Source organism: Malania oleifera, chromosome 5 (genome assembly GCF_029873635.1).
Source record: "Malania oleifera isolate guangnan ecotype guangnan chromosome 5, ASM2987363v1, whole genome shotgun sequence".
Taxonomy (NCBI): domain Eukaryota; kingdom Viridiplantae; phylum Streptophyta; class Magnoliopsida; order Santalales; family Ximeniaceae; genus Malania; species Malania oleifera.
Window position 1 is genome coordinate 44,850,774 of NC_080421.1, and position 72,089 is coordinate 44,922,862.

A 72,089-nucleotide genomic window follows, 5' to 3' on the forward strand; every position below is an offset into this window, starting at 1 on the left:
TTGACGAGTATAACACAGACCTTGTCGACGAACACAGGGTTCTCGTCGACGAAAAGAAACCATGACCTGCTTGAATTCAGAACTAGCAACTCGTCGACGGACATAGGGCTTCATCGACGAATATATTGAAGAGATCGTCGACGAACACAGGGTTCTCGTTGACAAAAAGAAACCGAGACCTGTCTGAATTCAAAACCAATAACTCGTCGACGAACACAGGGCTTTGTCGACGAATTTACTAAAGAGCTCGTCGATGAAGTACAAACCTCGTTGACGAATGTCAGGCTGCAGAGATCATTAAATGCAGCAAAACGACTAGTTTTTTCCTTGTCTTGCATCAATAAATGCCCAACGGCTCTCCAGCACCTAGCTCGCCCATTTGGTGTTTAAATAAGGATTATTGCATTTACTTCTCACCAAGAAAGCTCATTTGTATCAAGATCATTTATTGTGCTTTCATTCTAGGGTTTTCCCATACACTCACTTGCCCTCTTCTTGCTGCTCTTGTTCTTGTTTTTACTCCATTGAAAAGAGGACACAATGTGAGGATATTGTAGCGATACTCAGCTCAAAGGGAGCATCTAATATTGTTTTCACCTTTTATCAACTACTTGTGTAGAAAGGCCCTTTGTGAGCCATTGTAGGCCATCTCTGAGTGAGTACTGTGTTGAAGCTCTTTGTGAGCAGTGTGTGTATTGGCTTCTCCACCCAAAGGAGGATCGTATAGTGGATTTTGGGAATCCTTGAGTTGGTCTCAAGGCATGGACGTAGGCGGGGTGCCGAACCACGTTAATATCACCGTGTTAAGTTTCTCTTCTCGCCTCTCTCTTTTATATGGCTCATTCATTACCATTTGCTGCACTTTTATATTGTGATATTATGCACTTGTTCTTGGCAAGATTTTTGTGTGTGTAGAAAATTTGCATATCTGCGAGAAACGTCTATTCACCCTCAATCTACAACCGGGCCAACAAGTGGTATCAGAGCGCCAGTCGCTGAATTTCGGAGTAACTCCTAAGTGAAAAGATCAATATGGCGGATATGTTTGCCCAAGGTCAGTCCGTGGACCGTCCTCCCAAATTTTTTGGAGCTAACTACTCAGCATGGAAAGATTGAATGTCGATCTTCATCTAGGCCTATGACTACCGAATGTGGAACGTCATCACTGAAGGAGACTGCACCTTCAAGAACGAAGAAGGTGATGACATACCTATTGGAAAACTTCCCGAGGTAGACGCAAAGCTAGTACAATTGAACTTCAAGACCAAGAACTTCCTCTACTGCGCTGTAAATGATGAAGAGTACAACCAAATATGCGGATGCAACACGACTAAGGAAATGTAGGAAAAGCTTTAGGTGACATATGAAGGTACAACCTAGGTAAAAAGGTCAAAATTTATATGTTGGTAAAAGAATATGAGATGTTCAAAATGAAAGAAGGTAAGACAATTATTTCCATGTTTACTCGATTCACACACATCACAAATGGATTAAAAGCTCTCGGTAGAGAGTACTCTATGGAAGATAATGTGCAAAAAGTCCTTCGCTCATTACCAGCATCTTGGCACGCTAAGTCAATGGAAATTGAAGAAGAAAAGGACCTCTTAAAGGTCACCCTTGACGAACTAATCGGGTCTCTTATGACCTATGAGATAAAGAAGAAAAATGCTGCCGCAGAAGCTGAAGTACCCAAAAAGGCTACTAGAATTGCTCTAAAAGCCGGAAAGCAAAAAGAGCTCGTAGAAGAGGAAGAAAATGATGATGATGATGATGAAGTTTCCCTCCTTATAAGAAGATTCAGGAATTTTATGATGAACAAACGAAATGGCAAACAAAAGGAGAAAAGAGAATTGAGCAGAAAATGCTACAATTGCAAAAAGATCGGGCACCGCATGGCCAATTGTCCTCTCTTCAAAAACAAAGGCAACAATCAACAGGGAGACAAAAAGAAGTTCAAAGCAATGAACACAACTTAATGGGATGAATTGGACGAGACCTTAACCGACGAAGAAATCGAGGAAGAAGCTGCTCATTTTTGCCTTATAGCGGACGAACGAATGAGGTAAACTCCGATGACGAATATTTCCCTTCTTATGAAGAACTAAAAGAAAATTATAGAAAACTCTATATTGAATTAAAAGCATTTAAAAGGAAATTCAAACTCTTAGAAGAAAATCATTCAAGATGCAAACAAAAACAAGTCTGCTCATGTGACACTTTGAAAGAAGAAAATGTGTCTCTTAGTCTTGAAAATGAAAAGCTCACTAAGGAATACATAAATTGCAAAGAGTCTTCTCAAAAGGAAGTTGGAAGCTTAAAAGGTCAAATAATCGAAATTTTTCAAGAAAACTCTACATTGAAAAAGAAGGTGGAAGATCAAAACAATACTATCTATAAATTTACAAATGGTAAAGAAAATTTTGAAAAGTTACTTAGAGCTCAAAGGTTTGGAATTTTCAAAGAAGGATTAGGATACGGCCTATCATCTTCAGAATCAATAGGATTTGCAAATCTTTATGCTAAAAGGAGCTCCGCATCAAAGAAAAACCCTGCACCTAAACCAAACCCCTCACATGAGAGTAAAGTTTGCCTATACTGTGAAAGAAAAGGTCATGTACGATTTACTTGTCCCTTCAGGGGAAATAAGGTGAAAGAATATGAATTACAAATGGGTGATTAAGAACACTAACCCCATAGGACCCAAGAAAATTTGGGTACCAAAAAAAGTCACTTAATGTTGTGTGTAGGTATGCTTGAAGACCGACTCCATAAGAAACAAATGGTTTCTCGATAGTGGATATTCAAGACACATGACGGGAGATGCAAGAAAATTTCTCTCTCTCACCTACAAAAGGGAAGGACTAGTCACATTTGGAGACAATGCCAAAGGAAGAATCATCGGTAAAGGTAACATAGGTAATTCATCCTTGGCTATTGAAAATGTTGCTCTTATAGATACTCTCAAACACAACTTGTTAAGCGTTAGTCAATTGTGTGATAAAGGGTTAAACATTATTTTTCAATCCACTAAATGTTTAGTAAATGATTTAAATGGAAAAACCATCCTCGTAGGAAAACGTGAATCCAACATATACATAATTGAGTTTGATGACATCAAAACTTGTGACGTTAAATGTTTAGCAGTTACTAATGAAAATTGTTGGTTATGGCGTAGAAGACTAGGACATGCAAGCATGGATCTACTTCATCAACTTTCTTCTAAAGAACTAGTAAATGGCCTACCAAAAGACAATTATGCAAAAGACAAAATTTGTGATGCATGTCAATATGGAAAACAAGTTAAAACCTCTTTCAAAACCAAGAAAATGATATCTACCTCAAGACCCTTAGAGTTAATTCATCTTGATTTATTTGGCCCTAATGACATAGCTAGTATTAGTGGAAAGCTGTATGCATTTGTTATAGTTGATGACTTCTCAAGGTTTTCATGGGTAATTTTTCTTGCAAACAAAAGTGACACTTGTAATGCATTCATTCATTTTTGTGGAAAAATCCAAAATGAAAAGGGAATGTCAATTGTACACATTAGGAGTGATAGAGGGAGAGAATTTAGAAACAAAGAACTAGAAGACTTTTGCAATGAAAATGGCTATTCACACAACTTCTCCGCACCAAAAACTCCACAACAAAACGGAGTAGTTGAAAGAAAAAATCAAACACTCGAAGAAATGGCTAGGACAATGCTCAACGAACATAACTTGCCAAAATACTTCTGGGCAGAAGCCGTTAGCACAGCTTGCTATGTTTGTAACCGCGTCATCATTAGATCCAAATTAGGGAAAACCCCATACGAGATATGGAAGGGTAGGAAACCTAACATTTCACACTTTAAGGTTTTTGGATATAAATGCTTCATATTAAGTGATAGGGATCATTTTGCGAAATTTGATTCAAAATCCGATGAGGGAATTTTTATAGGATATGCCATGAATAGCAAAGCATATAGGGTATTCAACAAAAGAATTCAAATTGTTCAAGAATCAACCCATGTTGTATTTGATGAAACAAACCCTCACGCATCCAAAACACCTGCTGAGATATATGAAGATAATCAAGTCACCACCTTTAGAATTGAAAAAGAATTTGAACAGCTCAAGTTAAAAAAGGATCAAGATACAAACTGTCAAGATACAAACATTGATCATTTAGAATCATCAACCAGAAGAAGAGAATCATGAACTACCTAGAGCCTGGAAGTTTGTTAAAAAATACCCAACTGATCTTATCATAGGTAGTCCATCCCAAGGAGTTAGCACCAGATCTCACCTAAGAAGTGGATGTAATCATATCGCTTTCATATCTCATCTAGAACCAAAAAACTTTGAGGAAGCTGAAAATGATGAAAATTGGATAAATGCCATGCAAGAAGAACTAGATCAATTTGAAAGAAACAAAGTATGACACTTAGTTCCTAAACCCAAAAACACTACAATAATAGGCACCAAATGGGTGTTTAGAAATAAGAAAGATGAAGAGGAAACATTGTTAGAAACAAAGCTAGATTGGTAGCCCAAGGGTATAACCAACAAGAGGGTATTGACTATGATGAAACTTATGCCCCTGTGGCAAGACTAGAAGCTATTAGAATGTTATTTGCCTTTGCTTGCTACAAAAACTTTAAGTTATTTCAAATGGAATGAAGAAGTATATGTCAAGCAACCTCCAGGATTTGAGAGCCACACTCATCCCGATTACGTATACAAACTCTCAAAAGCCCTTTATGGACTCAAGCAAGCACCAAGAGCATGGTATGAGCATTTAAGTAAATTTCTCCTAGACAATGGGTTCACAAGAGGAAAATTTGACACTACCCTTTTTTTTAAAACATAAGGAGAATGATATGCTAGTCATACAAATTTATGTGGATGATATCATTTTCGGTGCCACCAATGAAACTTTATGTCAAGACTTTGCTCAAATTATGCAGGAAACATTTGAGATAAGTATGATGGGTGAACTAACATTCTTCCTAGGATTACAAATTAAACAAATGAAACATGGAATTTTTATAAATCAAGCCAAATACGTTAAGGACATGTTAAAGAAATTTAGTCTTGAAATGGGTAAGTCTAAGGTAACCCCTATGAGCATCACAACAAAGCTTGACGCTGATGAAAAAGGGAAAAATATTGACCAAAAACTCTACCGTGGAATGATCGGTAGTTTGTTGTACCTCACTTCTAGCTGACCCGATATAATGTTTAGTGTTTGTCTATGCGCTAGATTCCAATCTTGTCCCAAAGAATCTCATATTTATGCAGTCAAAAGAATCTGTAGATACTTAGCAGCCACCCATGACTTAGGACTCTTCTATCCTAAGAATGCTCCCTTTGACCTCACATGCTACTCTGATGCTGACTACGGTGGTTGCAAAACCGATAGAAAAAGCACTAGTGGAACATGTCATTTCCTAAGACACTCTCTTGTGTCCTGGTTTTGCAAAAAACAAACCTCCGTAGCTCTTTCCACCACCAAGGCTGAGTATATTGCAGCCAGTAGTTGCTGTGCTCAAGCCTTATGCATGAAACAACAGCTTGAGGACTTCCAAATCTTAGTTAAGGGTACTCCAATCCATTGTGACAATACTAGTACCATCAACATTTCAAAAAATCCATGCCTCCATTCTAGAACTAAGCATATTGAAATTAGGCACCACTTCATTCGAGACCATGTTCAAAGGGAGACGTCGAGTTAGTTTATGTTCCAACTAAAAATCAACTCGCCGACATCCTAACTAAGCCTCTCAATGAAGAAAGATTCCATAAAATCCGGCATGCCCTAGGCATGTGTACTCTCTCAGATATATCATAGGATCCTTATATTGGTACTTACTTCATTATTTAGCTCATCCTATGCTTAAATAAATTTTTCTCTTTCTTCCTGCTCTCGTTGACAAACACAGGGTATTCATCGCTAAGAAATCTGTAGTATTCGTCGACAAACACAGGGGTCTCTTCGTAGAATTTTCCTTAATTTCGTCGATGAACACAAGGCCTCATTGACGAAATCTGTCGGGACACTTCATATTCCCACTCGAACAAACCCTTCTCTTTACAAACCCTAGCCATCCCTATTCGCTCCTCTCCTTCCTCTCGACGCTCTGTCTCTCTCTCCCTTCCTTCTCTCACTCCATCCTGTCCTAAGCAACCTCTCAACCCTCTACCTCACTCCACCTCTCTCTTTCTTTCTCTTTCTCTCTCTCTCTCTCTCACCACTACGCACGCTCTCACAGCCTCCTCTCTCCTTGGCTCTCCACTCGTCACTGCGCCCACCATCTCCTCCATTTCTCTAGCTCTCTCTTTCCCCTTCATCCTTCAATGGCTCCCAGACCTCAACCCTCAAACCAAGGCCGGCAAAGGCTCCTCTCACCGCCCTACCACCATTCCTCCTCCAACTGCCCCCGCAAACTTTGACCCCGCAAACTCTGACCCCCGTTTCATCTCTCCAAAGGCCTCCTATCGCTATTAGAATAACATTCTCAAGCGGCACATCGTTTATAGGAAAATTGTGCCCTCCGAATTTCTTCAGCTCCATTTTCCCACTCTCCTCTCCAAAATTAAATCCCTCGGGTGGGATGCTCTCTTCGACCTTGATGAGCTCGTCTATGAGGACTTAGTTCGTGAATTCTATGCCAATTTTGTTCCCTCACATCGCGGCATTGCCGCATACTCCACAGTTCACGGGACCGTCATTCGACTCTCCGAGGACACATTCTCCGCCATGCTTGGTTGCACCCATTATCCACTCCGAGGCCTCCCCAAGTCTTCTTGGCCCACACGGTTTGACTGGTTCGACTTGCATGCTACACTTAAGCTCATTACTGGTAACCCTCGCATTCCCGCTATTGCCCGCCCCATATCCAAGGACCTCATAGTTGAATTTAGGGTCCTCCACCACATGATCACATACAATCTTTGCCCTCGCACCGGTGGACGGGATTGGGTCACATTGGGCGATATTTTCAGCATGTATTGCCTCTGGGTTGGGCGTGGTATTTACTTGCCCTCCATCATTGTTCAGAACATGGAAGAAAGCCTTAAACGACAGCGGGGTTGCCTTCCCTATGTTCGTCTCCTCATGACCTTTTTTTGATCACTTCGAGCTTATTCGTGCTGGCTTGCCCTGCATTCGTCCTGCACCCGAGGATATATACACCGAGGCGACCCTTCGTCGCATGCATTTTGAAAAGGACGAAGCAACCAACACGTGGGTCAAAGCCCACGAGCAGGGTCACGTTCCAATCGATGAGGTTAAGGCTACCATGGAGGCAGAAGAAGAAGAAGGCGAGGATGAGGATACTTCCTATGGCCATATCCTGGAGCGCCTGGACGGCCTTCAGCACGCCATGACGCAGTCTAAAATACGTCACCGTAATCATTTTGATTCCCTAGACGCGTCCTTTGCCCATCAATAAAATACTAACCGCTCCCATTTTAACACCATTAATGCTTCGTTTGCTGCCCTCTTCGACTGCCTTGGTCACCCACACGAGTAGCCCTCCTCATCTACCATCCCCAAATTTTGATTATGGCAAAGGGGGAGAGATATAGGCTTTTATTCGGATGTATTTCCAGTTGATGTAGTAGCTTTGTAATCACTGCAAGTAATGTAGTAATTTAGTATTTCAATGAGACTATTGTACTTAGCATGTAGTAATTTAGTATTTTACTGAGATTATTGTACTTAGCAAGCATTGAAATTGTTGAACATAAATGCACTATCTTTGTACCAACATGCTTGAATGATTGATATACTGAACTGTTATATATTGATTTTATGCAGGATTACTTGGGAAATGTCTTACTTATAGACGGCATGCTGCCGAAAATTTAAATAAAATCTTCATTCATATAATGCAAAAATTAAGGGGGAGAATTTATTTAAACTCTAAACCTATACATTTAGTAAGGGGGCGCATATATCTTTCAAAAAGAACACTAATGGATTGTCATCATCAAAAATGGGGAGAATGTTAGACCAAGTGGTTAAGGGTCTTTCATTCCAACTATGTTTTGATGATAACAACTCATTAGGAGTTCTTTAAGGCTACTAACCTTTTTTTTCTAGTCATGTTCAGCTGCACAGAACGGCACCAGAGCAAACTAGTTTTAAATCAATCAGAAGCAACTCGTGACATGACCAAAAGTCCAACCACTCAAAGCATTCATGGATTCTACATAATATACAAGTGTCTTAAAGATTGAATGTAAAAGTGAGAAGGAGATTTTTTGTAAAATCCTTTGTATATGGAGTGACTCAAATAAAGAGCAAGAAATGGGCATATCACACACACAAAACAAAAATAAGTAAAGCTACTTAAGGTGTCTAAAAACCCTTAAACAAACAAGGACCTTTCTTAGAACTTAAAAGAATTTTTCTAAAGAAGTAAAAAGGGACTCGTTGATGAACATAGGGCTTCGTCGACGAGTATAACACAGACCTTGTCGACGAACACAGGGTTCTCATCGATAAAAAGAAATCGAGACCTACCTGAATTCAGAACTAGCAACTCGTCGATGAACACAGGGATTCACCGACGAATATATTAAAGAGATCGTTGACGAACACAGGGTTCTCGTCGAAGAAAAGAAACTGAGACCTGTCTGAATTCAGAACCAATAACTCATCGACGAACACAGGGCTTCGTCGATGAATTTACTGAAGAGCTCGTTGACGAAGTACAGACCTCGTTGACGAATGTCGGGCTGTAGAGATCATTAAATGCAGCAGAACGGCTAGTTTTTTTCCTTGTCTTGCATCAATAAATGCCCAACGGCTCTCCAGCACCTAGCTCGCCCATTTGGTGTTTAAATAAGGATTATTGCATTTACTTCTCACCAAGAAAGCTCATTTGTATCAAGATCATTTATTGTGCTTTCATTCTAGGGTTTTCCCATACACTCACTTGCCCTCTTCTTGCTGCTCTTGCTCTTGTTTTTACTCCATTGAAAAGAGGACACAGTGTGAGGATATTGTAGCAATACTCAGCTCAAAGGGAGCATAATATTGTTTTCACCTTTTATCAACTACTTGTATAGAAAGGCCCTTTGTGAGCCATTGTAGGGCATCTCTGAGTGAGTACCGTGTTGAAGCTCTTTGTGAGCAGTGTGTGTATTGGCTTCTTCGCCCGAAGGAGGATCATATAGTGGATTTTGGGAATCCTTGAGTTGGTCTCAAGGCGTGGACGTAGGCGGGGTGCCGAACCACGTTAATATCACCGTGTTAAGTTTCTCTTCTCTCCTCTCTCTTTTATATTGCTCATTCATTACCATTTGCTGCACTTTTATATTGTGATATTATGCACTTGTTCTTGGCAAGATTTTTGTGTGTATAGAAAATTTTCATATCCGCGAGAAACGTCTATTCACCCCCCCTCTAGATGCTTAACCCGGCCAATAGTATTATGGTTGTATAGACTGAGATGGGTCTTGTTTTGTATTATGGATTGTAGTATGGATGTTTAGAAACCTTTATGTATAAAGGAAATTTAGAACTCTAGTAATGTATGTTTGGAGAATGTTTTATTATTTCCGCTGCATTTATTTATGATGAATATGGTATCTGGTACTCAAACGTCACTAAAGTAGCACCCTGGGCCCATGTGGCGGGTCGGGGCGTTACAACCTTCTTCTAAAGCAACATTTGCTTTTGTCTTCGCCTCATATTCCTTTCTTAGACCTTTGCACTAGTTTATGAAATGATCGAACTTTCCACAGTTCCAACACTTAATGTTCTTTGTGCCCTAGAAACCTTTGGGATTTCTGGATTTGGATCGCCTGGACCTAGATCTACTACGGTTGTTTGATCGGCCATGCCCGCTTCCTTTCCATGATCTCTCCCTCGGATTTCCACATTCAATGCTGAACTTGAAGTAGAAGCAGTGTTTAACATCCTGGTCTCTTCCGTCAAAATCATGCTGACAATTTCATCAAAATTTAGCTTTGATTTTCCTACGGAACTACTGATCGTAGTAACAATACCTTTCCAACTCTTAAGCAACTGACTAAGAATTAGTAAGGTACGAATCTCACTATCAAACTTGATTTCAATTGAGGCGAGTTGATCCGACAGCTCGTTGAAATTATTTAGATGTCTACTAAAATTTTCACCTGCAGACATGTTCATGGTAAATAAATTCTTCATTAAGTGTACCTTATTGGTGGCTGATGGCTTCTCATACATGTTGAAGAGCGCATCCATAAGAGATTTGTCGATTGTTATGTGATTGATATTAAAGGCAATAGACTTTGTTAGCGTCATCCTAATAGCTCTAAGAGCTTTTCGATCAAGCAACTCCCACTCGTCCTCCTTCATGGAATCTGGTTTCCCCTTCAATGGTAAGTGTAACTCCTTACCAAACAAGTAGTCCTCGATCTGCATCTTCCAAAAACCGAAGTTGGTGCCATTAAACATCTTGATCTTTGAGCTATTTTTGTTCGATATCTCGATTCATCGATCTAGAGATGGAATCAGCTTAAGTGGACAGCATGGTTGGATTTGAAACGGCTAAAAACCCGAGAAATGGTTCAAGTCGTTCAAAAAATGGACTTGAAATGACTCCAAAAACCTGGTCAAACCTTCTGGTCAAAATCAATCAACTTTCGGTTAAACTTAATGGAATATACTCCCACTTTGCAGAATATTCTGACGTCGTTAATTAACGCAATTAACTAACTACTGATGTGATAGGTGGGACTCGGTGATGATGTGGAGTTGATGTGGCAAGTGGGGCCCAATGATGACGTGGCAATGACGTGGCAGTGGGGCATAGTGCTGATGTGGTAGTGGATCCCGATGATGATTGTACTAAATTACACCAGGGAAGTGGGGGGTCACAATGGACCACTTAAGTCCCACTTTTCTAGACAGAATTTCCTTAGACATGTAATTAGTACAATATAACTCTTAGGACCTCTGATCTGGCAAATTTACTCTGATTTGGCAATTTTGCTTTGATCTAGTGACTTTGCTCCAATCTGTCTTTGATACCATTTGTTAGGGATCTAGGAACAATAATCACACACACAAGAAAAATAAACACACAAAATAAGAACACCAGATTTACGTGGTTCAGTCTAATCTGACCTACGTCCATGAAGCACGCCGAATATATTATAACCTGAGAGAAAAACAAGAGGAGGAGACACACACTCAACTTCTCTTCTTACACTTTTCTCTCTCTCACCCTTAGCACTCTCAACTTCACTATATTCACATTCATGTACGATTGCTTCATTATATAACTATATTGAATGAATAGGTAAGGAAGGGAGTAATTGGGATATGTAATGGGTCATTTTAGCATGCAGGCATTATCATTCCAGCGCATGAAATTTGGCTCTTTCGTGGCTCATTTTCATCTACAACTCATCCTCTTTAAGGCCATTTAATTTTCCGTTTCCATTTAATATGTTTCCATTTTCTTCGTTTCGATTTCAGCTTAACATAATCTTCCTTGCCAAACTTTTTTCAAGGGTTTTAGGCATGTTGGGGCTCAATTGGTAAGAAGATTTGTTGAAATTGATTGTCAGGCCCAAAGATCCTCCAACAAGATTGAGGGTTTCCTTGATTGTATTGAATATATCAAAATCTACTTCGCAGAACAGTATGCAATCGTTTGTAAAAAGTAGATTATTGATTTCATTTCCATTTCTCTTGATTTTGATTCCTATAATTGTGGAATTAGATGTTGCTTTTTTTAAGGCAAGCTGTGAAAGCTTCCATACAAATGATTAAACTTAGTGGGGAGAGAGGATCCCCTTGACTAATTCCTCTTTCTAGATGATATTTTTTTTTTAGTTGGGACTCCATTAACAAGTATAGAAAATTTGACTGTGGCGATACATTAGAATAGGAGGTTAATCGAGTGAAAAGAGAACTCCAACGATTCAAATATTTTGGTTATTGTTGATCATTCTAAACTATCAAAGGCCTTTCTCATGTCTAACTTGATAGCAGCTCATTTGAATTTTCCATGCTTTGTTTTTTTTTATAGATAACATTGGGTTTTCAAGGATCACTGGTCATAAGACCTAACCAAGACTAATCCCACGCTTGCTCCAGCCGAGCCCACAACCATCACACAGGAGGTTAATCCGGATATGCAACACAAGCGGTAGGAATCAAACCCAGGGTTATAACATCAAGGTGGCCCTACTCGACTCGACCCCAGGACACCTCTCGCTCATTCATAGGAAATAGTAAGACGCTTCAACCATTGGTTCCTCAAGGGCATAAACCAGAATCGAACCTGGATACCGACAAAGTGGCCCTCCCAAGCACGCCCTTCTTATTAATATGATAGATGAGTTTATGAGCAATGGGGATGTTAATGTAAATCAATCTAATAAAGGCACTTTGGTTGTCAGAGACTACGTCCTCCGGAATAGGACTTAATCTATTAGCAAAGATTTTAGAGGCACTTTTTATGAATGACATAGCAAGACTAATGGGCATGAAATATGCAACTGATTCGGGATTGAGTCCATTGGGTATTAACTAAATTAATGTTCGTTAATTTCCTTAAGAATAAAACCATCATTGAGAAAATGCCTTGGAAATATCTTTTCCAATTATATGCAAAAAGTTATGATAAAAGATACCTCAAAAACCATCTAGATACCCCATACCATCAAGGGGTAGGCCAGTACTTTCCTACAAATAATGGACGCTTGTACCTAGAGTTTCAATTAAAAAGATTAATTGTTTTTTTTTCCTTTTACTTTTTCAAATTGACATTTAAAATTTAAGTTTTCGAATACATAAAATGTAAAGTATATGATAGATGAAATTCATTTGATACAACAAAATAACTCATAATTTCATATATATATATATATATATATATATATATGTATATATACTTCATACTGCTTAATCCTTAGGGAGAGGGGGAAAAAAAACCAATAGTGAGTACAAGACCCAATAAAATCAGAGTATGGAAAGAAAGTTTTGTTTTATGAGCTTATGCCACTAAAAGTTGGAAAATATTTTTTTGTAGGTTTTAAAATTTTTAATTCCTTATATGATTTTAAGAAATTAGAAAATAAGGTTTAATTATGTAAATATTAGAAAATATAAAAATGAAAATAAAGTTGTTTTCCATTGTTAAGTAAATCCTTTATTTTCTACCTTTTAAATACAAATCTTGAAAAATTGCAAATAACATATTATTTTTGTAATTTTTAAGAAAGCTAAAAATAAAAAACAAAAATTATCTTCCATAACTAAATGGATACAGATATAATTGATATGGTGAACCTCTAAAGATAAAAGATGTATTTAAAAATTAGTATTATCTTAAAGTGTTATTATTGTTAAGCTCTTAAATCTCCTTATCCAACCTATTTTTCCCTTGTAAATAAAGACAAAATCATTAGGATGTCTTTTAAGGCTTGTTTAGTTATGAAAAATTATTTTTATTTTACATTTTTAATTGCTCAAAAATTACAAAAAAAAAATCATCTATATTTTTTTATTTCGCAACAAATAAGAACGAAAAATAATATGTTTTTGGTATGATTCATTAATAGATAATAGTTTTATTTTCCATTTTAATTTTTAAATTATTTTAAAAAATTATTTTTTCAATTTTATAGATTTGTATAGGAAGGTTAAAAAAAATATTTTTATTGTTTTTCTAGATTTTTTATTTCATGTATAATCTTTGAAAAATTAAAAAGTAACGAGTGATTTGTAATTATTTAGAAACCTGGAATGAAGAATGAAAACTATTTTTGTCAATAAACAAAGGGAAATTCTATTGGCACTCCAAAATATACGGTTATAGGCATTTGGCATTTATTTTTCATCTATTAAATTAAAAATTTATCACTTATTTTCAAGAAAAAATTGTCTTTTTTTTAATTGTAAGTTGCGAAAGCGAAATCAAAGATAGAATTGCCATTTAATAGATGAAATAATAAATGTAGTGACATTTTTGGAGTGCCAATAGCGCTTCTCCTAAACAAATTCTCTCTTTTCTACCTTTATAACACTAGTTTTGGAAAATTAAAATACAAGCTAACAATTTTTTATAGTTACGTGGTTGAGTAAAAATAGAAAATGAAAACTATTTTACACAAACCCTTGTTTTTTAATTTTAATTTTTTTTTAAAAATTTTTTACATTGAGTTGTTTCCTTTTGCATTTAGCACTACAAAAAAAATGGTTTTTTTTAGTGACGAAGAAAAAATCGTCACTAATAATACACCATTAGTGATGAAAATTAGATTCGCCACTAATAGTTAAGACATTAGTGACGGAACAAGTATTCGTCACAAATAAGACATTTTTACTAATAATGCACCATTAGTGATGAAAATTAAGTTCGTCACTAATAGTTAAGACATTAGTGATATAACAAGTATCCGTTACCAAATAGGCATTTGTAGTGATGATTTCTAATGGTCTTGTTTTTTGTGATGATTTTTAAAAATCGTCGCTAAAATTGTTTTTTCTTTAAGTAGGTATGGTCCAGTAATTTTTGTGTGATGATCTAATCATACATGATTATAATGATTGAGTTTTTGTTCTCAGTTTGGAATTGCTAAGCCTATCACTTACGGAAAAATAGAGTTATTTTTTTTATTTTTATTTTTAAATAATTACAAAAAAAGTGTTAGATTTTTTATTCTTATTTTTAAATAATTACAGAAATTGGTATATTTATTTTCTAGTTTTTAAAATTTGTATAAAAAAAAGTTAAAAATCATGTTTTTATTATTTTTTAATTTTTAATATAAATTTTAGAAAATTTAAAAATTTGACAATTTATAATTATTTAAAAATTTAAAAATTGAAAATGAAAACTATATGTATAATAAATAGGATTTAAAGATCCATTTTCACATAATGTCTTGAGTTTATGACGTAAATTGTTAAATATTTTTGTCAATACAACAAATACATTTTAATTAATATTAAAAATTTCGAGGACAAGATTTTTTCTTCATTGCATGATTTTGAAGAGTAAAAAGAAAAAATTTGAGTGTATTATTTACATTAAATACGGATAAAAAAATAATGCGTATATGTAAATCCTAGCTTCTCATCCCATCAATATTTTCAAATTTTAAAATCAGAATTGAACCCATACAATATATATGGCTGATCTTTTATATTTCATTTATTATATGTTTTTTTATGTTCAAATTTGCATTGAACCTTTTTATTAGAAAAAATTTTTACTGCAAAATGAAGATAGGGAAATAATGTTTAAACAAGACCACATAAAATTTGTTATCTGAATTCTATATTTATAAAAATACATTATCCTTAATTGAATATCACAATTATTGTCAAAATAAATCAAAAAATATTCAAATAATTTTTTATATAACAATAGTTTTAATTGTAAGCCTATTTTTCTTTTAGCAAAAATTAGCTATTATTTATAAGGAAATTTATGAAAGGTTCTTTTTTTTTTTTTTTTTTTTTTTGTGGGGTAAAAAAAATGCTGCATGAAAGAAGAAACACATTGCCTGTTTCATTACATTGCCCCAACCGCACTTTTAGATTTGTAGTCGATAATAATTCAGGAGGACGGCTCTCAGAACCCTTTGATTTCACGGAACATTGGGAATATCTGAATATGGTCAGGGTCAAATAACGATTTCAGAAGCTCCAAAGATCGAAACCCTGAGAGCAACCTATCAGGTTTGATCTTCGGAGAGTGAATATGTTTGGGTGCAAGTGTTTTTGTTGGAGCAGAGTCGCCGATCGCCTGCCGTCGGAGCCGGAGACCTTCTCGCTGCCGGCCCCGATGCCCCAATGGCCTCAAGGTATGATGATTTGAACCAAAATCTCTTGGTCTTGTTGGTTTTATGGTGAATTGAATTGTGGGATTTGGTTTATTTAGCATTTTTTTTGTTGATGGCTATGTGGGTTTTCTTTGATTGCGCTGTTTGGGACAGATGAGCCTGCGGCATTTTGCTTGTTTGCTTATTGGGTGTTTCTGGGTTCTTCGGTTGTAGTCTGCGTGCAGGACTGGGTCGCTTTTTTTTTTTTTTTTAATTTAAATTTTAATGTCAATATTTGAATTTTTCGTATGGATTATTCGTTTGATTTGCGGTGATTCGCTAGTGTTTGTGGATTATATTTTGGTGGATTATTATTATTATTATGAGGGCTTCAATTTATGAAAAATAAGTTTTTTTTTTTTAATGGTGGTTTTAAGCTTAATTGACTGTTCAAGATTGAGATAAAACGTTTCTTCTTGTTTTGCATGACAATTATGTATGCCAAAGGGGTTTCTCAACTGCTGGTCATCATTCATTTATAAGCCATTTGTTACTGATGGGCGACAATTCCCTAAACAATAGTCCAGTTTCTATGCAACTGTTTTTTGATTGTTCCAAATTTTGAATAGCATGGATTTTTATGCAAAGAGGTTGTTGGTCAAGTGGGAGCTTAGAAATGGCCAAGGCAGGGTCTAAGATTTTCTTTTTGTGGGGGGCAAATATAATAATATAGTTTGATCATTTTCAAAAGTGAACACTATATCCATTTAGCCATTTACTTCAGAGAAGAATTGAAACTGGTGTCATATTATTAACCGAAAATCCAAAATAATAAACATTTTGCTTACCAAAAGAAAAAGAAAAAAATCTATATCAACAACAATAGCTATGGCATTCAATTGATCTACTTAGTATCCACTATTTCAAATCTCTACTGCTCAGCTTTTGACAACCATGGTTACGAATATTCTAGCTTTGGCATTTGGTATAAAAGTAATTTCAGTATATAAAATCATTTTTATGTCTTGAAGCAATTCAAGGTTCAAAATTAGTCGGGACTTTGGGGATGTGACTTACCAAGTTGTTGAAAACTAGCCTAAAATTAATCTTGTACTAGAAAAGTGACTTTTCAAAGGTACCCCAAATGGGCACTTAATATTTCAATCAAAGATAGGTAAAGAAAACTGAGAATTGCAAGATACAAAGAGAGAATTGGAAATTTTTGGGTTAAATCATGATAAGAATTTGGCTTTAAAGTGGCTTTGGGAGAGATATTGCTTAGATTGGATATTTTGAGTCTTTAACTAAATTATGGAAGAGAGATGATGGGTAAGACATAATCATGGGAGATTGGATTTTAGATGACTTACATTTTTATAATTTTAAAAATAATATGATACTTTTTAAAATATCCAATTGGGCATTGTTTCTTGGAAATAGGTTTTGGCTACTTTTTCATGCTTAGCAGCATGGGGAGAAAGCGTTCTATTTGTTTTTTTATTTTTTTATTTTTAGTCTTTTGGAATTTTGAGTTTTTTTTAAAGCATGCACAAATTCGAATGCGATTTTATCTTCCTGTACGGGTTTCAAATAGTGTTACAATAAGTGGATTTTGGGTTGCTTTTTCTTGGTCTTATTCTGTTTTCTAGTATATGTGTACAACAACAAGCAGCCTTAAGTTCCACTAAGTAGGGTTAGCTACATGGATCCTTTTCCGCCAATTCATCCGATCAAGAGCATTTTCCTCTATTAGATTAAGGGCTTTTAAATTCTTCCCCACTACCTCATTCTAAGTTATTTTAGGTCTACCTTTATCCCTTTTCATGCCAAACACAATAACTAACTCACTTTTACTTATAGGTGCTCTACTAGGCCTGTGTTTCAAATGTCCAAACCATCTAAGCCACCCATCCCTTATCTTGTTTTCAACCAGTGCTATGCCTAAATTATTAAGTATATGTTTATTTCTTTATCTTTTAATGTTAAACCACTCATCCACTTTAACATTTCTCATCTCAACAACTTTTATTTTTTGTATATGTTGTTTCTTAGTTACCTAATATTTTGAACCATAAAACATAGCTGACTGGTCTTATAGTCGTCTTATAAGACTTTCTTTTTAATTTTAAAGGTATTCTACAATCACATAACACACCTAACGGCTGACGCACTCCTCCATTTTACCCAACTTGTTTTAATTATATATACTACATTTTCTTCAATTTCCCTTTCAACTTGCATAATAGATTCAAGATATCAAAATTTATCAGTGCTATTAATCTCTTGATTATCAAGTTTAATCTTCTCTCTATTGCTACTCCTTACATTATTGAAATTATATTCATATATTTTGTCTTATTCCTACTTATCTTGAACCCTTTAAACTTTAATGTGGCTCTCCAAAGTTCTAGCTTATATTCCACTTCACTCCTACTATCATCAATCAATACATTATCATCTGCAAACAACATACACCAAAGGATTTCATTTGGATATTCTTAGTTAGTTCATCAATTACTAAAGTAAAAAGATAAGGGCTCAAAGTAAAACCTTGATATACACCTATTGTGATTGGAAAATTTCTAAATTCACCTTCTACAGTCCTAACATTAGTTACTACTCTATCATACATATCCTTAATGACCTCCGTACGTTTACTACAAACTCCCTTCTTTTCAAAGACATACCAAAGAACTTCCCTAGGTACTCTATCATAAGCTTTCTTTAGGTCAATAAAAATCATATGCAAGTCCTTCTTTTCCCTAAACTTTTCCATTAAACTTCTTATAAGATAAATAGCTTCTGTTGTTGATCTCCTAGACATAAAACAAAATTAATTATATGAAATCTTCATTCCTAATCTTATTCTATGTTCAATTATCTTTTCCCATAATTTCATCATATGACTCATAATCTTAATTCCACGATAGTTATTATAGTTTCAAATATCGCCTTTATTTTTGCACAAAGGTACTAATGTACTTTTCCTCTATTCTTTTGGAATTTTCTTGGTTTTTATAATAGTGTTAAATAGATTAGTCAATCAATTAATTCCTTTATCCCTAAACATTTCCAAACTTCAATTAGTATTTTATCTAGTCCTATATATTTTCCCCTTTTCATTTTTTTAATTTCATCTTAACTTCAAGGACTCTAATTTTGCGAATAAATCTTCTATTTTTAGTTCTCTCCTCATTTTTCACTTCTAAGTTCAATCTTTCATTGTAGTTTTCATTAAACAACTTATCAAAGTATCTGAGCCACCTCTTTTTTATGTTTTCTTCTTTAATTAAAACATTATCGTTCTTGTCTTTTATATTTGACATCACCTAAATATTTGCATTTTCTTTCTCTAGCTCTAGCAAGTTTATAAATGTCTTTTCTCCTTCTATTGTATCTAGTGTAGTATATAAAGTATCATAAGTGATATGTTTAGTTTCACTAATAGTTTTTTTTTTTTTTTTTTGCATTTTTTATTACTTCTTCATATTTTTCAAGATTTTCTATATTTATACACTTTTTCCATATTTTATACCAATTTCTTTTTGTTTTAACAACTTTTTGGACTTCTTGATCCCACCACCTACTTAATTTTCTACTCAAGTATCTTCATTTGGACTCACCTAAAACCTCTTTTGCTATCCTTACAATAGAATTTGCCATTCTATTCCAAATAGTATTTATACCAACCTTATCCCCTACTGTCCAAGCACACTCTTTGATCATTTTATCTTTAAATTTTGCTATATTATCTCTCTTCAAGTTCCACCATCTAGTTTTTTTTGCGTTGATTTATGCTACTCCTTCTCTTCCAAATTTTTTTTATATGTATATCTAATACTGAGACTATGTTGTGTAGCCAAACTGTCACCTGAAACAGCTTTACGATCCTTGCAAGATAGACGATTCTCGTTCTTAGTTGAGAAGAAATCTATTTGGCTTTTATTATACCCACTCTTGAAGGTTATTAAGTGCTCCTTTTTTTTTTTTTTTTTTTTTTTCTAGAGCAAGTATTCAATATAACAAATTGTAAGACATAGAAAAATCTAACATTGTATCACCAACCTCATTTTTATCTCTATATCCATGGTCTTTATGTATCTACTCACATCCTATATTATCCTTTTTAATGTGATCATTCAAATGAGTTCCTATGAATGTCTTTTTAGACATTTGTATCTTTTGTAAAATACTATCCATATCTTCCTAAAATTGTCTTTTAAGATTTTTTGCTATTCCTATTTGGGGAGCATACCCACTAATGACGTTCACTATCTCCAAGCCTAAAGCTATCATGATTTTAATGATCCTATCCCCTATTCTTTTAACCTCTACTACATTATCTTTTAGATCTTTGTTTACAATAATACCCACCCCGTTCATGTTTCTCTTTACCAGTGTACTAAAGTTTAATTTTTCAATTTCTCTAGCTTTCTCTCCTACCTATTTCATCTCTTGAAAACATATTAAGTTAATTTTTCTAATAAACATTATTTCCACTATTTTCATACTTTTTCCCATAGGAGCCTCTATATTCCAAGTTGCTAATCTAATCTTAGTTTTTTGTGCTAATTTATTTATTCTCTCTCTTTTATACTAACCTGGTCTATCCCCTTGACCTAGGTGAATTTGGTAAGAATTAATGATAATAAGATCTAATAAAGTTTTACGTTGACTGCCAGCTACTTAACACAACCCTACTCCTTTATTCGGGCTCGAGACCGACAGTGTGTACAAAGAATTTGTGTTACACAGGCAAAGTACACATTTGCATTTATTTTTTTATTTTTATTTTTTCACGAAGACAAATTTCTAAATCACATCCTACAACTAGTGAAACCACATACATCATTTTTAATACAAATGCATTAATTTTTTTTTTTAAAGCATTCAATTTTGAGTGTGAATCAAGCTTGACTACAATTAAAAAATCATGCAATAGTGTTTTGTCTAGTATATGTGATTGTATAATAATTTCCTTGACAGATAGTTTAAGACTTTTAAACAATGTGGAGAGGGGTTCCTACTTATGTAGAATAATTTGTTCTTTGCTGTAGTGTAGTACACAATTTTCCTTGGGAGGCGCAAAGAGGAACCATTACGTAGATAACCAAAATATTATAGGCTTGGATACAATTTTATAAGGCAGAAAGGTAAAGTTACTCTATTATTTGGAGGAGGGAGGTGGATTTGGTTGAAAAATTACAATTTTATGTCACAAATACCAAAAAAATAAGAAAATAATGGTCTAAGACCCGTAAAGTATACTTGAACATGTCGCTGATAATTTCGATTTTTCTCTTAATTTCTTATTTATTCAATTTTGGTTTAGTGAACATATGCTGCTTGGTTGAATTTTTGTGGTTCTTGTGTTATGGTGGGATAATTTCTGCAGAACTGTCTGTTATAACTGCTTTCCCCTTTTTGATTGTTTTAGTTCTTGCCTAGGTAATGTCGGCTAACTTCCCCCTCCTACCCCCCTCCCCCCACCAACCCCCAAAAATAAAAAAACCTTGTGAGCCATAAGTTTTTTTTTTTGAAGATTTATTTTTCTAGGGGGATGGGGGATAAAGTAAGAAAATTTTTGAATAGAAGTGAATGGCACAAAGAGGTGGATAAGTCATCCTTCTAGAAAACAGAAAATAGGGCAATAAAAATGCAAAAAGATTAAACATTAGGAGATAATGCCATTTTAGGTCTTCTAACCTTGACAAGCTCTAAATGTCACAGTATTGGCAGAGGTCGCTGCCTTCCTCAGATCTATTTCCATGCTCTAATTACAATATATAAGTATATTAAGTGGATTTTAGCAAGGAGGTTACAACTTACAACTTAAAAGCTTTGTACTTGTGTTTAAAATTTCATATTTAGTGTGTATAATAAATGATGGTCAAAATTCAAGCTTTATAACAGTTCACAATGCCTAAAACTGGTTAATTTCAAACTATAATTGTTGTTTTCTATTTTGTTTCCACATAGTGAAGAAATAGATTATAAAAACACATTTATTTATGTTGTTAGTTTTCTATTTCTATTGTTGGTTTATGCTGTTTGCGAAAAAATTAAAAACCAGATTTTATGGTTTTAAGTTGTTTTGACAACTTGTTGCCAGAAATTTTAATATCAAGAAATAATTCTTTTGGATTAAATCATTCATTTTAATCACTATTAAGTTAAAATTAAAATAAAATGATAATATGAATTTAAATATAATTAAAAAAAATGTACACAAATTTCAAAAAATAATAATATAGCCAATGACGATATAATGTTACTATTTTTCATTGTCATGTCCAATAAAATTTTAATTGTAAAGTAAAATTTAAAAGTGTAACAATTAAATAAAATAATTGTAATAATAATTATTTTTACTATAGTGTTTTTTAAATGTGTATTATTTTGCAACTTTATTATTTTAATCATATTCTTATAACATTATTTGATTTAAAGATAAAAATTAGCATTTTTTAATTAAGTTTTCTTGTTATAGTTTTATAAATATTGACCAAATAGATTGTTGGTTTCTGGTTTTTAGTTTATGATTCTAATTTTTGGTTTTCATTTCTGTTTTTTGTTTTTGTAATTTTTAACAGTGATACCAAACGGCGCCTAAATTAATATGTTTCTAGCTTTTGGTTATGCAACCTAGTTTGCCACATAACTCATATTTCTAAATGATCTATATTTGCCTCTTTAGGTCAAGGGTTTGCTACCGGCAAAATAAATCTAGGAGAACTGGAAGCTATCAAAATCACCAAGTTTGAGTCCATTTGGGGCTATGATTTGTTGCAGGACAAGAAAAAGGACATCACATTTTATAAACCAGTAGGAATACCAGATGGATTTTATAGTCTCGGCCACTACTGCCAATCCAATGACCGTCCTTTAAAAGGATTTGTTCTTGCAGCTAGGGAAGTGGCCTCTGCTGAGCCAGAAGCAGCTCATGTTTGTAACCCAGAGAAATCACCAGCTCTTCAGAGACCTGTTGATTATACATTAGTTTGGAGTCCTTATGAAGGGAGTGATGAAATTTATGTTGCTGGTTACTTCTGGCTACCTCAGCCACCAAAGGGTTATAAAGCTTCGGGCTTTCTAGTTACCAGCAAGCCAGACAAGCCAGACTTGGAGGAAGTGAGATGTGTTCGAGCAGACCTGACCGATGAATGTGAAACACATCGCTTAATACTTAATACAAGTTCTAAGTTTCCAAAGTTTCCTTTTCGAGTCTGGACGACAAGACCGTTTCATCGGGGGATGCAAGGGAAAGGAGTATCTGTAGGGACATTTTTCTGTAGCAGCTACTGGACCTCTGGCGAACTGTCTATTGCATGCTTAAAGAACATGAATGTCACTCTGCATGCAATGCCAAGCCTTGATCAGATCCATGCACTTATCCATCATTATGGGCCCACTGTTTTTTTTCATCCTGATGAGGTTTATTTGCCATCTTCTGTTTCATGGTTTTTTAAAAATGGTGCACTGCTGTACAGAACTGGTGAGTTGAATGGTGAGGCCATTGATGCTAGTGGTTCAAATTTGCCTGCTGGTGGGACAAATGACGGGGAATACTGGATAGACCTGCCAAGTGATGATTGGAAAGATAGTGTTAAACATGGGAACCTGGAGAGTGCAGTACTTTATGTTCATGTAAAGCCAGCTTTGGGTGGGACTTTCACTGATATTGTAATGTGGGTTTTTTGTCCCTTCAATGGGCCAGCCACTCTCAAGGTTGGGATTATGAATATTGCTCTCAGCAAAATTGGACAGCATGTGGGTGACTGGGAGCATTTCACACTTCGTATAAGCAACTTCACTGGAGAGCTTTGGAGTGTATACTTCTCACAGCACAGTGGTGGGGAATGGGTGGATGCTTGTGATTTGGAGTTCATGGAGGGGAATAAATGTATTGTTTACTCATCAAAAGGTGGACATGCAAGCTTTCCTCATCCTGGGAGCTACCTTCAGGGGTCGACCAAGCTTGGGATTGGAGTGAGGAACGATGCTACTTGTAGCAACCTGTTTGTGGATTCAAGCATTCAATATGAAATTATTGCAGCAGAGTATCTAGATGATAGGGTTGTTCCTGAGCCAGGTTGGCTGCAGTTTATGAGAGAATGGGGTCCAACTGTTGTATATGATTCAAGAACTGAGCTGGATAAGATAATTGGTCTTTTGCCACTGATGTTCAAATATTCTGTGGAAAACATTTTTGATAAGTTTCCAGTTGAGCTTTATGGAGAGGAAGGTCCTACTGGGCCTAAGGAGAAGAACAACTGGGTGGGAGACGAAAGATCCTAGGCTTGTTTGAGATTTCCACCCTTTTGTAGAGTAAGTGTTCTTCACATGCTGTTGTTAGATTGATATTACATTAGTTCAATTAATTATTCAGAATTGAAGGTAATCCTGTTGTAAGTTGTAGCTGTTGCGTCATTCTTGTATTAAAAAATTTCAGGATTAGCAGAAAGTCCTGCTAGAGTTTCCCTTTGTGTTAAGTATGGTAGGAAGGGATAAACAAAGGAAATTTCTTTCGTTTTAAAGTTTAGGTTTGCTTATGCTGTATAGCATCATGATGGACAGTTTCGGGATTGTAAATATATTAGAAACATTTAAATGTCAAGAGATGTAGTATTGAGATAGGTTTTCTACAGCATTGTGTATCCATTTACAATGTATTAAGATGATTTCTACCTTTCTGGGATGTGGCTTTATGCAGGTCTCATTTGTGTGCGTGTTTATACAGAGGAATGCTAGGGGCTGTTGCTCCATGGAATAGCTGTTCCTAGCATACCTCTGATAATATATTTGGCTTGCATGAGAGCACAAAACTTGCCACAGGAATCCAAGATGTGATTTGTGTGGGAGTGCCTCCCACTTGGCCAACCCTATCTTGTAGCATCTGTATGTTTTGCGAACTTCATTCTACATCAAGAGCTTGTTCAGGTGGGTTCTTAGGCAGTTGGTAAATGACCTTTAATTTTTTGTTTCATCACACCTTATGACTACATTGATTTGTGTTCTTGGAGGAAAATCATTAGGTTAGGTTGAAATCAAATTATTTTGACTCGACATTGAGGTGAGGTTTGGGAGTAAATCAAATTATTTTAACTCGACATCGAGGTGATGTTTGGGAGTACAGATTTAAGACCATAATTTTTTATACTATGTTTTATTCAAATCTACACAAATTTAAATTTTAGCCTTGTAATCCATTGTTCACATACACAATGTAGATTTTCAATTCAAAATATTGGCTACTTGATGGAAGATGTGTTTCATGTTTCGGGATGAAAGATTAGCTAAGTGTTTCATGTTTCGTTCCTACTTGTTTCATGAAATATATTGATTGATTTTGAGAATAGTGGCCTCGCACATACTCTTGTATATGTTAGACCCCAGAAGTTAGAAAACATTAGAAGGAAAATTAGGAATCCACACTTTTGATACTTGGTTATAATGGAAAATGAATTTTTATATTTTTTTAATCAAAATTTTTAATCGGACCATTAATATGAATTTCAATTTGATTTTTTCAAGCACAGCAATGGTGAATACTTGTCTGTCTTATGATAAACATCAAGTGACATCTTGATCATATAGAAGTGTACTGTTTTGCTACAAACCCAGTAAAACCATATAGAGCCCACCACAGCTAGGGAACAAATTCAAATAAGGTTGCTAGCGCATCCCAGACATGCAGCTAGCAGCAAACAAAGTAAGCCTGAGCCAATCTCAATTAGCATTTATATAAGTCGAGCTGATGTTGTTCTTAGCCGATGATTTCTTGTTGCCTCTGAAGTTGACCTTTTGAACAGTCTCCTCGTGGTGATACTCTGCATAGCCATTTTCATCAACGATCCTAAGGGTCGAGATTTTCATCAACAATCCAAAGGGTCGAGAACTCCTATTGCACTCATTCTTCATTCCCACTCACCCGCTCTCCTTCTCCACAAACAATTCTCCCCCTTTAAAACTTCTGCTTTGCAGTGCAGCATTCGTAGGCACCACTCTGCTTGTTTTCGTGCTTGGTCCTCGCAATCCATTCCTGCACCTGGGCAGCAGCCTGCTTTGCTTTTCCTCCTGCCTGCTTCCTCCTCCACCGCTGCCACATGGTTTCACCAGCGCACTCGGCTGAAGGGTACATCTCGAAATGTTGAGTACATCTGCTGCTGGTATGTATTACTGGGCATGCACCACCTTGCAGTAGGAAATCTTGTGATGTTGATACTTTGTGTTATTTGAGCTGCATCCATTGTCGGTGAGACCTCCGCCACTGCCACATTGTTTCACCAGCGCACTTGGCTGAAGGGTACATCTCGAAATGTTTGAGTACTTCTGCTGCTTGTATGTTATTACAGGGCCTGCACCACATTCTTGCAGTAGGAAACCTTGTGATTTTGATGCTTTGTGTTAATTGATCTGCATCCATAGTTGGTGAGAAGGTCCTGTGCATATTTTCCCTTGCTGGTAGCCATTGAGTGCTGTGGTTCTACCTTTTGCCTCTTTTGTTTTGGGTTGCTGCTGCTGCTGCTACTGCTGCTGCTGTTGCTGAGAATCTAGCAGAAATTCAATCATTTCCTCACATCAGAGAGAGAGAGAGAGATGGGGATTGGTTGGATCTGTTTCACATGTATAGGGAGGTGCCAGTGTCTGTTGGCTTTCCACACCTTAATTGAAATTTCAATTTCAGCGCACTTGTTCAACTGCCTAATGACACTCCCATCTCCAGTTGCATGCATGCATGAATCTTTTTAACCAGAGAGAGAGAGAGAGAGAGAATTCCAATTAATATTCGAAAGAATCAGTTTAAATAGGCGAGACGTCTTTATAGTCTCCCGCTCTACGCAAAACGATGGATCAACTTTCTGCTCGATCACTCCCAGGTTCATCTTCACTCTTAAACTAATTGTTGACGGTAACCAAATTGTGCATGAGTACTGCTCACTAAATACAAAGGCTGCGACGTCTAATCATCCCACACATGCGCTAAAGAAATCAAAGATTAATTAAATTTTGTAAAATGTTCTTTTTGAGAAAAATAAAATTAAAACCGATGTGAAGTTCGGTTAATTCTCTACGGATGTGCATCTCAGGAGTTCAATGGTTTTTCTCTTATCAGTCGATGCATAAGGCTTTGCACGCTCATAAACTAATATTCAGTGTAAAAGTATTAAAAGAATTCATAAATTATTCGGCTCATGAAATAATATTTAGTTAGGTTGAATATCATTTAGATATTTTTAGGAAGAATTCTATAAATTGAGTGTGAAGAGTAGCACAAGATGTAATGATCCAAAAAATGTACATACGATTTAAGTAGAATAATAATAAAATAATAAAAATGGTCATTTGATACGAAGGTGATCCTTGATTCCATATTTGATACTTAAAAAAAATCTTAACTTAACCAGTGCTCAGAGATCATTGCAGTTCAATCGCTTCCTGGAGATCGGCCTGATTAAAATGGAATTTCATTGTATAAACAAAATATACACTATTTGTATAAGCAAATAAGTACATATACATAAAATAATATTTAACTGAAATTATTTGTAATAATAATAATAATAATAATAATAATAAAAGTATCCTATGCGGGGCCCCACAAAATCGTGTGTGCCCACATGAGTCCCAAAACCGTGTGGGATTTACATGAATCTCGAAGTTGTATAGGGCTCATAAAACCATGTAATGACTATTGGAATTACATAGGGCTCACTTAGATGTTGAAGTTGTGTGAGACCCACAAGACCACGTGAGGCTCACATGAGTTTTCAAAATTTGAACTTAATTCTTTTTTCATAAAAAAAAAAAACTAAAATTGAGCTTAAAAATAATAACAATGATAACAATAATAAATAATAACAATGATTTCAAAAGATTAATTAATTAAAATTTAATTAAATGGAAGTGTCGGCAAGTACTCTCATTTTCCCCACATATACCCCTATCTCCATTCCATACCTCCCATCCCAAGTCTATCTCATGCTCATTCCTTTATTTTAAAAAAATTATAATTTCACCCCTCCCCACACTTTTACAAATTCCATTTTCTTCTCCAAAATTTTCCTATAAATAGGAATCTCTCAACTTTCATTTTTCACAAAAAAATTTCAAAGAAAGAGAAGAATTAGTAAATGAAAAAATTAGTGGTGGAGGGATAATTTTTATTATAATTAAAATTCTCACTCACCCACTCTTTCTATTCTCATTTTTAGAGATATTCGTTGTGACATTATCACAAGATTAAGTAAGAGGTAAGTAAATTTGATTATATTAGATTTTTCTTTATTAAAATTTATACCTAAGTTTAGTTGTAAGTAAATTTTGATTATGTTAGTTATTTTTCATAAAATTTTCCTAAATTTATTTTTACGCATATTTAATTATATCGGTTTTATCTTTAATATACTTGCGTTTATTTTTGAGTTAAAAATTGTTCTAAATCTCTTGGGCATTTTACAACATTAATTTCTATTCATGAAAATATTTGTAACACGAAAATTGTGTGGCATGAGTTTATTTTTATGTTACATTATTTCATGAAAATATAACTAAATATGACACGAGTTTATTTTTACGTTGCGTATTTCATGAAGATATAAGTAAAAATAAGATTTTCATGATATTATTTTAATTTCATAAATTATATAATAAGATATTTTCAAAACCCCTTATGACTTAGAGGATACAGAAAATTGCGAATGTTCGGTACCGTAGCTTAAAGTTTAAACGGATCAGAGTGCACCCACACTGTTTACAGAATAGTTTTATACGACAGTGAATTTCTCCTAAGTACACACCTGGGTCGGATTAGGATTTAATAGGGAAAATCTAACTCTATGATAATGTACGTTGATTTAATTTGGTCGACCAGTCAATTAAGTTTAGTTTTCGGACCACACAAACCAGTCATGGAGATAAACATGACTTATGATTAACAGACTTAAGAGAGGTTTTTACAGTACGTGTATATAGATATTTAATTATGTGTACAAAACTATTGATGAATTGAAAGAAAATATATGTTTATATGAACAGAGGCCTTTTTGTGCCTTGATGATAATTTAATAAGGAAATATATTTGTATATACATACATATATATATATATATATATATATATATATATATATATATATATATATATATATATATACATACATACATGATTGAATATTATAGTTATAGTTTTAAAAGTTAAAAAGTTCAGTTTAACAGTTATAGTATATGATTATAAAATTTTACTACTATAGATGATAGTAAAAATTTTATATAGAAATTTTTAAATTTACATTTATTTAAAAACAGTTTTAAAGTTATAGTATTAAATATTATTTTACAAAATTATAACATTATGAAAATTCATTTTGACCACACACTAATAATAATCTTATTTACTTACCGAACGTCGTCTCACCCAATCATTATTTTATATTTCAGATAATTTTGAAGAATGTACCAAAAATCTGGCGTAATAAGTGCACGAGTGGGAGTAAAAAGAGTAGAGTAGAATAAAATTTTAGCATAATACAATTTAAAATATATTTGTCTATTTTAGAATTTTAGAAATTTTAATTTTAATATTTGAGACGTATATTTGTAATAAAACTAATTAGTACTCTGATAATAAAAATAATTGAAATTTATTGTGTCCGCTGAAAAAACTTATATATAAGAACCCACTCGAATTCGGGTTCTTACAAATGATATAAGTTATGCATACTCTAGCATATAGATTTTACCAGAGCTTAGGCATGAATCATGATGTGAGTAGGACTGAGTAATTTAGGATATTTTCTTTCAGCCAATTGTATTATTAAGCGTTAACAATAGATTTTCAAATTTAAAATAACATTTGGTTATTATTTAAAAATGGATCCTAAAGATAGTAACAGTGGAGGAAATATGATTAACGTGAAAGCTCCCATGGACATGTAACAATCCTATATTTTTTAAGAAAAATGGTAGTATTATTGAAGACACGTCAATTAGTTAAAATATATTATGTTTATAGAAACAGGTAAACATATTGATGATCCATAATTAATTTTTAAATTAGGTACATCAATAAATAAATTTTTATATTCGTAATATATAAATATAATAATATAATAATATTCTAGGTTTATTTGTTTTTGTTGTTATTATTTTATTTTCGCTTAAAATATTTACAGGAAGTAGCACCTTAGACCCTACTAGGTTTGGAGATTCTACAGATTTTGACGAAATCTTTAATTATAATTTTGTATAAATTTATAAAAATTAATTATATTATATTATATTTAAATTCAAAAAAAAAAAAAAGGATATTGTAATAGTTAAAAGTAGCCTCATGAGTGGGAATCATCAACTGTAACTCATTTGCCCCCGAAGTAAGGTCAGAGCATGAGGCCACTTGGACAAAGTGGGGGAGGGTCAATATTCGAAATCATGACCTCATTAAGGCACGACTGGCCCCCTACCATAAGGCCACCCACCTAAGCGGTGACCTAAGATGAGATTAATTATAGTTAAAGTATTAATAAAGATGTAAAAACATGAACATAGCCTTGATTTCGCGAATTTCGCAATATGCGACGCTCTCTCTCGATTTTTGCAAAATGTGTTGCTCTACTTTGATTCTTGTGATACACATCGCTTTCCCTCGATTTTTGCAAAACGCGTCACTTGCGGCACACATCTCTCTCTCTTGATTCTCGCAACACACATAGCTCTCTCTCAATTTTTGCAAAACGCATCATGCGCTCGATATTCGCGGCCCACATCGCCCTCTCTCGATTCTTTCGACACACATCGCTCTATCTTGATTTCCATGACACGTGGCCATTACCCTATAAAAAGGGTCTTCCCTCCTCGAACTCTAAGTGTAACGACCTGCTTTTCTTACCATTTTGTTCTTTTTTTTTTTTCATAATAGTATTTATAATAATTCTAATATCCCGCTAAACTATCATAGTTATGATCAACTCGAACCCATAAGTACCGATGATATACCTGTCATACATCTCTGATACCTAAGCAGCGGAAAACATAAATCATATTCATGCCATGCAACAACAGGCACAACACCAAAGTTCTATAGAGTCTGTTATATATATATATATATATATATACAATCATCCACAAAAAGTCCAAAAGTATCCTAGGGTCTAAATCCAAAAACCCGTCTAACCCTAACTCAACTACTTACCCTTCTGACAGGGTAGCTTGGTCAACTTCTACTACTACGAAGCTTTATCCGTCCTCTTATCTGGATTTTCTGAAATGTTTGTAATGCTGGATTGAGATACCTTTCAGTAAAGGAAATAAACTAACATCAGTGTGTAGCAACGTGGGTATTTCCGTGTGGTAAATATATACTGTACATAAATCATATATGTAAAAAAACTATCTGTTTAATTTCTAAATAAACATAATCAGTCGTAACGTACATATCATGCTATATTTCTGTAACATGTAAATAATCTTATATAACTGCAAAATACATGAAATAATACCCTGGATGGATAGTTAGCTGATGTCATGTCTTATCCCCACATGACTAGGTTGTGCGGTCCAAAAACGGGACCTAGCAATGGATGGCCAACCATGCTAAGTTAAACATAAGTCTGTAAGTACGATGGACTTGCCTCTTATGGTCCGGACTGCCAAAAGGACACCTGCCCTACCATGAAGCCGCATCGACTGCCATCTCCCACATTCTATCTAAGATGTGTGGTAGCACTAACATAAACATAATCTTGAACATATAGCTACGGTACCGTGTTTCGTGAAACTAAACCAAGCTATCCAGGTTTTGATTTCATATAGTACGTTTCATATACTGATACATAGCTGTTTCATATTTATAATAATATCTGACATGATAGTATTTTTCATGAAATCTGACATATCATACATAATTACGGCATTTGCGCCAGTATCTCATAACATGTAAGTCATAACATCTGCACCGACCATATTATAATATATAAATCACGGCATCTGCGCTGGTCATAACATAACATATAAATCACGGCATCTGCGCCAGCCATAACATAACGTACTGTATCATGAAGTTTCTGTATTGTTTAACATAATATTTCAAAACCATAGTTCCTGTGCTGTTTTTATAGTTTTTTTGAAAATTGCGATAACATGCTAATTCTGAAGAAAACATAATATTTTGATATAACATAATTTTCATGGAAAATCGTACTCATGCCAGACAAGTGTAAGTAATGTTCTAACATAAAATCTGAACTAAAATCATATTTCCTGATAAAATGCATTAAAACCATTTCCTTGTTAAACAACATTATTTCCAAACACAGTTCCATATCATCCATATTTTTCTGAAAATAAATGTTGTATAATAATAAATAATTTTATGAAAAATGCTGACTTAGTTTATCCCCTTACCTGAATTACTAAGAAGCTCACAAAATTAACCAAACTTGCTACTATGTGTGTTCCCAGCACAACACGCTGAAATTCACATTTTTTCCACAAAATTTCAGTATTATCTCACCTAATACATTTCCCTCAGTCCAAAAATACCCAATAACTTATAAACCCTAAAATAACCAACTTACCCAGATTTTAGGATTGTGCCTAAGTTGGTCTAACCAACAATCTACTCCAGCAGACTTGAAGAGAATCTTCCCAAGAGTAACACGATGGCTTCCGATCGTTGAACCGGTGAAGAACGAAGCCGAAAATCTAGAGAGAAGGAGAGAGAGAGAGAGAGAGAGAGAAAGAGAGAGAGAGAGAGAGAGAGAGAGAGAGAGAGAGAGAGAGAGAGAGAGAGAGAGAGTTATGCATGTGATTCTCTAGCAGAAAATGTGATTTTTGGCCTTATATAGTCTTGTCTACGTGGCCTCATCAACGAACCACGACACCTCGTCGACGATTCCAAGAATGAGATTCGTCGACAAGCACATAACCCTCATTGATGAGTTCCAAGCCCTAAAAATAACCCTCTCGGTGAATTCTCGTTGACGGGACACGCGTCCACGTCGACATGCCCAAGAAGGCTGCTCGTCGATAAACACTCAGCGCTCATCGACGAGACCCTACTGAGTCCCCCTTAGAATTTTCCTTTTCTCTCATTTCTTTATTATTTAGTGACTATAATTCTTCGGGTACCTACATTTTCCCCTCCTTATAAAATTTTGTCCTCGAAATTTACTATCTGTATTAAACACCATCCTTTGAGAAAAATGGGCTACTTATTTTATTACTTACCCTCACTTGTGGCGAAGGAATATCATGGTTACTTTCAGGGTTCTAGGAGATTACAAATATATAAAATAAAATTCTCCCAAAACCAAAATACTACCTACTAACCGAAAGTTATTACATGTACTGACTAACTTGCACAAAAGAAACTTAACATACTTATCTGCATTTTTCTTGATTACTACTGGTCCCCACTAAGTAGGTGCGGATATTTCTGTCGTATTTCTTCTTCAAGCTCTTAAGAAGCTTTTCCACTACGTGATTCCTCCATAGGACTTTCACTAATGGAATTTTCTTACTGTGCAATTCCTGTCTAAGATCTGCACTAGTATCTCCTCATATGCTAGTGAATCTCTAAACTCTATCTCTACATAATTGACTACATAGGAGGGATCCGAGACATATTTCCTCAGTATGGAAACATTAAATACGTCATGTATCTTGGATAAAACTGATGGTAAAGCTAGCCAGAAGGCAACTGACCCCACCCTCTCAAGTATCTTGAAAGGGCTAGTAAACCTAAAGCTCAGCTTACCCTTCCTCACAAATCTCATAGTTCCTTTCAGTGGTGCTATTTTTAGAAATACATAGTCTCCCACTTCTAATTCCAACTTCCGACGGTGAGTATCTGTGTAGCTTTTCTGTCGACTCTGAGCTACATTGATTCTTTCTTTGATGAGTCGGACTTTATCGTACGCTTGCTGAACTCATTCTAGTCCCAATACTTGCCTCTCACCCATCTCATCCCAATATAGTGGAGATCGGCACTTCGTACCATATAATGCCTCAAAAGCTGCCATGCCAATGCTGGTCTAATAGCTGTTATTGTATGCAAACTCTACTAGAAGCATATACTAGGTCCAACTACCCCCAAAATCCAACACACATGCCCGTAGCATATCCTCTAATATCTGAATCATCCTCCTTGACTGCCCGTTCGTCTGAGGATGAAACGTCGTGCTGAATGGTAATTGAGACCCTAGAGCCTTCTACAAGCTCCTCCAAAACCGTGACGTGAAACGTGGGTCTCGGTCTGATACTATAGACACTATCACACCATGTGATTGTACTATTTCTTGAATATATATTTCTGCCAGTCTATCCATGGAGTAGCTGATTTTGATAGGAATAAAGTGAGATTTCTTCGTCAGTTGATCTATGACCACTCAAATAGCATTCTGCCCCTGCCGCACCGATGGTAAACCTGTCACGAAGTCCATAGAAATGTGATCTCATTTCCACTCCAGGATGTAAAGTGGCTGTAGCAGGCCCGCCGACCTCTGGTGCTCAACCTTTACTTACTGGCACATCAAACACTGTTGCACAAACTCGGGAATCTCCCTTTTCATGCTGTTCCACCAGAAAGACTCTCGCAGATCCCTATACATTTTAGTGCTTCCAGAATGGACCGTATATAGGGACCTTTGAGCCCCTTCTAGGATCGTTCTTCTGATATCCACTTTTGCAGGTACACACAGCCTGGTACGGAACCTCAGAGCTCCATCATCAGAAATACTAAACTCCTCCCCCTATCTGTCTTGTACCTTCTCTATCAACTCCATTAATTCTGTGTCATCTTCTTAGCTGCTTTAATCTTTTCATATAGTGTAGATTGCACCACCAGGTTGGCAATGAATGCCTGGTTGTTATATTTGGTACAACCCCAAGAGGGGGGTGAATTGGGTATTTAAAATTTATTGCCTAGGTTAACAGGTTTTATCAAAAGTGCAATACAACCTAGGGTGAGTTTACAAAATCCATAAATAACATACACATGCAATAAAGGTAAAGAGCATAAATGTAAAGAATAAGCACGATATGTTATCGACGTTAGGCCAACTGTGCCTACGTCCCCGCTTCGACCACACCGACACAAGGATTACCACTATAATGCTTACTTAAACGGGTGGAGTGACACCTAATACAACCAGGTCAATTCAAGGGTTGACCTCAACCGACACGCCTTAACAGGATGACGCACCTAACTTTCCTAACCGGGTCTAAGCCAATCCGGGACTATTCCATAGGGCTTGTCTCCCTCTTCAGGCTCGTTCTTGGAATACAACTAATGTGTATAAAATGGTCGTACACGGAAATTTGCTTCTAGACAAGCAGATGTGTGCACCAGTATAACTCAATTAATAATGCAAGCACGAATGATATGTAGATATGTTTGGTGCTCTAATGTGTGCTAAACACTCAGTCATGTATAAACTTTCAGTTCAGATCTAGAGTGTATGCCCAAGCAATGTTTGAAACACACTATGAATAATATAATATCAGATCAAGGTTTCAAAATATGCTAAGCAAGTTCAAACAAACAAACTCAGTAATATATTCTAATATTCAAAGCACAATAGAGTTGTTTGAAGCACTAGCTTGAAAAGGATTTTTGCACACAAAAATTAGGTTAGGTTACTTGCAACAATAATGCAAGAACCTCAACCCTCAAAGTCTTTCCACACTAGGTTTATCAAATAAAACCGGTGGAAGAACTTTAATGCTGAACTCTCTCAAAAAATTGATCAAGCAACAAAGCAAATGAGAGTTCTAGCAAATGTGATTAAGCACACTAGCCTTACAAGATACTCACAATGCTTTTGAGAAATCAAGAATGAAGATTTTGTGAGTGTTTGGAAGTGGTATCTGGCTAATATAGGGTTTTGAAATTTGAGAGAAATTTGCCCTAATCAAGTTTGTTAATCCTTGCTAATCATGACAAATGAATGAGTATATATAGGCAAGGAGGAATTTTTAACCATTGGGGACAAAGTGGGTATAATTAGATTTGTTTAAAAGATCATTAAGAATATTAACCCTTTTTACCCCATTTAAAAATTCGGTAAAAATTATTTTAACTCGCGAGGTTCGGGTGCCCGGCCAAGGGTTCGGGTGCCCGAACAGACACAGTCAATTTGGGTGCCTGAAGGATGAGTCGATCAGCTGAAACAAAGTCAATAGCAAATGTTCGATAATTCAGGTGCCCGACTTATAGTTCGGTTAACAGAACCAGACAGTTCAATCACCCGAGCCTCCTTTTGAACATAAACCTTTGGTTGCCCAAGTAGTTGGAAAGCGCCCTGACAGACTTTCGAGTGCCCGAGGAAGTACGTTCAAAATGGGTTCTGGGTGCCCGAAAACCAAGTCAACATGTTGACTGGTTCGGTCGCGCAGGCCGCTTTACACAGCAAAGGTTCGGTCGCCCGAACCCTCTCATCTTTTCCCATTAAGTTCATTTAAGCCTTATTTTGATTCCCCTGATTATGATAAGTGATGTAGGGTACTTTGTGTCCTTAGTGTAGGTACCTAAGATCCAACTATGGTCGTTTTGAGCATACTTACCTACTATGCATGATGCAAATTATTACAAGCCATACACGCGTACATTTTATAATAAATTACATCCTAGAATGAAGAAATAAACACATGAATACAAATTACTACACATAGATCTTCATTCTTTGTCACGAACACCGCATGCCATCATGATATGTCTTTTAGTCCTTAAGCGCGCACATGGTCAACTTGCATGCAATTCTCAATACAACCATTAGTATCAAGAGTATTTGTCATAATCAAAACTGGGTGTGGCCTATAAGGTCAACATTGGTGATCACTGTCTACTAACTCCATGCCGAGCCTCTTTAAGTCCATCAGGAATCGAGCGCTGAATTTTTGCTACTAATAATGCTGCCATCATGGATTTTCGGCTCAGCACATCAACCACCACATTTGCTTTACCTGGATGGTAGCTAATAGTACAATCATAATTCTTGATGAGCTCTAACCATTTTCTTTACTGCATATTCAACTCTTTTTGCATGAAAAAGTACTTTAAACTTTTCTGGTCTTAAAATATTTTCCATCTCTCTTCGTATAGATAATGCCTTCAAATTTTCAATGCGTGAACCACTGCAACCAATTCTAGATCATGGGTAGGATAATTCTTTTCATATTCTTTCAATTGTCTGGAGCATATGCCACTACTCTGCCCTGCTGCATCAATACACATCTGAGCCCCCTCAAAGATGCGTCATAGTAGATCACATAACCATCACCTCCTGATGGAATAATCAATACTGGTGCAGTGACAATCCTTTGTTTCAATTCCTGGAAGCTTAACTCACAACTGTCATCTCATTCAAACCTGACATTCTTTCTGATTAGTTATATCAGAGGCCTTGATAATGCTGAGAATCATTCTACAAATCGACTGTAATATCCCGCCAATCCCAAGAAACTCCTAATTTCCTGAATGTTCCTCGGCCTGGCCCAATTGACTATTTGCCTCTATCTTGCTAGGATTTATTGAAATTCCATCCCCTGATATAATATGCCCCAGAAATGCAACTTTCTCTAACCAAAATTTACATTTTCTAAACTTGGCATACAATTTCTTTTCCCTGAACATCTGAAGAACTAGCCTTTGGTGCATCTCATGCTCCTCAAAACTCCTCAAGTAGACCAGTATGTCATCAATGAGAACCACAACGAACTAGTCCAAATACTGGTGAAAGATTCGATTCATCAAATCCATGAATACAGCAGGAGCATTCGTCAGACCAAATGACATAACTAAAAATTCATAATCCCCATACCTAGTCCTAAAAGTTGTCTTCAAATGCCTTTTACTTTAACTTTCACCTAGTGATAACCTGACTTAAGCTTGATCTTGGAATAGACCCGAGTCCCTTGGAGTTGATCAAATAAATTATTTGTACAGGGTAGAGGATACCTATTCTTAATTGTTACTTTGTTTATTTCTCTATAATCTATGCACATCCTCATAGTCTCATATTTCTTTTTCACAAATAAAATTGGAGCTCCCTAGGGTGATACACTAGGTCTGATAAACCCTTTATTCAATAAATCCTGCAATTGATCCTTTAATTCTCCCAATTCTGTTGGAGCCATTCGGTAAAGAGCTTTAGAGATCAATGCCATCCCTGGAAGTACGTCGATAGCAAAATCTACCTTGCGGTCGGGAGGCAACCTAGATAATTCCTTTGAAAAAACATCTGGAAACTCTTTTACCACTGGTGTACTGACAAGTTTCAATTCATTTTTTGTCACCTCCTTTACATAGGCCATAAACCCTTGACATCCGTCCAGGAGTAGTCTTCTCACCTATAAGGCTGACACTAACTGAGGCAGGGAATGCACCTATGACCCCACAAATTTGAATTCTTGATTTCCTAGTGGTCTGAATATCACCTCTTTCAAATGACATTCAAAATTAGCATCGTTAGCTTCCAGCCAGTCCATACCCAGTATCACATCAAATCCATGCATATATAGCACAATTAGGTTAGTTGGTAACACTCTCCCCTGAATATCTACTGGATATCCCCTAAGTACTCTATGAAACCTCACCCCTGACCCTGTCGGTGTTGCTATTGACAATTCAACATCTAATAACTGTGCCTCAACACCAGCCAATTTAATGTATCTCGTAGACACAAAGGAATGGGTGGCAGCTGAATCAAATAAAACAATAGTTTGATATGATAAAGCAGTAAGGGTACTTGTCACGACGTCGCCAGCGACCTCCACGTCTCCCAGCTAGGGGTGAGCATAATTCGGGGAAACCCAAATTAACCGAATTAACAGACCAATTTCGGTCGGTTCGGTTCGGTTAAGAAATAGGGTTGGGTCGGTTCGGTTACGATTTTATCAATTTTTGGTTATTCGGTTATCGGTTCAGTTAATATGAATTATCAATTTGGTCAACCGAATTAATCGAATTGATAATTAATGATTCTAGTGATTCTACTCTTATAGTTTAATACCAAAATATCTTTTTTATTAATAAAATTAATAGATGAGATGCTTAATTAAGCTCGAATTAGTAAAAAAGTTATAATTATATTTTATTTTTAATAATTAATTTCAAATTATTTCAGTTGAATTCGGTTAACCGAATTACCCGAAAAGGTAATTCGGTCGGGTTCGGTTTGGTGAGCTTCCTTTGTTCGGTTGGTTCGGTTATCAGAAATCATTAACCAAAAATTTCGGTTAATTTGGTTAATTAACCGAATTTGGCCGAACCGACCGTTTGCTCACCCCTACTCCTAGCGTCAAAGTATATACCCTCGCTGGAGCTACATTCCTTTGTTGGCCTCCACGGGGCGCCTCATAACCTCCTTGGTAAGGTCTAGAAACTGGAGCGGCACCAGGTGGTGTAGGGCAATCTCGCACCAAATGTCCTGGTTTACCGCAGCGGTAGCAGATGCCTCTCCCCACTCGACACTCTCCCAAGTGTCTTTTTCCACATGTCTGATATAACGGGTAGGTCTGCACCCCCTGAACCTCATGGCCCCCAGTCTCCCGCCTCTGACCTTTGCCATGATTTCCTCTCCTCTACTGGCCCCGACTAGATCCTTGCTGAAAGCTTGAAGGCGTGAACCTCTTCTTCCGTCCTTGCTCCTCTGCCTCAATTCGCTCACAGGCCTCAGCGACAGCTACTTTGTCTACCAACTTAGAAAAATCCTGCACTTTCAACGCTGCTACTTGCTTATAAATTTCTCGCCTCAGATCTCTTTCAAACTGTCTCGCCTTTTTTGCTTCATCAGGAGCGATATACGGGGCGAGGTGGGATAATTCTATAAACCTCGCCGTGTACTGCTGAACTATTTACTGTCCCTGCTTCAAATTCAGAAATTCCTCTACTTTGGTTCCTCTAGTAGTTTTAAAAAATATCTGTCAAAGAACAATTCTCTAAATCAGCACCAAGTCATAGCTATAGGCACCACCCTCTATTCCTTCAATAGTTTTACCGCAGTCCACCATCTCTCAACCTCTCCTGTCAGTTTATAGGTGGAAAATAAGACTCTCTGCTCCTCCGTACATTGCAGCACTGCCAAAACCTTCTCAATTTCCTACATCCAGTTTTCGGCGACTACAAGATCAGCTCCTCCTGAAAATACCGGAGGATTCATCTTAGTGAATTTCTCTATCGTACACCCGTGGCCTACAGATGGGCCTCCTTGCTCCTTGGAGCTCCGTGCGATCTTAGTCATGACTTGCTGAGCTACACTGCATCTGAGTCAGCACCACCTGTACCTGAGGGTCCTACACCCTCACCATCGCTCGCATGAGTAGTGTCACCCCCAGGGTCCATCCTGAAAAGACAATAGACATGACTTCCTACCCTTATAATTTACATATCTAACCAAAATTTCATAGTATCCCTCTATTTTGTCATTCTTATCTTAATTCGAGATTCAGCACTATACTTTAGAAACACAATCCGATAACAGTTTATTATAGCTTTCCTGAAATTGTCACCCCAGGAAAGATACAGAAACCACCACAAAAGTCCTGCCTCCACACTGCAGAACAAAAACCTCAAATTCTTTTCCTATACTCTGGTATTGTTTCCACTGCACTCTAGAGTCTACAGAACCTAACAACCTAGGCTCTGATACCAAACTGTAACGACATGCTTTTCTTACCATTTTTTAATATATTTTTTTTCATAATAGTATTTATAATAATTCTAACTTCCTGCTAAACTATCATACTCATGATCAACTCGGACCCATGGGTACCGAGGATATACCTATCATACATCTTTGTTACCAAAGCAGCGGAAAACATAAATCACATTTGTGCCATGCAACAACAGGCACAATACCAGAGTTCTATAGAGGTTGTCATATATATTTATATATACAAACATCTATAAAAAGTCCAAAAGTATCCTAGGGTCTCAATCCAAACACCCATCTGACCCTAGCTCAACTACTTACTTTTCTGACAGAGTAGCTCGGTCAACTTCAACTATTGCGTGGCTTTATCTGCCCTCTTACCTGGTTTCTTGAAATGTTTGTAATGCTGGGGTGAGACATCTCTCAGTAAGAAAAATAAACTAACATTAGTGTGTGGCAACATGGGTATTTATGTGTGGTAAGTATATACTATACATAAATCATATTTGTAAAAAAAACTGTCTATTTAATTTCTGAATAAACATAATTAGTCATAACGTACATATCATGTTATATTTTTGTATCGTGTAAATTATCTTATATAATTGTACAATACATGAAATAATACCCTCGATGGATAGTTAGTTGATGTCATGTCTTACTCCCCACATGACTAGGTTATGTGGGCCGAAGGCGGGATCTAGTAATGGCTGGCCGACCACGCTAAGTCAAACATAAGTCTGTAAGTACGATGGACTTGCCCCTCCTGGTCCAGACTGCCAGAGGGACACCTGCATTACCATGAAGCCACATCGACTGCCATCTCCCATGCTCTATCTGATATGTGTAGTAGCATTAACATAAACATAATCTTGAACATATAGTTACGGTACCATACTTCATGAAACTAAACTAAGTCATCCGGCTTCTGATATCATATAGTATGTTTCATATATTGATACATAGCTGTTTCATATTTATAATAATATCTGACATAATAGTATTTTTCATGAAATCGGACATATCATACATAATCACGACATATGCACCAACATATTATAACATGTAAGTCACGGCATCTACGCCGGCCATATCATAACATATAAATCACGGCATTTGTGCCGACCATAACATAACATATAAATCAAGGCATCTACGCCGGCCATAACATAACATACTGTATCATGAAGTTTCTGTATTGTTTAACATAATATTTCAAAACCATAGTTCCTGTGCTGTTTTTATGGTTTTCTTGAAAACTACCATAACATGCTTATTCTGAAGAAAACATAATATTTTGATAAAACATAATTTTCATGGAAAATCATACTCATGCCACACAAGTGTAAGTAATGTTCTAACATAAAATCTGAACTAAAATCATATTTTCTGATAAAATGTATTAAAACTATTTCCTTGTTAAACAATAGTATTTTCAAACACAGTTCCATATCATACATATTTTTCTGAAAATAAATGATGTATAATAATAAATAATTTCATGAAAAATACTGACTTAATTTATCCCCTTACCTGACTTACTAAGAAGTCCGCAAAATTAACCAAACTAGCTCAACACCCTAAAATTCACATTTTCCCCACAAAACTCTAGTATTATCTCACCCAATACATTTTCCTCAGTCCAGAAATACCTAATAACTTATAAAGCCTAAAATAACCAACTTACCCAGATTTTGGGATGGTGCCCAAATTGGCCTAACCAACAATCTACTCGAGCAGACTTGAAGAGAATCTTCTCAGGAGTAACGCGACGGCTTCCGATTGTCGAATTGATGAAGAACGAAGCCGAAAATCTAGAGAGAAGGAGAGAGAGAGAGAGAGAGAGAGAGAGAGAGAGAGAGAGAGAGAGAGAGAGAGAGAGAGAGTTTTGCATGTGATTTTCTCGTAAAAAATGTGATTTTTGACCTTATATAGAGTGTTGTCCACGTGGCCTCGTCAACGAGCCACGACACCTCATCGACGAGTCCAAGAAGGAGATTCATCGATGAGTTCCAGGCCTCGAAAATAACCCTCTTGATGAATTCTCGTCGACGAGACACGCGTCCATGTCGATGTGCCCAAGAAGGCTGCTCGTCAATGAACACTCAGCACTCGTCGATGAGACCTTACTGAGTCCTTCTTAAAATTTTCCTTTCTCTCATTTCTTTATTATTTAGTTACTATAATTCTTCGGGTCTCTACACTAAGCATCACAATCTTCTTCCATCTTCGTAGAGATTAGCTCTCTCTAACTTTTCTTTTGGTTCTCATTGCTCATTTTATTTAATTGAAAATGTTGTCAAACCACCCAACCCCCTAGGTTACTGAAGGAAGCACCAGATCACCAATCAAAAGGTGGAGACCCCAGCGAGGGATAGGTGGTGATTCTACAGGAGGCCTTCCGCAATAGTGAAGGGGAACCCCCCTTCGTGGAACGGGCTACCTTGCTTACAACATGACTCTAACGGTATGGTTCAATCGAGTTGAGAAATGTACTTTTTTGGTTTGAGAACCATAGGCATAGATTGGGATCAATTGAAGAGGCTACCATTTCAACTACTACCCCACCAATTATCCATCTTACTTCCTCTGCCACTACCGTTCCAAGTAGTGCCCTCGCCATTTTCTTAACTACTTGTACCCTCATCCCTAACGGCAATATTCCGTCTATAAAGCTTACAACTAACATCACTCCAATGTGCCCTATCCCTTACAATGTCAACACTGCAGTCACCACACTAAGGATTTCTGATAATGCTGGTCTACTCCACCATTGCCAATAGATCCAAAATGCATTGATACTCGTGTACGGGCAACTGATGGCTCATTACAAGCATCCCCACCAGAGGCCACAAAAGGAAGAGGGTAGCTCTTCCTCCCTTACCGAACAAAGGAGTGTTCTCTCCTTTTTTTTGACCCAAGCCAACGACATTACAAAAGGTCAACTCCACCAAGAAAGAACCCAGACAGATAGCGATGACACACTTTAGCACTAGTGACATACTTTAGCACTTCAATAGATGTTAACATTGAGTTAAGGCTCTAACTTGAGCACACACATGGGGGAGAAGGGCCAGATTTTATTTTATTTTATGTTTTTTTTTTTTGTAATTTATAAGATATGTGTATATATATATATATATATATATGTGTGTGTGTGTGTGTGTGTGTGTGTGTGTGTGTGTGTGTGCGCGTGTATATATATATATAATCTGTATATATAAAATTTTCGTTCAATCCTTTTCCACATTTTCTGAGTTCTTCCACTTCAACCCCTATTAGACCAAAGATTTTCATTTCAATCTCATAGACAAATATTCTGTCAAGTTGGTCCTATAATAAGACTTAGCCAAATCTTTCAAACCAAGAACGCAAATACAATACTCATTTTAAATTAACAAATTTCGAGGACAAAATTTTTATGAGGGGAGGATGTAATGATCCAAAAAATGTATGTACGATTAAAGTAGAATAATAATAAAATAATAAAAATAGTCATTTGATACAAGGGTGCATTTTGTTAGCATCCTTGATTCCATATTTGATGCTTAAGAAAGACCTTATCTTAGCGAGTACTCAGAGACCATTGTGGCTCAGTCGCTCCCTAGAGGTCGGTCTAGTCAAAATGGAATTTCATAGGATAAACAGGGTACACACTATTTGTACACGTAAATAAGTACATATACATAAAATAATATTTTTACTGACATAATTTATAATAATAATAATAATAATAATAATAATAATAATAATAATAATAATATAAGTATCTTATTCGGGGCCACATAGGTCTCGAAGCCGTGTGGGATTCACCTGAGTTCCGAAACTGTGTAAGGCCCATAAAATCATATGAGAACTATTGGAGTGACGTAGGGCCCACATGAGTTTTCGAAATTTGAACTTAATTTTTTTTTTATAAAAAAAACTAAAACAGAGCTTAAAAATAATAACAATGATAATAATAATAATAATGATTTAAAAAAATTAATTAATTAAGTAAATTAATTAAATGGGAATGTCGGCAAGCACTCCCATTTTTCTCACATGTACCCCCATCCCCATCCCCATCCTATACCTGTCATCCTAAGTCCATCACATGCCCATTCCTTTATTTTAAAAAATTATAATTTCACCTCTCTCCCCATACTTTACAATTTCTATTTTCTTCCCCAAAATTTTCTTATAAATAGGAAACTCTCAACCTTTATTTTTCACAAAAAAATTCTAAAGGAAGAGAAAGATTAGTGAGTGAAAGAATTAGTAGTGTAGGGATAATTTTTGTTATAATTAAAATTCTCACTCACCCACTCTTTCCGATATCATTTTTAGAGATATTCGTTGTGATTGTATCACAAGGTTAAGAGATAAGTAAATTTGATTATGTTAGATTTTTTTATTAAAATTTATACCTGAGTTTAGTTGTAAGTAAAATTTTGATCATGTTAGTTATTTTTCATAAATTTTTCCCGAGTTTACTTTTACGCATATTTAATTATATCAGTTTTATCTTTAATATACCTACGTTTATTTTTGTGTTAAGAAATGTTCTAAACCCCTAAGACATTTTATAACATTAATTTTTATTCAAGAAAATATTTTTAACACGAAAATTGTGTGGCATGAGTTTATTTTTACGTTACATTATTTTACAAAAATATGAATAAATATGACATGAGTTTATTTTTATGTTGTGTATTTCATGAAAATATGAGCAAAAATGAGATCTTCATGATATTATTTTAATTTCATAAATCATATAATAAAATGTTTTCAAAACCCCTTATGACTTAGAGGATACAGAAAATCATGAATGTTCGGTACGGCAACTTAAAGTTTAAACAGATCAGAGTACATCTACATTGTTTATAGAGTACTTTTATAAGGTAGTAGATTTCTCTTGAGTGCACACCTGGGTCGGACTAAGATTTAATAGGGAAAATCTCACTCTATGATGATGTACGTTGATTTAGTTTGGCCGACCAGCCAGTTAAGTCCAGTTTTCGGACTGCACAATCCAATCATGAGAGTAAACATGACTTATGATTAACATGCCCAATGGTGGTTTTTACAGTACGTGTATATACATATTTAATTACGTGTACATAGTTATTGATGAATTGAAGAAAAAATATATGTTTATGTGAAGAGAGACATTTTTGTGCCTAAATGATGATTTAATAAGGAAAAGTATATATATATATGATTGAGTATTATAGTTATAATTTTAAAAGTTAAAAAGTTCATTTTAACAGATATAATATATGATTATAAAATTTTATTACTATAGATGATAGTAAAAGTTTTATACTGAAATTTTTAAATTTATATTTATTTAAAAACAGTTTTGAAGTTATAGTATTAAATATTATTTTACGAAATTATAACATTATAAAAGCTTATTTTGGTCTCACACTAATAATAATCTTATTTACTTACTGAGTGTCATCTCACTCCAATCATTACTTTACATTTCAGATAATTTTGAAGAGTGTACTAAAAATCTAACGTAGCTAGTGCGTGCGCAGGAGTAAAAAGAGCATAGTAGAATAAAAATTTGACATAATACAATTTAAAATATGTTTGTGTATTTTAGAATTTTAGAAATTTTAATTTTAATATTTGAGACGTATATTTGTAATAAAGTTAATTAGTGCTCTGGTACAAAAAATAAAGTATATATAAATATATATATATGATTGAGTATTATAGTTAATTGTAAAAGTTAAAAAGTTCAGTTTAACAGGTATAATATATGATTATAAAATTTTACTGCTATAGATGATAGTAAAAGTTTTATACAGAAAATTTTAAATTTCCATTTATTTAAAAATAGTTTTGAAGTTCTAGTATTAAATATTATTTTATGAAATTATAACATTATGAAAACTTATTTTGGTCCCACACTAATAATAATTTTATTTACTTATTGAGTGTCGTTTCATCCTAATCATTATTTTACATTTCAGATGATTTTGAAGAGTGTATAAAAAATCCGACATAGCAAGTGCATTGACGAGAGTAAAAAGAGCAAAATAAGATAAAAATTTAGTATAATACAATTTAGAATATGTGCGTATTTCAGAATTTTAGAAATTTTAATATTTGAGATGTATAATTGTAATAAAGCTAATAAGTGCTCTGGTAATAAAAATAATTAAAATTTATTGCGTCTGTTGAAAAAATTTATTTGTAAGAACCCACTCGGATTTGGGTCCTTACAAAAGGTAGAATTCATTAGCATGCCAAAGCATTAAAAGCAAATAATATTTAACATGCGGTAGATAGTTTTGAACATATTTTATATATATATAAATATTTTTTGGAAGCTTACACTAAGCTTGACCTACACAATCAAAGGTAACTCATCTCTTGTCTCTTATCATTTTGTACGGTGTCAAACTTGAGGCCTCCCATCAGTGCAAAAATCCAAATTTGACTAGTAGAATGTCCACAAGGGATTGAATGCCTACTTAAAAAAGTGAACTCAAAACAATTTTTGTCATGAAGAACAAACATATCTGGTAATGTAAGATAATTTTGTGACGCTTATTCCTTCTAAGAATAGAAGAAGGAGTAATAATTCAATAATTTTATGATCCAAAGATTCAAAATCTATTAGACAAATATTCAAGAACATTTTAGAAAATCAAAGGACTCAAATCCTCATTTTATTAATCTTATGTCATCTTTCTTGTGTCTCAAGCCTTACTTTCCTATAACTTATGAAGGCCCTCTTAGCACATGATAGTTCTTAATGATGATATTTGACATATTAATTATTTGCTAAGTAGTTAAAAGTTAAAAGGGGTGAAAGAATAATTGGGTTTCAACATGCATTTGTCCATTTTTTATTGTCTACAATACTTTGTCAATTAATACCAATGAGATCAAAATTTTAATTATGATGAACATTTTAAGTAAAGAAATCCCATCCATATTTCTGTAATTATTACCTAACTTATATATAGTAAATTTATGAGTGAAATGATGCTAACCCATGTTTAGGAGTTTGAAATTTGAACTTTAAATTTAGATTTGTATAAATTTGGATAAGGTGTGTGCAATGCAAAATTATTGAATTTCATTCAGATTCACATAAATCTAAACCAAAAACCTAAAATTCATATTGTCAAATACAGCCTAATAATATGCTCAATTGGATGAGATGTTCTTTTTGGCAAATACGAATTTTATTACAAATATATCAAAATGTGATGATGAAACATTCTTAGTGGTTGAGCATAGAAAAGAAAATTAGAAATTTTGTACACAAAAAAAAAAAAAAAAAAATTCTTCCCAACTACATTCTTTACCTAAAAAAGTAAACATTTTAGTTGTAACATATGGAAACTTCTCCCACTCCCAACCACTATGGTCTAAGAAATTTTGGCTTGTGATTGAGCTCATATTTAGGCCCATTGGCTCTTGTGCACTAACCATAGCAGACCCTATTAACTTGGTTAGAGATTATTATGTTATAGGACATTGTCCATATATAAATTGACCTCTATAAAGGGCAGCACAACAATACCAATAACTAACTTAATGATGATTGGTTAAATTCTCCACAATCCACCTCCATGAAAAACACATTAATTGAATTTCTTGATCAACCATTCAACAAGATGCTCAAACTTCCTTAAATCGCCTGTAGTCCAATGGCCAATCCTTGGCACAAATGCGGTTAACCAAATGAGCTTCTTCAAGTCATTGTCAAGTAAAAACTTGTCCATTAGCTAGGCAATGTTTTTGTGGATTTCTTGCTTCAATCTCTTCTTGAACTTCGTTGGTGCTTTGATTTGATCTCCATCAGTGAGCTTTGATTTAGTTCAGACGCTAAAGTGAAAGTAAAAGTATTTAGATGGCAAAGTTGCATTATAAATAACAAAAAGTAGTGTATGAAATCTAAGAAGATGGTTATGCTTAGGAAGGAATCTAAGGGCGAAAAACGGGAGAAGAGAGAGGAACACTCTTGGATTTAATGACCAAGTTAGGAGAACAAATGCTCTATAGATAAGAAAACATATGGGTTGGAACTGCTAGGACATATGTTTGTGAAAATTATATTGGACATGACAGTCATTAAATTTTTATTAGAGTGATTTATAAGGAAAAAAAATTGCTATGTCAACTTTTGTTCACGCATGATGACCAAGAAAAAGCATTCATACTTTTAGGAGTAGTAGTATGAATAAACTTTAGAATGAAAGGGACAAGGGCTTTGCTAGCTTCTGTCTCTATCATTGCATTTCATAAGGCCTTGAAATTATTTAATGGAATATGTCAGAAAGGGCACAAATGTGGCTAGTTTTGGAAGGAGAAAGGTCGTAAACATGTTTCTTGTGAATGATAGATTAGATAGGACATGAAAGGGTTAGGCACATATATAAACGTAAATAAAATTATAAAAAATAGGTAGGAGATGAAAGGATTATGAATATAGATGTAATTAATATTAGTTCTTAATTCAAGGCTCTCCTGATTAAATTTTCAAGATTCAAGACTTGAAGACTTTGGCTTTTCATTTGAGATAATATCTTGATATTTAAGAGGAGAAGGGTAGAGGAGTGGAACCACTATCTCGGTGGATTAGTTGTGTGCCCAAGGAACCTTGAACACCATCATTTTCAAGGAAAAAAAGTATTTAAAAATATGATAAAGGTACTATTGATGTGATGATATTTGTCACATGAGGTCTACCATGAAAATAAGTTTTTATTTTTAAGAGTAGTTTAGTAATTTAATTACGTTTCAAAAATTTCTTTCCATTTTAGAATTTTTTTTTTTTAAAATATAACTCATTTAGTGGATAGTTTGCATGTAAATCCTATGCATAACTACCAATAAATCCATTTGTCTTAAGCTTGTGTAATATTCATGACTACCAAGTTAAAGATGAGAAGTGTGTGCGCGTCCCTTTATGAAATTTAGATTCTTTCACTTGTCATTCGAACTAGTCACTGCACTTACACAAGGGAAAATAAACATTTGAATTATTTATTGGAACATATTATTTTTCAAAGGTATCAACTTTATGGGGCATGTAGGAATATGCACGAGCCACCCTTTCCCCTTTAAATTAAATTTTTTCCCTACTTCTCATGCTTCACATTTAGAAATTATATAGAAGATCTACTCCTCTATGTAGTTCATTTGCCCGTTTTTTAGACATGAACCATGTGGTAAGTGAGTCCCACTTATACATCCATGTTAATGAATTTGTGGCCCATCTACACCACCTTTCACATCTAGAAAATAGGTACATGAACATGTGGAGGGTCCTGTATAATTTCTCCTATTAGTCTTTTGTTCTTTGTTCTTTCTCAATCCCCTTTATTTGGTGTTGCCTTATACTACAAAAAAAAAATGATTTTTAGTGACAGTTTGAATTTTATCACTACAAGCGCGGATTAACCTTATTTTTTTTAGTGTTAATTGTCCCAAACATAACTACTATTGCTGCAGCTCCAAAAAAAAAATATTCCTGACCTTTCCATCGAGATAGGAACTTGATCTCTTAAGCTACCCCCAAATCAATGACTCTTTTCATCTCTCACATAATCTCTCTGTGGGTCGATGGCCACAACTTCTCTACACGGCTCTCGTTGGTGAACGTAGGGAAGCCTTAGACACTCTCCAGCATCATTGCCATAGTTATAATTGAGCACACCATATCTACCCCACTTGATCCCCGAAGTTCTCAGTAGATGAGAGGGGGCAAAAGGGGAAAGGAGAAGAGTTAGCAGTTGCAATTAGCAGCCAGAAACACCCATGGTAAAATTGTGGTAGCATCAAACAAAGAGAGTGGATGTAGGTTAATTGGAAAAGGACCGAACCACTGAAAAGTTTGTGTGTTGTGTTTGTACTTGTGATTATGTTTTGGTGACTTGTTTAAACTTCCGCACTTAACTCTTATTTTAATATTTGATTCGATCAACATAATTTTAAATGAAACACCAAATTCACGCCCACTCCTCTTTGGTGCCATGCTCGGTATCGACATATCCCAAAGGATGTGGGCTCGAAAGGATTGTGATCCTGATTGTTTACATCGGGGTTTAAGGACCTGTTTGGGTTGCCAACACTTGGTGATCACTTTGAAATCAAAATTTGGAGTACTAAACAATTGATACATTCAACTTGTCATTTTTCATCTTTCAAAATGGAGTTGCCACTTTATTTTATTTTTGAAAAATCAAAATAAAAGATCACATTTTAAATAGATTAGGTTTAGGAGTACAATAGTGCATAGGGAAGGCAACACTTTAAATCCCCGTTCTTGATAATATAAAGGGTTAGCACCCTAAAACAGCCATTCCATTGAATGGTTGTCGTGCATACCTTGTGAGTGTGTGTGTGTGTGTGTGTGTGTACGTCCCATTTGAAATGACTTTTGAAAGAACCAACCCTTGAAAACACTTTCATAGCAACAATAGCAAAACCAAGCCTTAACTCCCACTAGGTGGAGTCGGCTATACAAATCATTTTCCTCCAATTTATGTGATCATGTACCATTTCTTTTGATAGATTCAGGGATATTAAATCCTTACTCACTATCTCCTCCCAAGTTATTTTAGGTCTACTCCTACCCCTTCTACTGCCCCTCACAGTAACTAACCCACTCTTCATCACTGTTACACTATATGGCCTACGTTACAAGTGTTCATACCATCTGAGTCGTCCCTCCCTTATCTTCTCTTCCAGAGGAGCTATACCTACCTTATCACGAATTTGTTCATTCCTTAATTTATCTTTTAATGTTATACCATTCATCCATCTAAGCATTCTTATCTCGACAACTTTTACGTTTTGGATATTATGTTTCTTTGTCACCCAACATTCTGATCCATATAACATAGCTAATCTTATAGTTGTCTTATAAAACTCCCATTTCAATTTTAGGAGTATTCTACTATCATAGAGCACACTTAAAGAACTTCTCCATTTTACCCAACCTACTTTAAATCTATGCATTACATCATCCTCAATTTCTCATTCAGCTTGCATAATAGATCTAAGGTATCGAAATCTACAAGTGCTATTCATTTCTTCATCATCAAGTTTAACTTTGTCTCCAATATTCCTCCTATCATTACTAAAATTACATTTCATATATTCTATCTTATTTCTACTTATCCTAAAGTCTCTAGATTCCAAAGATTCTCTTCATAATTCTAACCCACCCTCTACTCCGTCCCTGGTTTCATTAATTAAGACAATATCATTTGCAAACAACATACACTATAAAACCTCCTTTTGAATAATCTTAGTCAATTGGTCCATCACTAAAGCAAGCAAATCCTTGATGTACACCTATGGTGATTGGAAATTCTCTAGTTTCTCCATCTATAGTCCTTACACTAGTCATTACTCTATCATACATATCCTTAATGACATTAGTATACGTACTACATGCACTTTTTTTTTTTCCTAAAACCCACCGTAGAACTTCCCTAAGTATCCTATCATATGCTTTTTCAAGGTCAAAAAATATCATATGCAAATTTCTCTTCTTTTCCCTAAACTTTTCTATTAATCTTCTTAAAAGATATATAGCTTCTGTGGTAGATCTCCCAGTCATAAAACCAAACTAATTTTCTGAGACCTTTGTTTCTAACCTTAATCTTTGTTCAACTACCTTTTCCCATAGTTTCATCGTATGACTCATAATTTTAATTCCACGATAGTTATTACAATTTTGAATATCTCCTTTATTTTTGTATATAGGTATTAAAGTTTTCCTCCATTCATCTGACATCTTCTTAGTTTTTATAATTGTATTAAATAAATTAGCTAACCATATAATTCTGTTATCACCTAAGCATTTCTAAACTTCAATTGGGATGTTATCTAGTCTCATATATAGCTTTTTCCATTTTTCATATTTTTTAGTGCAAACTTAACTTCGTTAACTCTAATTTTGTGGATAAATCTCATATTTTTAATCTTTTCCTCATTTATGAAAATCCTTCTACTTTGAAGGCAAATCAAGAACAAAACAAATAATTCAAAGAACATAGATAACATACACATGTATACCAAACAAGTGAGAAATGCAAAGGAGGTTCAAGTTTTTTATTTGTTATGACTGAATCTTTCATGACCCCAAAATTATTACATTTTTTTATATACTTAATAAATACTATTACTCTGATACCCATAATACTATTCACTATAACATCTCGAACCCAAAGTGATACCAAGGATACCTGTTATAAAACACACCATCTATGCAGCGGAAAACATAAAATACTTTAACCTTATTTACAATGCCAGAGTTTCAGTATTTCCCAAAATATACATATACATCTCCCAAAAGAAACGCAATGTCCTAAGGAAATACCGAAAAATACAACTCCTAACTCAAAAACTTACCCTGTAGCTAGGGCGGTACTAAAGTCCCCTCTATCACGGAGCTCGCTTCGCATGTCTATCTGGATCACCTGAAATGTTTGGAATTCTGTGAATAAGACACCTCTCAGTAAGACGGAATAAGTTACAACTAGTGTGTGGCAAATGAGTTTTACTTGAATAACATAATTATTAAATCAACTATAACTGTGATAACATTTCAATGTAAAACATATCATAACTCACACCTATGCCTTTTAAAATAAGCTTTCTATTTGAACATACTTTTAACTGTAGTAGATAGTTCTTGTTCTCTATAAAACTATATACATTTATTTATATAATTATGAAAGCTTCTTTGGATGGATGACTGTATGCATGAATTAACCCCACATGCTCGGTTTATGTGGCCCGTGGTCGGGACTTAACTCTAGTTGGCTTACCAAGTTAAGTAAAACTATAAACCTTTGTAGTACGATTGGCCTCCTCAACCTGGACCTGACTGCCAGGGAGCCTTCATCTCTCCTCTAGGCACAATTGATTGAACATTCCACACTCTATTTGAGATGTGTAGTTGCACTATCTATACTGTATAGCTACGGTATAGTGCTCTGTGATTTGCTTTGATCCATTAGGGATCTAATACTATATATGTCTGTATATTACTATTTTACCATGATTCTGTATAATAACTGTAAATCATAGCTCTATAATAACTATATATCATGGTTCTGTAAAAGTTGTAGAGACTCGAAAAATTATAATAATTAAATAATAAAATAAATGAGAGAAAAGGAATTTTAAAAGGGATTCAGTAGAGTCTCATCGACAAGTGCAGAGTGCTCGTCGAAGAGCAGGCCTCTTGGGCTTGTCGATGGGGACGCGTGTCTTGTCGACGAAACATTACCGAGATGGCTAATTTCAGGGCATGAAATTTGTCGATGAGGAGTAAGTGTTTGTCAATGAACTCTCTTTATGGACTTGTCGATAAGGTGATGTGTCTCATCGACGAATCCATGTTTTATAAATATCCTCAGCTCGGGGTTTTAACGAAATTTCATGTAGCAAGGGCTCTCTCTCTCTTTCTCTCTCTCTCTCTAAAACGTCTCTCCCTCCTTCTCTCTAGAAATCTGGCTTCATCCTTCACCGGTTCAATGATCGGAAGCCGCCACGCTACTCCTGGGAAGATTATTTTCAAATCTGCTGGAGTAGTTCGTTGGTTAGGCCAACTTGGGCACCATCCCAAAATCTAGGCAAGTTGGCTATTTTAGGTTTTATAAGTTATTTGGTGTTTCTGGACTAAGGAAAATGTTTTAGATAGTATAATACTAAAGTTTTGTTGGGAAAAATGCAATTTCAGGGTGTTGAGCTAGAGAATACACGGGTGTAAGTTTGGAATATTTTGCGAGCTTCTCAATAGGTTAGGTAAGAGGATAAATTATGTCAGCCTTTTCTATGAAATTATTTATCATTATACATCATTTATTTTCAAGAAAATATGTATGATATAGAACTATGTTTGGGAATACTGCTGATATACAAGGAAATGATTTTAACATATTTTATATGGAAATATGATGGCAGAATAAATTATGAGTTTATAAGGCTATGCATATTTGTGTGGCATGAGTATAATATTTCCATGAAAATTATGCTATATTGAAATATTATGAGTGTTTTTAAGATAAGCATGTTATAGCAGTTTTCAAGAAACCCTAAAAACAGTACATGAACTATGATTTTAAGATTATGTTAAATAGTGCAAGAATTTATGTTTATTATATTATGAAATATGCCGGCATAAATGTTGTGATTCTTATGTTATGAAATATACCGGCGTAAATGTCATGATTATTACGTTATGAAATATGTCGGCGTTGATGCCTTGATTATGTATGATATGTAAGAAATCATGAAATATGTTTATGTCAAATATTACTCTGAAATACGAAACAACTATGTTTTATTATGGAATGTATTATATGTTATCAAAACCCGGATAGTTCAGTTTTATGAAACACGATACCGTAGCTATATGTTCACGATTATGAATATGTTAGTGCTATCACACATCTTATGCAAAGTGTGCGAGATGGCAGTTGATGTGGCTTTATGGGAGTGTTGTAATTCCTCTGGTAGTTCAGCACAGGTGGAACTGGCCCATCGCACTTACACACCTATGTTTGACTTAACATGGTTGGCCAGCCATTACTAGGTCCCGCCTTCAAGCTGAACAACCCTGTCATGTGGGAGATAAGACATGACAATAGCTAACTAACTATCTATCGTGGGTAATAATTCAAGTATGATATGATTATATAAGATGATTTTGTAGTACAGAAATTTAGTATGATAAACTATGTTATGATAAATCATGTTTTATTCAGATATGATACAACTGTTTATACTAGTTATGAATTATGTACTGTTTATATGTATATCATGAAAAATACTCATATTGTCATACACTGATATTAGTTTATCTCCCTTATTGAGAGGTGTCTCACCCCAGCCATACAAAAATTTCAGGAAATCCAGGTAGGAGGGCAGATAAAGCTCCGCAATGGTAAGAGTTGGCTGAACTACCCTGTCAGGAGGGTAAGTAGGTGAGATAGGGTCAAATGAGTTTTTGTGATTATGACCCTAGGATACTTTTTGGGTCTTTTTGTGGATGACTACATATATATATATATATATATATATATATATATATATATATATGACAGATTCAGTAGAACTCTAGTATGGTTTCTGATGTTTTATGACATGTATGTAATTTTATGTTTTCTACTGCTTAGGTATCAAAGTTATATGACAGATATCCCTCGTACCCATGGGTCCAGGTTGATCACGACTATGACAACTTAGCATGATTATTATATATGTTATTATGTGGAAAAGGAAAAAAAAAATATATATATATATATATGGAAAAATAGGCAGGTCGTTACAAAAGCTGTATATAATCATGGTTCCGTGAAAGCTGTATATAATCATGGTTTCGTAAAAGTTATAATATCATAATTCAATAGCAGCTGTATAAAACTATGTATTAAATCTCTGTACTATATCTGATATTTCTCATGCTACACAATTTTAAATGAAATTCTTATACTATAATCTGTACGGGAAAAACTGTATTTTCTTGCTATATAAAAATAATACATATCATTTGAAAAACTTTCCTATTACCCAAATTTCTGAATTTTCACAAATATATATAACAGATGTAAAATCTAAATTACATATTCTAATTTATACTCTATAATATTCAGTAAATTATATGCTAAAATCCCACAAACACATGTTATACTTTAATTGATAAAATTCCTAAATTTATCTGGCCTAACTTATTCCACTTACCTGATTATCGAGAGGCCTGCTAAAATTCTATACTCACGCCCGCGGCGTTCAGAACTTAAAACTCTGAAATCATGTATCCCTTAGAATAATATTACATTCACATTTTCTCGAACCCATATACTCCATTTAATCAATGAAATATCAAACAATAAACTATTTATTACTTTTACCTCATTCCTTGAGGAAATGCCCGTAGGGACCCTAAACCCGTCCTTGTGGCGTTCGCACCAAAACCCTAAAATTTACATTTTTCGCAATTCAATCAACTTTAACCCCACAATTATAATCATTTGAATATCTCTAAACCCATATTATTTATTTAATAGATCAAATACTAACATTTAACACCTTTACCTCAACTTTGGAGTGGTGCCTTGCATCCTCAAAACATAATTCTGCTCCGGTCAAATTGATGAGGATCACCACTAGGCCTAAAATATGGGGTCTGATCGTTGATAAGGCGAGTTTAGAGTGAGAAAATGAGGGGGGGGGGGGGAGAGAGAGATAGGGTGTTTGCAGTTGCAGGAGAGAGAGTGAGGGTTTTGAATTTTTTACAAGAAAAATGACTTGCAACCCTTTTATAGTATTCTATCTATGGCAAAAACCATCAATGGTTTTCTTAGGCTCCTAGAAAACCATCGCCGATTTTGTCTTTAACCATACCAGTTTCACTGTTTACCCTTTTACCCGGGTACGGTAACTATATAACTGTTGACGGTTTTCTTAGTACTTCCAAAAGACCATCATCGTTTTTCACCTCACCAAACCATTTTCCTCTTTTCTTCTATTTTTCTTAACATTTCTATTTTTCGGGTCTCTACATTCTCCTCTCCTTATAAAAATTTCGTCCTCGAAATTTGCTATCTAACACATTCTCAACCTTAAAGAAAACAGTGCAATTTTATTAACTATCCTCACTTATGGCGGAGGAATACCGTGGTTACAAGAGAGAGTTCTGGGAGATTACACTCATTTAAAGAAAAAAAACTCTCCCAAAACCATTTATAACCTAAAACAAAAAATATTAACTATTCTACTTTACACTATACAAGTCAACAATACTTACATTGTTATTTATTCTAGTCTTAATATCTAATCTCTGATCTCTACTGAACAGATGTGGATATCCCCGGCGCACTCCTCGATTGAATGGTTGCGCTACTTTTACCAGTGAAATTCTCTTTGTGTGTAACTCCTATTTTTTTCTATCTAAAATATGTATAGGCACTTTTTCATAAGATAAGGCATCACTAAGTTCCAGTGCTTCATATTTGATCACATGTGAGGGATTCAGGACATATTTCCCAACATTGATACGTGGAACACGTCATGAATTTTGGATAGAACTGGCAGTAAGGTTAACTTGTAGGCAACCGGACCCACTTTTCAAGTATCTTGAATGGTCTAATGTACCTAGGGCTCAGCTTACCCTTCCTCCAAAACCTCATCACCCCTTTTATTGGTGCATTTTTCAAAAATACATGATTTCTTGCACCAAATTCCAACTCTCGTCGGCGAGTATCTGCATAACGTTTATGCCGACTCTGAGCTATTTGGATTCTATTTCTGATGAGTTTTATTTTTCTTTGAAGTTTATTGAACCATTTCTTGCCCCAAAATCTATCTCTCACCAATTTCATCCCAATATAATGGGGATTGACATCTCCTGCCATATAACGCCTCATATGGTGTCATTCCAATGGTAGCCTGGTAACTGTTATTATAAGTAAATTCGACTAGTGGCATGTGCTAGATCCACCTACCACCAAAATCTAATACATAGGCTTGTGACATATCCTCCAATATTTGAATCATCCTCTCTATTTGTCCATTAGTCTGAGGATGAAAGGTCGTACTGAACGTTAGTTGTGTACCCATGGCTCTTTGCAAACTTTTCTAAAACTGCGATGTGAACTGTGGGTCTCGGTCAAAGATTATGGACACAGGCACTCCATGTAGTCTCACTATCTTATGTATATATATGCCAACCTACTCATGGAGTAGCCAACTCTGATGGGAAGAAAGTAGGCAGTCTTTGTTAACCGGTCAATGACTACCCAGATAGTATCCTGACCATGCAATGCCGGCGGTAACCCTGAAACGAAATCTATAGAAATATGTTTCCTCTTCCACCCAGGAATGTGAAGTGGTTATAATTGTCCCGCCGGTCTTTGGTGCTCAGCTTTTGCCTATTAGAACGTTAAACACTCCTCTACGTACTTAGCTATCTTTTTCTTCATATTACTCCACCAAAAGGATTCCCAAAGATTCCTATACATTTTAGTGCTTCCTGGGTGCACTGTATACAAGGATCGATGCGCCTCCTCCAAGATGGTTCTTTTAATTTCAGTATCTGCAGGTACGCACAGTCTGGTACCAAACATCAGAGTACCATCATCTGAAATAGTAAAATCAATTCCTTGCCCACTCTGTACTTTATCTCTGATCATCATTAATTATGTATCTTGCATCTGAGCGATCTTAATCTTCTCCAGAAAAGTTGGCTGAAGTACCAGGCTAGTAATTAATGCCTGGTGATCTCCCTCTACCAGCTCTACCCCAAGCCTTTCCAAATCCATTCCAATCTGATGCTTCATCACCACTGCTGGCATAGAGGCATTCCCTGATTTCCGACTCAAGGCATCAGCTACCACATTTGCTTTCTGTAGTGACCCAAAGAATAATATTATTTTAATAATTAAGAGGGAGGAAAATGGAAACAGGAATAAAAGGAGGCAATAGATTTCGTCGACAAACGCTCTGCGTTCGTTGACGACATTGCATTTTGGGGATAATCATAATTTCAGGAAAATTGCCAAGCTTCATCAACAAACACACAGGCTTTCGTCGACGAAGGTCTTTAAGATTTCATCGATGAACACAGGGTTTCGTCGATGAGAAAATACTGAGAAGCGGATTCGGGCTGCTCCGAATTTCATCGACGAATACAGGGATTCGTCGACGAATTTACTAAAAGACACGTCGACGAATCTGGCCCTATAAGTTGAGAAAACTCAGATTTTTACCACAATTCAGCGCCCCTCTCTTTCTCTCTCCCCTCTCTCTCTCTCTCTCTCTCTCTCTTTCTCTCTCTCTCTCTCTCTCTCTCTCTCTCTCTCTCTCTCTCTCTCTCTCTCTCTCTCTCTACGTTCCTCTCTCACTTCTCTCTTCGTTTTTGGGCTTGTTCCTCGCCGGATCAAAGATCTGAGGCTACCACGACGCTCCTGGCGGAGTTCTCTACAATTCTACCATAGCGGATCGTCGGGAAAACGAAGTTAGATTTCATCCTAAATTCAGGGTAAGGCCTTTTAGTCCATTTTTGGCCTTATGACAGTTATAGGAAATGATGTAGGCGAAGAAATACTGATATTCTGTTATGACAAATGTTGTTTTTAGGGTGTTATGTAGGAGGCCCTGCGGGTGTTAGGCTAGTAAACCATAGGGGCTTTCCAGTAGTCAGGTAAGGGAAATATGCTATGCTAGGATATATGAATATGTTTTCAATATGAAATTATAAATGTTCCACCAAAGTATTGTTTACAGCAGAGATTTATACAGTTTGGCAAATGTGATTAATATGTTTTAAAACTACTGTGTGGCTTGAGAATATAGATATAGTACGGAAACATGTTTTACAGTATTTTCAGAGATGTGTTTTATAGAATATATAGACAGTGAATGTATTTTACAGCAATTACATAAATACCATGATTATACAGCTTTATAGTACCATGACATACAGATTCATAGTTAATTTCAGAAACACAGTTGATATAGAAATACAGTTTTCTACAGCGTCATGATTTATACAGTTATTGCAGAATCATGGTAAAACAGATAGTTGTATATAGAGGTGTATTATATAGTATCAGACCCTGTTAGACCATACAATTACAAAGCACGGTACCGTAGCTACATATAGTTTATAGAGTGCAACCACCTATTCAGATAATACGTGGTATAAAGGTCGATCGCATAGAGCCCATGAGTGGACAGGCTCCCCATCAGATATGGGTTGAGGAGGGCTGATTAGACTTGGAGTATAGTGATTTATTCCTGGTTGGCCAACCAAGGTAAATCCCACCTACGGCCGCACAATCCTGTCATAATACATAGTTATCCACAGGGAAGTTTACAACTATTATTATGTTTATACGGTTTTACAGAAACAGAAAATATATACATATATTAGCAGTATTTTGAATATAAATCCAAAGTACAGAAATGTTAAGCAACAAGTAAAAGATAAAGACTATATTTCTGGTATTGTGCTTTATAGATTCAGTGATACATGATTATATGAAAATAGATTTTCATAATATTGTAGCTCATTTGCCACACACTAGTAATAGCATATTTCGTCTTACTGAGTTTTGGCTCATCCCAGTGTTGAATCATTTTTCAGGTGATCTAGGTAGGCGAGCAGACCAAGCTCGCAGATAGAGGGGTTTCAGTACTGCCCTGTCAGAAAGAAAGTGAGTATATTTTTGGGAATATTTTGTATATCACCGGTTGAGGATATTGGGGGAACAACGATATGTGTATATTATGGGAAACCTATTAGCACTTTGGTATTGTATATAATTATGTATGGATATGTTTATTTGATTTCTGCTTCTTGTTGCTTAGGTTAATGATTGGGTTTACTCCCGGTATGGTATCAGAGCATGTAGATTATCATAGTATAAAATAATAATAATAAAAAACCCAGTTTATTAAGCAGGTCGTTACACTTTCCCTGAGTGGTAACTGATGGTACAGTCGTAATCTTTAATTAACTCCAACCATATCCTCTACCTCATATTCAACTCTTTCTGTGTGAATAAATATTTCAAGCTCTTATGATTTGTAAAGATCTCACATTCCCACCATACAAATAATGCCTCCAGATCTTTAAAGCGTAAACCATTACAGCCAATTCTAAATTATACATCGGATAGTTCTTTTCATATTCCTTGAGTTGCCGAGAAGCGTATGCCACAACCATTCCTTGTTGCATCAATACACACCCAAGTACTCTCACAGACGCGTCACTGTAGATCACATAATCTCCACCCCCTAATGGGATGGTCAAAACTGGTGCAGTGATGAGTTGCTTCTTCAAGTCCTGAAAGCTCTGCTCACATTCGTCGGTCCACTCAAACTTCACACTTTTTGTTCATGAGCTGAGTTAGAGGACCTGATAATCTAGAAAATCCCTTTACAAATCACCGGTATTATATCGCCAGACCCAAGAAACTTCGGATTTCCTGAACATTCCTCGGTCTTGTCCAATTCATCACCGCTTCTATCATGCTCGGATCTACAGAAATACAATCCCCAAAGATCACATGTCCAAAGAACGTAACTTCCCTCAGCCAGAATTCACATTTCTTAAACTTAGCATATAACTTCTTTTCTCTTAACACCTGTAACACCATCCTCAGATGATCTTCGTACTCCTCAAAACTCTTTGAGTAGACTAGAATATCATCAATGAAAACAATGACAAACTGGTTCAAATACTAGTGGAATACCCTGTTCATTAGGTCCATAAATCGGTGCATTGGTCAATCCGAAGGGCATAACCAAAAACTCATAGTGGCCATACCTGATTCAGAAGGCTATCTTCATAACATCTTTTGCTTTAATTTTTACCTGATGATATCCTGACTGAAGATTAATCTTAGAGTAGGCCTGAGTTCCCAGGAGCTGATCAAATAAGTCATCAATATGAGGAAGAGGATACTTGTTCTTAATTTTCACTTTATTTATCTCTCTGTAGTCAATACACATCATCATCGTCCTGTCTTTCTTCTTTACAAATAAAACTGACACTCCCATGGGCAACATACTAGGCCTGATAAACCCTTTATCTAATAATTCTTGCAACTGACCTTTCAGTTCTTTCAATTCGGCTAGAGCCATTCTGTACGGTGCTTTAGAAATCAGTGCCGACCCTGGAAGTAAATCAACTGCAAACTTAATTTCCCGTTCCGGTGGTAAACCAGGTAATTCCTTTAGAAAAACATATGAAAATTTCTTAACTACTGGAATATCAGCAAGTTTCAATTCTCTCGCTAGAATTTCCTTTATACAAACTATGTACCCTTGGCAACTGTCCTGGAGTAGTCTCCTTACTTGAATAGCTGACACCAACTGCGGTGAGGCACGCACAAATATGAATTCCTACTCTCTAAGAGGCCTAAATATCACCTATTTCTAATGACAATCAATACTGGCATAATTAGTGGCTAGCCAGTCCGTACCCAAAATCATGTGAAACCCCTGCATATCTAATACCACGAGATCAACTGATAATACTCTCTCCTGAATATCTAATGGATAGCCTTTAAGCACCATTCGACACCTCACTATTGACCTTATTGATGTAGTTACTAACAATTTGGTGTCTAACAGCTGAGTTTCTACCCCACATCGTTTGACGTACCCCATAGACACGAAAGAATGTATGGCCCATGAGTCAAATAAAATAATAGCTTTAATTGAAAGCATATTAATGGTACCTGTCACCACATCTCCTGCAGTCTCAGTGTCTCCCGGTGTCATCGCATAGACCCTCGTCGAGGTTATGTTCCTCTGCTGGCCTCCTCGGGGTGCCTGGTTATTTCCTCGAAATGGTCTAGGAGCTGGTAAATTAGCTGGCTACGCTTGGCAATTTCTCGCAATGTGTCTAGGTCGTCCATACCGATAGCAGATATTATCTCCCACTCGGCATTCTCCCATATGTCTCCTACCACATCTAGGGCAAGTCTGCTCACCCTGATTTCCACGATTTCACGTCACTTGCCTCTGACCTCCACCGTATCGGTCTCCCCTACATGGGCCCCGACTAGTACCTGCTTGAAACCCAGGAGGCGTGGACTCCTTTCTTTGTCTTTGTATCCCAGTACCCCTCTATCTGCTCGCCTCTGCTACAGCGGCTCTTTCAACAAACTCTAAAAAGTCATGCTCCTTCAGAACTTCCACCTATTCATAGATTTCTTGCCTCAAACCTCTCTCAAACTTCCTTACTTTCTTAACCTCATTTGGAACAATATATGGGGCAAAGCGCGACAGTTCAAAAAACTTTGCTGCGTATTGCTAGACCATCAGATGCCCCTGCATCAAGTTCAACCACCTAGTAACCAAATGACTACTTTTTCAAAAGACAAGGAGGCAGTTGACCTCCTGAATAGACTAATTGACAACCTGTAGACTAAAATCATGCAAACATGGTATGTTTTTTATTTTTTTTTAAAATCATATTTTTCTCATGACATTAAAGCAAAAACATCCAGATATCACTAACATGCAGAAACTAATATAAAATGATGACAAAAAACATGGGATATCTAACACATGAACATTCACGAGCCTACATACATCTTGCATTCAACAACTCATGAAAATGAATGAAAAGTAAGGTTAAGCATTGACCTAAATGAATAATTTGCTTTTGTAAATCAAGTGGAGGACCCCCAACACCTTTCAAATCACTCCCCAAATTTCCCCACTACAATCTGAGTTACATATTTCCATTATTTCATAACTCAAAAAAAATTGCTAAATATTATTGGATTATCTAGTAATTATTGAAAATTTAGATTTGATTAAGATGTCAGATCAATGTTAAATCTAAAATTTGAATTTCTCCCGATCAAATTTGAAATTCATTGGGAATATACTATTTTTCTTTTGGAAGAGATAGTTTGGCTAACATGTTCGGATACAGTTAAAAACACTCTCCAATAGGAAAGTGAATGTTGTCCAACTAATGTGGCTCGGTAACTGTTGTACTCGGCAAGCTGACAATCAGCCATACAAACGAAAACAACTCTATATATGTATGTTTGTCATGGTCTGAGTTTTCTAATGAAAAATACATACATCTGAGAAAAATACACTTGGTAGACCAAACTGAACAATCTTCATATGTAAAATTATATTTATGATTCATGGGCTTATATTGTATTATCTTGTGTCTTGTTAAGTAACTACAGCTAATTACACACACATTAGTCATCTTGTAAAGAGAGCTAGAGATTCTCATATTATATTTAATATGAGAGAGCTAAGGCAGCTCGTGGGATGATTGCCCTCAGAGTGATTCTATTATGTAAAAAATCAAAGCTTAATTAGTGAAAAACTCAAGCCATTTGGCTTGAAGAGTGGATGCAGATATCAAGTTACCAAACCACTATAAGTTGTGAGTCACTCTCTCTTTTTTCTTTTTCCTTTTTTTCACTCTCCCCCCTTTAATTGTGCATTGTTGATTAGTTTGAGATAACTGTGTTGATGGATGTGATCTACAATATATTAGCTATTTGCCTTATTTCAGCATGGTGAACTTCATTTAGAAAAGTGTGGTTTGTACTTAAATCACTTATTGGAATTTAACAAATAATTTTAACACCCATTTTACCCCCTAGTTGCCTTCATGAACCAACAAATAATAAAATTACTATTAGTTATAATTGAAGCTATTAATTTCATTATTATTAACGGTTATAAAAATTTTTAATTCAATTATTATTAATGGTTACATAAATAAAATTCTAAACTTTTGGCACGATTTCAAAATATTAATCATTTTATTTATTATATAACTTAATATTTGTCTAATCTCTTGAAGTTTTGTGCTTGGACATATTTTTCTCCTATATATATTTCTATGCTAATTTTTTCTTCAATTTTTTTATATGTTTAAAATATTTTTCTATATCCTTATTGATTTAAAACGCAAAAGTTCCAAGAAAATTTTCGAAATCTTAAATGCTAACCCTAATCATGGCTCCTTTAAACAACTCTCTCTCTCTCTCTCTCTCTCCTCTGTATGTGCGTGTGCGCAAGATGTTAATTATAGTACTTAGCATATACTTTGAAATACAAAATAAAATCCAATTTTGACGATTTATACGAAAATAATATATAAATACTTCATTGGATCTTAGTTTGGGTTTTACATTATGCTAAGATACTTTAATTATTCTTTCAAAAATGTTAAGGTAATGTACTAGGCAAACATAAATTAACTTCTAATATGTTCATATCAAACCATTTTTCAATGATAACAATCAAAAATAACTTTTAAAATTTATATGAAGTTTCAATGCATACAAGTGTGTGTGCGCGCGTGCGCGTGTGCATGTATTAGGCAAAGACAAAACGTTTTAATGTATCAAAATTCTGTCACTTTTTTTTTTTTAATGATAGTGATAATTAAAAGAACTAAACATATTTTATTCTTTTAATGAAATAAATATCAATTCCTTTGATATAGGATTTTTAAATATTAAAATTATTATTGGTTCACAATGAAAATTTTAAAACATTTATTCTGCTGTTAGAAATAGATGACAACAATTTCTTTTAGCTTCATAAGATTTTTATTTCCTAACTATGTTGAAAGTATTTGTATACATTTTAATATTAGATATTTTCAACTATTCATACAACTTTTTTGTTAGTTTCAATAGTAACTTGGGGTAAGTTTATTAAACTTACATTTTTATTGTAATAAACTCAATATCTAATTTTAGTATAGGAATTTTTGTTTGCTAAATAATCCTATAATAATTTTTTTGAGTGTTTAAAAATGCTGTATAATATGTATGTTATTTTTTAGAAAATTTATTTTAGCACATGCTCAGGGTATGGTTTTTGAGACTAATATATTAATTTATATGCTATCAAAATGTAATGAGTGTACATAAGTGTGTGTAGAAATGCTAGGAGCAGTTGCTCCTACAAAGCCCTCATACACTCTCCTTATGATTGAACCACTAGGCATTATTTTAAAAAATGAAAATGGTATCTTGATCAGTGAGACCTGGGGGCGGAGGACGCTAATCCGTAGGTTTAGTGTCGTACTAGGGGGTCCGAAGGGTTCGTTGGTGGCTAAAGTTCCTATGTAAATAAAAATAAATAAATGAAAATGGTTCATTTTTTGTTTAATTCTTAATCATAATTTATTTTAAGAAAGTGGTCCAATAGCCCAATCATAAAGTACACGAGGAAAAGCATATGAAGAAAATTGTTCCTAGCATTCCTCTATATGTATATTTGGCTTAAAGGAGAGCACAAAGTACAACAGACAAAATGTTATGCATTGAGGTAGTAGCAAGGTTTGGGTAAGACACCAACTATCATCATCTCATGTTCTTGTGTCTGTGACATATACAAGAGGACCTAAATGGCATCCTTGGAGAGGCATTGATGTATAGATGAAAGTCTTGGAAGAAGCTCTTGTAAGCAAATATTTTTATTGTGGAGATGCCGTAGATGGCTTATTAGTGTTACTATGATTGTATAGCATATTCCTAGTAGCATTTTAGTAAAGAAGGGATTACATAACCTAGGCCGTTCAAACCTTCGAGGGGTGGGTAAGGGTATGACGAAGATGAACTACCTATCATTGCTGTAGCCCAAGCACAATATATTCATTAGGCAAAAAAAGAAAAAAAGGAAAGAAAAGAAAAAGAAAATATGATTCTTAAACATATCGATATTTCCTCAAGTGAACTCCTTGTTTCGGAGTTAATTCTCCCTTTCTAAGGTATACCTTGTACATATCCATTTGGTTTATAATTATAATTTTCAGATAAAAAAAAAAAAAAGTGAGAATCATACAATGAGAACTTACATAGAGAAATATCTAGTGAACTTCTTACCACTCCTAGTGTCTAAATGGGTTTTAAGTGAGCATTCAATGGAAGCTTGGGGGCGGGCTCTAGACATTCATGATGGGTGTCTTCAGCTTTCAAGTGACAACAAAGAACCTCATGACTAAATAGTGTCATCTTATACCAATTGAGCTATGAGGGGATATTGAACATTTATATGCGTATATTGAGTATTGTAATACTCCATTCCACCGACAGATCATGCTTATAGATATTTAATTGCATTATATATATATATATATAAATTTACAAAAGGAAATCGTTTTGGGACATGAAACCCACATTGCATATGGGATTTAAGCATGTCATTCTTACCATTCAAGACATGTCTCCTCAAGGGCACATGAGATTCGATGTGTGCACCCCTAATATTCTCATTCCTTAACCTTACAAGGCAATTTGTTAAAAAAAATTAATTATTCATTGTTCATGCACATGATGCTAATTTGGCAAAGGGAGAGCAGAGCACAGCGTGATTTAGGGGAGTGTTGCTGGGAAATGACCCTTTTATAACAATCTATGATTTCATTTTACCTTCCGTTTGGGAGTACAAAAAATTAAGTTTCACATTGACATGTTCGGCCATCAAAATCCAGCAACTCTCAGCTAACAGAAGAGTACTTATTGAACCAAAGAAAACCCCTACCCAGGAGAATTAGAGAGCAAATTCAAGAAACTAAAATAAAAGTAGCAAACCCCAAAACAATGCACCTAGCTGAAAGAAAGGGAGCAAAACATTAACCGATCTCAACTACATTAAGTCATCGTCGGAATCGTAAGTCAACCGGTTGTTGCTGTTGTAGCTATGATCATAAGTTGAGTGCTGGGTTTTATTGTAGCCTCCGAAGTCTACTTTTCGAACGGTCTCCTCCTTGCAATACTCAGTATAGCCATTTCTGTCACCGATCTTGATTGTAGAGCTCCTCTTGCACTCATCCTTCACCCCGACTCGACCACTCCCACGCTCCACATACGTGTCCCAGGTTGAGACCTTCTCCTTCGCAGTGCAGCGTTCATAAGCACCGCTCTGCTTGTCCTCGTGCTTGGTCCTCGTAGTCCATTCATGCACTTGGGCAGCTTGCTTTCCTTTTCCTCCTGCCAACTGCATGCTGCCGCTGCTGCTGCTATATGGTTTCACCCGTGCATTTCCCTGCAGGAACATTCCAAATTATTCAGTACCACTAATGATTCTACTATACCAGTACAACATCCTTTGGCCAGCAACACCTGATAATGATGATGCTTTGTGTTTGAGCATTTTACCTCATTATAAGCAGTTCTACTGCCACTCATTTCCCTCTGCAGATGATTAAACTGGCTGCGTCATGGAAAGGTATAAATATATGAGTGGAGTACAATTATCAGCACAACAAACTGATAAACTATTAAACTAGAGAATACAACAGAACTCTAGCGATTTGGGTTCAAGCATACAAGTTTTAGCATACATATGAGTTTTAGCATTTGATTGCATAGAAACTGGCTTTGGTACAAGCGCAGAGTGCAGTTGAAGTCTCTTCTTGAAGTTGCTTCTGATGGCATTCTAGTCTCTGGAGGTAAAATTTGCACAATCGCTCAACTGTTCACGCAAAAATGCTCTGCAAATTGCAAACTGAACTGCCCTTCCCAAGCCCCTTCTAGATATTTCACAGCAAATAATGCAAGGGCATGCTGCCGTCTATTTTTTGTTCTGAAAAGGTTTTATCAAAATAATGCAAGGGCATAGTTCAAAGAGCAATTGACTTTTTAGGCTCTATTTCTTTGAAGACTTTAGGTGGGGAAAAAAAGAAAAGGAAAAATATAAAAGAACATAATTTTTTGTGTTTGGTTATGAAGAAAAACCAGAAACAAAAAAAATTATATAGTAAATTAATGAACAAAAATTTTTTATTTTGCATGTCATTAATCTATAGTTTTTAAATTTTTAATCATAATAAAAAAATTATTTTGCATGTCATTAACCTATAATTTTTAAATTTTCAAACACATTAAAATAAATTTTCATTTTTTAAACAGTATTAAACATAAAAAAAATATATCATAAAAATAAAATTTATCATTTTTTAGGGGGAGTTAACTCTCTAGAAAATACTAATACACTCTATATTAATTTTCTCACTTTTATTCTGTGATTTTTTTTCTTTTACAGAGGAACAATTTAAAAAAAAAAAAAAAGCTTTAAGGTGCAGAATAAATAGAGGTACATGGGAGAAAGACTGCAGTGATTATAATTAGAACTAATATAGAACCATTGATAAGGGTCGAGAGAGAGCTTACCAGTGATTCGAGCGAAGAAGATGCCACGCCCAGTAAAACAAAAGATTAGGGTTAAGAATTTGAGATCGATAGAGGGTAGGGATTATGCTCGCTTTCAGCTTTATAGAGCAAATCCATTATCCATCCTCTGTCACCCTATTTCTCGGCGGAAATCAAGTTGCCAGTTTCGATGGTTTGAGATGAGTTGCCACATTCCAGGGAATTCTTTCTCTTCAAATAAACGCTGCAAAATTTCAGTGAAGGGCCACGGATTTGTTTCCATATTCGACGATTGCGAGACTAACAATCTCGCAACATTAATTTTAGAGAGAGAAAACAGACATTTCTTCCGTCAAGTTAAAGGGAAGAGAAATCCAAGCACAGAGAACAACCGTTGCCTGCGATCGGAGGGGGCTAAATCCGCCGGCACCATGGACGCGGGTAACTCTCGACTGCCTGAGAGATTGGGACAAAGTAGGGACAGCCATTGGGGCTGGGGCTCCCACAAACTTTTAATTCCCTTTATCTATATATATATAATTGTAAAAAAATAAAAAAATTAATAAATAAATAATTATATATATATATATATATATGTATATATTTATTTAAGGAAAAATATTATTTTAAGATAGTTATAGGGTTGTATCGTATTTTAAAAATATTTATGGATAATTGTAAGGCATGGTAATTATAGAACTTTTTTTGAAATATTTATCAAATTAAGAAAGGAAGAATCTACCTTTTTTTATAATTAGTAATCATAAACTAGTATAATAGGGTTACATTTAATTTGTAAAATATATATTTCTAAGAGTAAATTAGCAATTAGGTTAGTTCTAATAAGTTATATTAGTATAAAGCAAATAACAAGGAATATATAGGAACTAATTTTTCCCAAAAATTTACTTTGTAAGTTTCTATTCTTTTTTATTAAATGTTGACTGAAATTATAAGAGAACTATTTACTCCATTCACAAATCTATACTTATAATTATATAAAACAAGTCAGCCTGCCATTGTATGCCTCTAAATTTAGAATTGAATTTTATTGGAAATTAAAAATTTTTAGTTATATAACTAATTTCTGATTTATTGATTTTTGACTCCTAAACAATTATTAATGACTCATTAATAATTAAATTGACATAATCATGAATTTCTTAATTTTGTAAGTAATTTAACTCTTGCACTCCTGTTCATAACTCATTTAACAATTTAATTAATTGTTCGCAACTTTTCATTCAAATTTTATTTTAAAATACATATATCTCCATTTTATTGGCTAATCAAGATTTATTTTTATTTATATTTTATATAAATCTAACATTATAAATCTCCTCCATTTATGCCTAATTCTCTTCTCTCTTTTTTTTTTCCTATATAAATTAATGCTTGTTTGTTTTTTTTTTTTTTTCATTTGTCCTCGATAGGGGTGTAAGTGAATCAAGCTTACTCGCGAGTGTTGTGAGATAAAATCAGCGGGACTACTCTTTCGACTTTCGTTGACCTGAAAAAGGGAAAAGGAAGAAAGACTTGGAGAACTCGAAGTGTACTCCGGGGGATCGCTCTGGTGCCTAAGGGAATACTTTAAAGAGGTTAAAGGCAACAGTAAGAATAGGTGTCAAATGACTTACGCTAGCCTCTTCCCCACGTCCCTTCTTATAGCAGTTAGAGTTGACCTCTAGGTTGAATTGTCTTTATAGCGCGGGGGCGTAAATCGCTCCCGGGTCATAAAGTGCCCGCGTGTATCACTCCAATTGTTTAAGACGCCAGCGTGAATCTCTCCCCCTCTTTATCGGGTTGGAGTTGATTGCACTCGCCAGAAAGTCTGACTTGGGAAGTGATGACTAGGCGTTGACTTCAAATTATTAGTTGATGTATTTTAGGCACATCAATTGTCCCCCCCCCCCCCCCCTTTTTTTGAATACCTACTGCTCGACTGGTGGACCCCAACCCGGTTCAGCTGGTTCGAGTGGATGGTGGGTCTTTGAACGGTTTACCTTGCTAAGGGGGGCGTGGTGCGACTTTTTAGAGCCAATTTGAGGAACGACGACTAATTTGAGCCGTCGATGGGATTCAGATGGCTTACTGAGCCGGCCCCAACAAGGTTTGGCTAATCTGAACCATAGTGGCCCGCCGCCTATACCGAGCTGATTTTTGCTGAGCTCTTCCTCGAAGTACATTGGCCGAGCCATTGCTTTGAGGCCTCTTTGTTGAGCTGACTTTGTCAAGCTGCTCTTCGAAGCACTTTTTCCAAACTGTTGCTTCGAGGCTTTTTAGCTGAGCTGCTCTCCAAAGCATTCTTTTCCAAGCTAATGCTTCGAGGTATTTCAGCTGAGCTGCTCTCCGAAGCACTTTGGTCGAGCCGTTGCTTTGAGGCCTCTTTGCCGAGCTGGATTTGCCGAGTTGCTCTTCGAAACACTTTTGTCAAGCTGTTGCTTCAAGGCTTTTTTGCCGAGCTGCTCTCCGAAGAACTCTTTGCCAAGCTAGTGCTTCGATATATTTTAGCCCAGCTGCTCTCCGAAGCACTTTGGTCGAGTCTTTGCTTCGAGGCCTCTTTGCCGAGCTAGATTTGCTGAGTTGCTCTTCGAAGCACTTTTACCGAGCTATTGCTTAAAGGCTTTTTTTTGCTGAGCGAGTTTTACCGAGCTGTTCTCCGAAGCACTTTTACCGAGCCGTTGCTTCAAGGCCTCTTTGTCGAGCTGGATTTGCCGAGCTGTTGCTTCAGGGGCCTTATTTGCCTAATGAGTTGTGCTCATTTGTTGGGCGGTTGCATGGCCTCACGAATCGTGCTCGTCAGTTGTGTCTTATTTGCCTAATGAGTTGTGCTCATTTGTTGGGCGGTAGCATGGCCTCACGACTCATCAGTTGGGCCTTATCTGCCTAATGAGTTATGCTCATTTTTTGAGCAGTTGCATGGCCTCACGAGTCGTGCTCGTCAATTGGGTCTTATCTACCTAATGAGTTGTGCTCATTTGTTTGGCAGTTGCGTGGCCTCACAAGTCGTGCTCGTCAATTGGGCCTTATCTTCCTCATGAGTTGT

The 72,089-nt window shown here is 35.4% G+C and overlaps 2 protein-coding genes across 2 annotated transcripts; one reads left to right on the forward strand and one right to left on the reverse strand.

Annotated features, from left to right (window-relative positions):
• Positions 1–15,447: 15,447 nt before the first annotated feature.
• On the forward strand, positions 15,448–24,459 carry LOC131156236 (hypothetical protein At1g04090-like). Its single transcript, XM_058109757.1, has 2 exons — positions 15,448–15,803; positions 22,459–24,459. Exons 1-2 carry the CDS (start codon positions 15,701–15,703, stop codon positions 24,057–24,059), a joined length of 1,704 nt encoding a protein of 567 aa, XP_057965740.1. The 5' UTR covers positions 15,448–15,700; the 3' UTR covers positions 24,060–24,459.
• A 42,833-nt stretch (positions 24,460–67,292) lies between these two features.
• Positions 67,293–69,551, reverse strand: LOC131155319 (uncharacterized). The gene is made up of 3 exons (XM_058108361.1): positions 69,065–69,551; positions 68,051–68,105; positions 67,293–67,937 (listed from the first exon to the last, which is right to left on the reverse strand). The coding sequence occupies exons 2-3, from the start codon at positions 68,078–68,080 to the stop codon at positions 67,539–67,541; spliced, it is 429 nt and encodes a 142-aa protein (XP_057964344.1). The 5' UTR covers positions 68,081–68,105; positions 69,065–69,551; the 3' UTR covers positions 67,293–67,538.
• Positions 69,552–72,089: the final 2,538 nt, after the last annotated feature.

Bases quoted from the DNA above. Each gene is read 5' to 3' on its own strand.
- LOC131156236 (XM_058109757.1), top strand. From the start codon at position 15,701: ATGTTTGGGTGCAAGTGTTTTTGTTGGAGCAGAGTCGCCGATCGCCTG. The intron at 15,804-22,458 runs GTATGATGATTT...TTGCCTCTTTAG, and splicing joins GATGCCCCAATGGCCTCAAG to GTCAAGGGTTTGCTACCGGC.
- LOC131155319 (XM_058108361.1), bottom strand. From the start codon at position 68,080: ATGAGTGGCAGTAGAACTGCTTATAATGAG. The intron at 67,938-68,050 runs GTAAAATGCTCA...ATGTTCCTGCAG, and splicing joins GTAGAACTGCTTATAATGAG to GGAAATGCACGGGTGAAACC.